We start from the raw sequence: 72089 nt of genomic DNA, 5'->3' as shown, positions 1-72089 counted from the left end.
TGCACTGGTTATGGCACTTCAGATGTGCTTTCCTGCGGAGGCATAGGATCGTTCCATATGTTCAGGACATTTGGTGTGAACAAGATAACCTTTGAGTCGACCAAGTCTTGTACCTTATGCTCAAAGATATTACAATTCTCGATCGTGTGCCCCGACGTCCCGGGGTGGTATTCACAACTGACGTTCATATCATAACCTGGAGGAAGGGGTGTTAGAAGATCCTTAGATTCCCTTAGCTAAACCAGTGAGCCCTTGAGCAAATGAGCAAGCAATTGACCATACAACATGGGAATTGATTCAAACTTTCTTGGAGGCCTTATTGGTCCCTGTCTCCCCTGCTGATGGCAATTCTATTGTTGAGGAGCATAGGTTTATTGAAGGGCGTATGACTGATGATATTGCATTGGTGGAGGACCAGTAGGAATAACGTATGTTTGTTGCTGATACTGGTTAGGTGCTACTACTGCCACCTGATAGTAAGGCATTTGGTAGGCTCTATCACCCCCTTTGGTTATCGTGGAAGCATTGGTATCCCCTTCATTCTTTTTTGGGAATCAGGTGTGGGATTTCTTTTCTTCACTAGCCACAACTGCGGTATCCTGGATTTTACCGATCTTCAAGCAGTTCTCGATCCGCTAACCAGCAATGACCAGGTCTGAGAAACCTGAGTAGGTGCTTCCAACCATTTTGTCAAGATAAGGCCCCTAAAGGGTGCTCGTGAACATGTCTACAAGCTCTTGTTCCAACAGAGGAGGTTGAACCCTAGTAGCCAAGTCTCTCCAGCATTAGGCATATTCCTTAAATGATTCATCTGGTTTCTAAGCGAGACTCTGGAGTTGAGTATGATTAGGAGCCATATCTAAATTGTACTGATAATGCTTCAGGAAAGCTTCATCTAGCTCCCTCTAAATTCAAATATGTGCCCGTTCAAGTTGCATATACCATTCAAGAGAAGCACCACTAAGGTTGTCTTTGAAGAAATGCATCAACAATTTCTCATCCTCGGTATGAGTAGCCATCTTTCTGCAAAAAGCTCGAATGTGGATCTTTGGACAGTTAACCCCTTTGTATTTTTCAAAGACATGGACCTCGGACTTGGCCAAAATCTTCACACCGGGCACTAGGCACATATATGTAGTATCCAACCCAAAGGCATTAGGTGTTTGGATAGCTTTCATTGTGTCCTTCAAAATACAGAGCTTTGTCTCCATCTCAGCAGTCGATGGTCCAAAAGCGTCATGAATTGAATCAGCTCTTGTAGTGAATAAAGCATCTTCATGATCATATATCTTAGGTTGAGCCCTTCCACCAACAGGGATGTTGAATGTTTGAGCACCATTTTGATACGCGGGACCTCTTCTAGGAGGTAGCTGGGTTACAAATGGAATATCGGTTCCCCCCAACGGATTCATTGTCACAACAAGATTAGTAGCAATAGCTCTCATATTAGCATGTCGTATTTATTCCTAATCTTTGTTTATAGCTTGCATAACTTCTATAAGTTGACCTATATGGGCCCTCACGATGGTCATATCATCCCCTATAACAGCCTAATTCTGCTCTAACTGATCCATGAGTAGTTTCTGATTGTTGTAGGTGTTGTATGGATGATGGGAAGCCAACTTAACAGTAGTAGATTCTAAACAAAGGCCAAACAACAATGAGCTTTCCTGATTTGGTCGGATGAAATGAAATATGGTACATGAATGCATGCAAAAAGGTTTTTGTGTTCCCAAGGGAATGCACATGATGAATTAGTTTTATGATGTGATGAAGTGGCATGCAACATCATAGATTCAAAGGTCTACATCATCTTGGACAGTGTGATCACGAAGCTCAGGATAGGTGGAGGTTTAGTTTTCCTGCAAGAAAAACCCATATCCTCTCACAAGCGAGTTTTAAGACTTTATGAAGATGCTTATAGTCACGTATCTTGAGGCAAAAATATCATTATCACCATAAAATGACTCATGGGCCAATGATACCCTCTGGAGGATCTATTCTAAGTGAGGTCACTCTCAACTTCAAAAGCCACGGGTTAACTAAAGGTCCACAGAGTCATGGATCCCCTTTAGAAGAATGGTTGTCAATGCAAAATGACTTATGTGCCAATGAAACTTCAAAAACAATATACTCTAGGCGGGGTCTTCGTACCTCCCCATCAAGACACCTACATCTGACAAGTCAATACAAACCTCCCAAACTATCTCAGGTGTACTCTTCAAGCCTGTGTATTGGGCTTATCACTCAAGCAAAAGAAACTAACCCACAAGAGCACAATAATATATACAGGATATATAACAGAAATAGATAAATCAAGTAATATGAATATAAACATCCAAAGAAAAAAGGATAAAGGCAAAGTTGGGCTTGACTCGCTTACAACAGTCCCCAACAGAGTCGTCAGCTATCACGCTACGAAAAAGCAGAGTCGCCACCGAATTTTATTTATTCCAAAGGAAAGGGAAAATATCGATAAAACGCCAAAAGAATGGTATTTTCAACCAAGACCGGATTCGGGAGTCGGTTATGCTAGAGGAAGGTATTAACACCCCTCACATTCGTTGTACTCAACGAGAACCACTTTGCTTGTTCTTTGTGCGTATGGATGTTGTTATCTGAAGGTTACTTGCTAATGGGTAATGGCGATAAAATAAGTTTTAAATTAGTGTGCTCTCCAAGGATTCGAACCCTAGTGCCTACGTATCCTCATTGTGAAATAATAAAGTCAGAGCTATGTAGTTCCGATCACAAAACAGAGTGTGTGTTGATTGTTTTTAGTGGATAATGTTAACGTTCGTGTTCTAGCGGTTAACTCTGCTTGTATGCTCATGTCATGGGAAGCTTAAGTGTTGTTCATACCATGGTAGAATGGAAGTAACAAGTTCTTTGTAAAAAGGTTTTGGATGCACTAAGGCGGAAAATTAGATTTGGTTGGTTTGTGGTTGATTTTAGACTTGGAGACAAGCATCAGACCACAAGCTAGGTACGACCGACAATTTGAATACTTGGGAGTTGAGAGGACAATTGCAGCATAACTCCTCTTTTTCATCCAAAGAGTTTTTGTTTATGAAATTGTTTTGGCGAGTTTAATTATTGGTACTTAGAGGGAGACAATCATCTAACCCTTGGCTAAGTACGACCAACAATCACAATACTTGAGTTTATTCACAAGTATGTAAACCTCACTTTTTCCTTCTAGTTTATTGAGAAATTTTTTTGAAAAGGAACTTGACGTTGGATCAAGTGAGGAATTTATTTGAACTTTAAAGGTCATGGTTCCTTCCTCAATGTCTATATACATCTCCCTGTTTCTAGGAAAGGTCTCCCCAGAATCAGAGGGATCTCTTTGTCCTAAGGCATCTCAAGGATCACAAAATCAACAGGGAACATGAATTTATCTATCTTAACCAGAACATCTTCAACTACACAATAAGGTCTCTTTACTGAATGATCTACAAACTGGAGTGTCATCCTAGTATCCTGAACAGTTCCTATTCCCAACTTCATGTATATGGATAAAGGCATAAGACTCACACTAACTCCCAAATCAATAAGCGCCTTCTTAAATAATCCATCTCCAATGGTGCATGGAATGGTGATAAAACCTTTATCTTTCTTTTTAACTAAGATCTTCAACCCCTGCAAAATAGCACTACAAGTTTCAGTTAGTAGTATAGGTTCAATGTCAATGGTGTGTTTCTTTGAGATAATATCCTTCATGAACTTCACATATATGGGCATCCGCTCAAGTACCTCAGAGAATGGAATGTTGATTTCTAGGTTTCTAAACATATCTAGGATCTTCTAAAAAAAATTCTCATTTTTGTCATTCTTCTTATTCCTTGTAGGAAATGGGAGTTTGATGATTGGTTTTGGTTCTGTGGGTTTTTCTTTTACAACTTGTTTTGGTGTGACCTCTTCCTCTATAGTGGTATGATTTTATTTTATTTCTAGATCCATTTCAAGCAATTTTTCTTCTTCCTCTAGTTTTTCTTCAGACACTTCAAGTGATTTCCCACTTCTTATTGTCACTGCACTCACATTATTATGGTCTCTCGGGTTTGTCATAGTTGCACTAGGTATGAAACTTTGTGCTTGAGAACCTGCTATTTGTTGTGCTATCTGACCCATCTGAACCTCCAGATTTTTTATACATGTTGTAATGTTTCTCTGATTATTTCTTGTTTCTTCTTGGAACTAAGAACTTTGAGCTGCCATCTTTTCAATGGCAATTTCCCAATCGATCTTTTTGGATGCTTGTTGATGATACTGCTGTTGTTGTGGTTGGTATTATGGTTGATATTATTGATATGGTCGATATTGTTGTTGATGTTATTGATTCTGATATTGTTGTGGTTGGTTCTGATACAGAGTAGGACTTTACTTTTGAACATTCCCTTGCTGATCTTTCCATGAGAAATTTGGATGGTTCTTCCATCCCGAATTATAAGTGTTAGAATCTGGGTTATTATGCTTCAGTAAATTTATTTCCTCAATTTGTTGCACAGTTGCAACACAATGCATGGAAAATGGGGTCCCCAAAAAATCTCATAATTAACAACTTGAATAGGTTGAACCTGGGCTACTTGTTAAGTACCTATATTCATAACCTTAAGTCTTCTCTCAACTTCAGCAGCCATTTGGTCTTCCATCTTCACAACCTGATTTGCAAGTTTCAAATCAATCACACCTTCTGGTTTACTCATGCTTTAGTCATATAACTCTAGATGTTCCTTTACAACAATGGCTTATATTATCTTCTTGATATCAGTGGCTGCTGTAAAGTTGGATGAGCCACCGACAACTAAATAATAAGTTTATTGTTGTGGTTGGTTCTGATATTGTTGTGGTTGGTTCTGATACAGAGTAGGACTTTACTTTTGAACATTCCCTTGCTGATCTTTCCATGAGAAATTTGGATGGTTCTTCCATCCCGAATTATAAGTGTTAGAATCTGGGTTATTATGCTTCAATAAATTTATTTCCTCAATTTGTTGCACAGTTGCAACACAATGCATGGAAAATGGGGTCCCCAAAAAATCTCATAATTAACAACTTGAATAGGTTGAACCTGGGCTACTTGTTGAGTACCTATATTCATAACCTTAAGTCTTCTCTCAACTTCAGCATCCATTTGGTCTTCCATCTTCACAACCTGATTTGCAAGTTTCAAATCAATCACACCTTCTGGTTTACTCACGCTTTAGTCATATAACTCTAGATGTTCCTTTACAACAATGGCTTATATTATCTTCTTGATATCAGTGGCTGCTGTAAAGTTGGATGAGCCACCGACAACTAAATAATAAGTTTCTTAGTCTTCAATCTTAGGCCATTTACGAACATTTGCATTTGTTCAGTCTGATCCAAATTATGAGTAGGACACGCAACCAGTAACCTTTTAAATCTCTTATACGCATTACCCAGTGATTTCCCCTCTTTCTGCTTAAAATTCATAATATGATATCTTTTTCGAATGTAAACAAAAGCAGGAAAGTACTCATTTAGAAAAGTTGTTTCCATATGTTCCCATGTAGTAATACTTCCAACTAGCAATGAATAAAACCATTCTTCGGCGTCTTCAGCTAAAGTGAACGGAAATATTCTCAATTATTTTGCTTCTTTAGTGTGCCCCTCAATATTCAAAGTAGTGCTCATAGTAAGAAACATTTGCAAATGTTTATTTGAATCTTCATTTAGTTTCCTTGTAAAAGGCCTCTTTTCAAGCTGACGGATGGTTGTTGGGTGCAACTAAAAATTTGGAATATTCACTATAGTCAAACGTCCCAATGAGGCATGTGCCCCTCCATAATTCCCAAGAAGTCACTCTTGTGGGTAAGCCATAATTGGGTATTCTCTCTTTTTGTCTGACTCTGTATCTGAGTGCTCATAAACTTCTATCTCTTTTTCTTTTTCATAGTCAAAAGTTTTTGCTTCTGAGTTGGCCAACCTTGCTTGTCTAGCTTGCATGAGCCTACCATGCAAAGTTCTTTCTAGTTCTACATCAAAATTAAAACCAGCTGAGGACTTCCCTAGCATACAAATATTAAACAAAGATTATTAATAACCAAATATAGCCACAAAACAAAACAAAACTGAAATTTAAATTTTAGTTGTAGAGCAACACAATTTTAACTGAAATAGATCTATGAACTCTATAATCTTTGGCAGTCCCCGACAACGGCGCCAAAAAGTTTATCGATAAATTTAAAAGTGTACTAATCTGCCAATGTAGTAATAAAAAGGGGAAATAATCCCCAGTATCGATCTCAAGGATTGCTTGACGAAACATAGTTTTTGATGAATTTTAATTAAACAAAAGCTTGAGTGTTTTGGGATTGTTTTGATGAAATTAGAAAAGAAATAACGAATAAAGTAAATAAAGTACTTGAACGGTTAAGACAGATATGAGTATTATGCTAGGGAAGGTGTATGATTCAATCATGTAAGGATTTCGAACTCACAGTGCAACAACACATTTTAGATAATTGATTACAACTTCTTAAGGGTGTTTACTCCTAAGTCCTTAGTGAGAAAATCTATAATCATTCAACCTAATTACTATGTCCATAGGAAATCATGGACGAAATTAAGCATTATTATATCAAGAATAATCTGGTTGTTATAGGGTATCCCTAGTCCTAGGTGATATCTACTATGATATATTCTCAAGCAGATCGTGAACAATGGCAGTCCAGCCTAATTGTTTCACATACATCAAACTCCGTTTGTCCGATAGAGAAAGCAATAAGAACAATCATGAGAAAAAATTAATTAGAATAAAAAGTATTGTTATTGCACAAAGTAATTCAAAATCATTACAAATCTGAATCAGGGACATCGCATAACAATTAGGGATTTAGCTACTCATAAAGAGAAAAGGAAACATAGTAAATATTGTTCTCATTACATAAATCTTAGATAAATTGGTCTTCAATCGCATAAAGCTTATGAAAATATGAATCCACCTTGAAAGTATGAGTTATCTAGCCTTTAGAACATGTTTTTGCTCAGTAAAATCGTCCAACCCTTGTAAAATCGCGCTCAAGAGCCAAATACTCAAAATTTGGGCTTTTTGAATTTTTCGGCTTCAATATGCATAATGACCAGTTTCATACGTGTATTTCCTTATTCCTTGTAGTCATACATTACATATACACCCACATGATGGCATCTCAAGCATGCCCTTATGCGTATGGTACGCGTATGGACAAAAGCTTGTTTTGTTCTTCTTTCTGGTGAAACTCATATGGTACGAGTAACACGTGTAACGCCTTGTTCTTACACGTAAGGGAAGCAAATACGATTTTCCTCCTGTCTGGTAAAACACGCAAGGTACGAGTACAATGCAGGTACATACGCGTATGGGCAGAGTCATGCACTTTTTCTTCTCTTTTTTCTGATTCCTTGTTCTGGCCCTGTCATGTGTCTGATCCTTGATTCCTTGTACTTTTGTACTTGCATTCAACATGTCACGCATACCAAAAGCATAAAAATAGCTAAAATAAACTGAAACCAAGAAAATACTGTTAAGACACAAACTGACTCGAATTACCCAGAATTAAGCTCAAACTTGTACAGTTTACCGGGTTTCTTGACGCATAACTGATGAAAACTCTAGCATAAATGGTGATTGATCAATAGAAACTTAAAAAAAAATATATAAAGTTGGAAGAGTAAAACTTTGTTCATTGGCCGCAAGTTCGGTTGTGGGTCTGTCTGGTCCAATGCACAAGACCTCCTTAAAATGAGGAGGTTTTGACTTGGCACCCCCACACTTGTATCTGACACCCCTTCCCCCATAGTTTCATAATTCCATAAATGTCTCAGACAAATATTTGAAACACATTTCCTTACAAAGTTTCTGGTAGACAAATCAAAATTTCTGGTACAAACTAAATTTCATGTAATGTATATATAATTTCCGGTATACTGGAATTTTTGAAATTTACGTGAATTTACAAAATTGTCGAAAATGTTAACCATGTTATACCGGAAATTTTAACCAAAGTGAAATTTCCAGTAGTTTCATTTGTTTAAAGTTTAAAACGCTTAGGATTTTGCTGACGGCTTTGGACGACTGTGATTGCACTAACAATTTTGTATGGTCTAAAATAAATGCAAAGTTGTATAAATAGGAGTCACCTATCGATTGATAAAAGCATATCAAAATGCATCTTCCTCAATTTTTTTATTAAGGCATAAGTATACTTCAACAAAGCTTCACCTCCTGTAGAGTTTCGACTTCTAGACGACACCACATCTTTCGTCGCCTTGACCTCTAAGTTGAATGTATTATTGCCTGATACTGATAACAAGAAGGTTAGAAAGATCGAGTTTTGTGAAGATTGGATTGATACTGATGGAAAGTTGAAATACAACATTATTGAGTTGAAGATTGATGAAGATGCGATGGTTATGTGGATATCATTTCTCCTTAGGTTAACAAAGGGGCTGATTTAGTTAGATGGGAAGATTTCAAGATCTGCCAACGACATAATTAAGATGATGAAACATCCAGAATCATCTTGTAGTGTCTAGGTTTTCTTATTTATTATCGTTTTCTAAAGTTATGTTTGAGTTATGTAATCCATTGTCGAATGTTAATTTATGTTCATCTTGCATCAATGGAAGATAAAAAATATTATCTAATAAAAAGGTCTGATGAAGATATCCGAGTAATGTTATATGTAATATACAAATAATATACAACTAATACATAAAGATAACAATAATTTCTAAATAGGTCCCACACGAGATATGTGTGCAGCCCGAGATAATCCGGTAAAAACCTCTCCATATGGGTTTACCAAACCCATGAGGTTATCCATAATAAAACAATCATCTAGTGGCATTGCTAGTTATTGACATCAGCTGGAGGAGGCGGAAACAATATGTCATCAACAGGTACCCCAACATCGGAAGACCCAACATCATCTGTATGCTCAACAGGTGTGATGATGCAATGATGTGATATAGTGAGGTACCACTCCAAGTAATCATCCCTACACTACGAGGCATGTTGAACCGTAATTGCGCGACCTCTAATGGCACGACTAGAGTTGATGTTGTTACTCTGAAACCACCTATCAATTCCCGTAGATGGAATATTAAGAATTGGTCGTCGGATGCTCTGAACATAACCATATTGTCACACGCACCTCTCAGGAAAGTTTCTAGTGACCAAGGTCTCCCACCGTATACAACCTGAGTATTAAGAAGACTTGTGAAACTCACAGTGGACTTTGTGGTCAGTGTATGATGTCTAGATGACATCATCTACAGTCAGCGCATCAAGCCTCCTCATGTACTCCGCAACGCCAGCGGGATGTACCTGTTTGACCCTCCATCTCCTCGTTTGTGGGGCCCTAACAGGGGGAATGTTGCACCCTCATATCATAGATGGTGGGGAAATGCTCATATATCCAACACTGATATCATAACACAAACACAATAAATAATAATTAAGAAATGTTATTTGTAACAATTAAATAAGAATTAAACAACAAATAATAATTTCAAGTATACTCATAATTAACTCAAATAACCAGCAAGTTGTCTGGTCTCAAAGGCTGACGCAACTCCAAGAGAGTACATGCTACTAGATGTAGCATGTACACCCTAGCGGTAACTTCATACATCTGTGCCATAACAAGCTCCTCATACATATCCCAAAGCCAAGACATACAAAGGTGAACGCCCCTATTAAAGTCAAACTCTTTCAGTACGACGTCCTCAGAAACTTTCAAATCATGTACAACAGTCAAACATGCAAGCAACATGCTAATAACAAGAGCCGTGAAAAATTTGTTGGCGATCGGGCAAAATTTAATGTAAGATAGTTGTCCCTATTTAATTACCTTTAACCCGAGAGAATGATTGAAGACAATCATCAAGTAATCATGGTGGGAGATAATTATATATGAGAGGACCCGAAATTTTGTCCGCTAGAAACAATTATGTAAGTTTCCCGGCCTATACGAAATCCTATATGTGTTAGGGATATGAAAATTTAGTATCGACTTAAGAACTAATACTTAACTATGGTAATTTAGAATGACCAACTGTCGTCGATGTAAGAATTAATGTCAAAACTAAACTGTCATCGATGTAAGAATCGATGCTAAGACTAAACAATCATCGATGTAATAATAGATGCCAAGACTACACACCATCGATGTAGGAATCAGTGCCAAGACTAAATCTCATTGATGCCAAGACCTTCACATATATTACATCATTATTCCATGCATATATTACATCATTGTTCACTATTTAATTAAATAAGTTTCTAGAAGGCACTCACACTCTTGGCTCCCGAAATACTGTACACACATGTGCTCTAGCAAGACGATAAGCGAAGTACTACTACACAAATTAAAAACAGAGATGAAAACATAATAATTACATATAATCAAGAATATTGTTAACAATTTAACATGTTCAATCACAATTCATAAGAAAATAGATACCAAACTGATGCACTAATCACTATATTTCAAGTAAAATAAAGATAACATAAAGTCACTATAAGTATATAAATTGACATGCATCAATTAGACAATTTTGGAAGTGAACATACATGAATTATCTTATACGTCAAAAACATCAATTATATGGACCATAAACAACATGCAAAAGGAAAAGCTTACACAAAAATGGAAAATGAAATGATAATATCTTGCTTGTGAAATGATGAAGAATGCACTCTTATGAAGTATGCCTTTTATGGAAGGTTAAACGGACAAGGTATATTCAAAGTGCATTAACATAACACTTAGGCAAGTGTTGAGATGTCAAGAATCCCTATTTTTTGTCGAACGTTAAAGAAGGGTTCGGTCGCAAGTGGTTTTGTAAAAATATCGGCAAGTTGGTTTTTACTATCAACATGCTCAAAAATGACGCAGCCTTTCTCAACATGATCGCGCAGGAAATGATGACGAATCTCAATATGCTTAGTACGAAAATGTAGCATCGGGTTCTTAATTAAGTAAAAGGCACTAGTGTTGTCGGACATAATTGAAATACGACTTAGTTTTGTATCAAAATCAAGTAATTGTTGTTTAAACCACAAAATTTGAGCTTAACAACTACCGACCGCTACGTATTCTGCCTCGGCAGTTGACAATGAAGGTAGAGAAAAACAAGAAAGGGGGTTTGAGTTGTTTTCACAGGAATTAAAAACTTTTTAAAACACCACACACACAAAATATAAACTAACAACACAAAAGATTTAACCTATTTCACTTGAAATTCAAAGCTACTCTAGTCCACCCGACCAAGGTGATTTCGCCTTTAATAAGGACTTAATCCAATAATCTCAATAGATTACAAAATACATCTAAGTGTTTAACAACGTCTTAGCCCTCTCAAGTCTACAGACCTACACAAGTCACTTGAGGAATCACAAACAGTTTCAAGAATTACAAGTGTTGGCTAGATGCTTCTAGATAAGCAATATAAACACATTTTAAGAACAAAGAAAGACAACCATACAATATTGAGCAATAACTCATGTATGAAACTTATTTCTTACAACAATGATGGTAAAAATTATTTCGAGCATGAGAATGTTGTTGTGTCAAAGTTTTTTCTTCACCAAGTTGTAAGGAGTCCTTTATATAGCACTTGAGATGATACCGTTGGGGAGAAATCAATAGAGATTTCATGCCAGATATGGGAGTTAAAGGTAGTAAATTTCTTGTCCTTTCCATAGCAGTCTTGGAGTATAATCTATTGTTTCCTTAAAAAGAATTGTACTATAATTTGAGTGCTTCCATCTTAAGTTTTTGATCAGGTGGTATCTGATGGCGTGTTTCTGAGCAAGTGTCAGAGTGAGCATGATCAGAGTCTTCAGAGTTAGAGTCTCCAGATATCTTCTTGTAGAGTCTTCATATATCTCTTGCAGAGTCTTTAGAATCAGAGCTTGAACTACAAAGTCAGATTCTTCAGTTGATTGCTCTTCAGATGTATTCTGTTCAGATTTAGATCTGATTTGTTTGTGTTGGGTCAACATTTATGGACTAATGAAGAAGTTAGATATTCGTTTCATCAGAGTCATTTTAACTTAGAATCCTGCACACTTAAGAAAATTATTAGGGCACCAAATTATTTCATTCTTTGTTATCATCAAAGCTTAGAGATATATTGCAGAATCAAAATCTTGTTCTAACAATCTCCCTCTTTTTGATGATGACAAAACTTAGAATTTTGATGAAGTAATAAGTACTTTCAGAGATACTAAATTGAAATGATCGGAGTCAGATAAAGAGTGACTCCCCCTGAGATTAGCAATCTCCCCCTAAGTCTGATACTTAAAAAAAAAGTTAATGATATTTAGTATCAGATATGGGTTTCTGGGTAGAGAATTTCTTACCAGATTTTCTTAGGTTGCTTGACTTGATTTAGTAGTTTCTCAAATAAGGATTCAGTTTCTCTTGGTTCAGATAGATCCAAAAAACTGACTTAGTCTATGCAATAATTTTATGTCAGAATGTAAGCAGTGAATTTCTGAGATTTAGATAAAGTAATTCATCAAAAGACTTCTATTTAATTCTCCCCTTTTTTGTCAGAATCAAAAAGTAATAAATTCAGTATTTCATTGATAAGAGAAAAACTTTACATAGTACAAAAAGAACAAAAGAAGCAAAAGATAAAGCCTAAGAGGAAAAAACACAAAGAAATCCTAGAGTGTCTAAGGGTTTTAATGGAGGAGGCATCCTTCGAAGAAATTCAGCTAGCAGACTCTGAATGTTGGAGTTAACTTGATCATGTTTGCCGAGTCTGGCTCTGACGAGTTGTTGTTCCTTCTGCAACTCTTCCAGAGTCTTGATGACTAGAAGAGCAAGGTCAGTTGTTGATGACTCTCCTTGAGTCAGAGAAACCTCAATTGTCTTCTCAGCATCTTCAATGGCTTTCTAAGCAGCTTCAGCGGCCAATGTTACTTCAGCTTCAGCTTTCTCTCTGGCTGCATCTTCTACAGCGGCTTTCTCAGCTGCCTCCTGTAACACCTCGAAATTTGCCCTCCTCTTCTTGAGACTGGTTTAGGCATTGCATTTCACGTGTTAGGACATTAGGCATTGCATTTTGCATCTCATGTGAATTGAGGAGGTCATCCTCCAAAGTCTTTTCAGAAGGTGAAGAAGTTAGGTGATTCAAGCCTGAGGGTCTCTATGAATTGATCATCAACCACCTGAGGGTATGGGATCCAATTAGGGTTTCTTGATTCTTCAAAGGTCTTGAGCATCATTTTGTTTGCAAGGATATATTACCATCATCATGGTTCTATCATCATCAAGGGTTTCAGAGTTCTTCCTCAGGTTCCTCTGGATTAGGGTTGTGACCTCTGGTCAACCCTAATCAATGCCATTCTTCCCACTAGGGTTTCTCAAAGAGATGAGGTATTTTCTTGGGATGAAGATCACATGATTGTTATAAGGAGCTTACATGAGCTAGGGTTTCATTTTTGAGCAATTTCCCCAAGTGGTAGAGGCTCAAGTGGATCAAGGCATTTCAAGGTCATCTGAGGACCAAAAAGTCAACTGGACAGTCAACTGAGGGCTATGAGGTGGGGAAATGAGTTGAGACACCTCAATCATGTTCAAATGGGGTTCATTCATCATTCTAAACATCCATCTTGAAGATTCAAAGGTCATGGCAAAAGTTACTAAAAATGGAAAGTGACCTGTAATTCAAAGTTTCCAAATTTGGCAAGTTTTTGGTCCACTTTCAACTTGACTTTGCAAGATCAAATAAGTTTCAAATGGATTTTTGGTGAACATTAAAGTTGTATATATTTGTCTCCCCTTTCCAAAAAGTTCTAATTCATGTTCATATAATGAATGGTTGAGGAGTTATGGTCATTTGATCACAAGGTGTGCATGGAAATTCAAAATGGCATAACTTTTGATGTAATGCTTCAAATTAGTTCATTCTTTTTGCAAAATGCTTCTCATGATCAAGGCATCTTAAAATGATATTATTTGGATAAATTGTGCAAAGGAATCATGGCCAAAAATATTCATTATTTCACATTTGTTCAAAGGATAATATCATGCTACAAATCAAAATTCACAAAGAATCAAGGTAAGGCTTCAATTCAGCATGCTTCATAGACCATATTTGAGTGAAAATAAGCCATTACCATGCATGAGAGGGGCATGTATGTTCATTATTCCACACATGTGCAAATTGAAGAAAGTCTCCACCATTCATTTTTGGCTTAAGATGCAAGCAAATTAATACTCAAATCATAACCCTTGGATGTCCATAAGTGAATTGGAAGCTTAACATGAGGATGTGCACGTGGATTATGGCAAGGAGAACTCCATTTGCATTTTTGCAAGATGCTTCATATCTCACTAATCATGATTAACAAATGGAAAAGAGGATTAGCATTGTCATTAGCAAGGAATATAAATAGTGAAACCCTAATTGTAAATGCCATAACTAACTTTTGAGTTCAAAATTCAAGAAACTCTCCAAATTTTCTCTCTCTTCGATTTGCATTTTTTTCCACATAACTCTCAAATATTTTTGCATATTCATGATCCTCGTCCTTCAATGATCAAGAATCATCATTGGTTTGGTGCAATTCATCAAGATTTCGAGCAGTTCAAGAGCTTTCTCATGGTGAACGGATTTGGAAATTGAAGTAGATCCAAGGAGTTTCATCCAATTCTTTTTGCACAAAGCTTCAAGAGAAGTTCAAAGGAGTAGATCTGGAGCATATGAGCTTGAGAGGATGCAAATTCAGAGATCTCCATTTCAGGTGAGTTGAAATTCACTTCCTCCTTTTGCTGATTTTAAGTCATAGATTGGTAGATTGTGTGGTGTAGGTCATGTACATATGATTAGAATTGAAATTGACTGAGAATTGAGTATGATATGGTGAATGTAAGTTTAGATCTAGAAAATTCTTCTCTTCGATTTGCAAAATTCAGGAAGAATTAGGATGAACTAAGTGCATATTTGGACTCAACATGGAGAGACGAATCGAATGGTGTAAGCCTTGCAAAGTTCTGGAAAATTTCACGGCGGCGCCACCGCGCGTCTCGCCGGAGAAGACGACCGGAGCTGTAGCTCCGGCGTCTGTATCATGTTAGGGTTTACCCACGTGAGCGCCATGTGGAGTGAAGCGTGGAAGGTTGATTGGTGGAGATGCGTTTGACCACATCCACGCGTGCGCTGAACGCTGATTGGGATGATGACGCATTAATGAAACGGTGTGTTTCACTGTTTGAACCTGGACCATTTATCAGATGCGCGCGCCAAGATCTTGTGGCTCAGAATTTTTCTGATTTATTTGAATATTTTATTTCCCTCCATTTTTTTCATTGTTATTTCAATTATTTTAGTCATTTTAGAAAATTCATAAAAAATGAAAAAATGGTCCAAATGAGTCCCAATTTATTTTCATGGTTTTGTATAGATTGTCTACTTTTTTATGATGTTAAATTCATGAATTTTTGCTGGCTGGATTTTTATTTGTGAATTTTTGAATTGATGTTGTGTTAATTGGACCTATTGCATTCAATGCATTGTGAAATCCTCATTTTTGAGCCATTTGATCCAATCTTTTGCATAAGTGACATTCATACATGACATGAATTATTGGTCACTGGTTTGGATTTTTTTTCACATGTTATCATCATTTTTGACACATAAAGAATAATGTGACAATTTGTGTCACATTTTTGACATTGAATTGGTGCATTTTTGTTCACATAGCATTTGCATCATTCTAGATTTGATTTTTTGCATGTTGAACATTCATGGCATAAGGAACTTGTACAAAAAATCTCAAAGTCATTGCATGCATTTCTGATTTGATTTGAATTTTCTAAGTTGGAAGTTCATTTTGTGCATATTTTTGGTCATTACATGGCATAGGTCATTTGAGGCATTTGATTATTGATTTGATGCTGGTCCTTTCGAGGACATTTTGGGGAGTGTTTGAAGGTGTAATGCGCAAAAGGATAGGTTCTGTTTTGGTCGTTTGGTTGGGTTTTGAACTTGGCATTTGCACTAGGGTTTTGTTGTGTTGAGTTTTGTACATAAACTAACTTTGTTTTGTGTTTCAGGTTTGGATACTCATCATTGATGATTGGGTTTGCTCTCACCTTGTGAGATGCATTGAGTTCTGACTTATGTTTGTTTTGTAGGTTTTTAAGTGATGTGGTGGGCTCATGAGTTCACTTGAATGCTTGGGCATTATGCATTGAATTGTGTAGCTGTTGGAGAGTTCCATTGCTTGTTTTCTGGTTTTATGACTGAATTACTAACTGTTTAGTCTTTGTACAGGTACCTTAGTTGCTTGCTTGCTTTTGCTTTTGCTTGAGCATTGGATTATGGTTGACACATCACTCAGGTAGTTAGCTTCTTACTTCATGTAGTCTGGAAGTCCTGTCACCTTTTTGGCAGGCATTTTGCTGGCAAGTCCTCCTTCAGAGGCTCTGTTTGTGTTTGTTTAAAATTGTGCCCAAAGACCTCCAAGAAGAGGCATGTGATATTTGATAAGACCTCCAAGAGAAGAGGCAATTGACGGATAAAAGGGATTAGTAGCCAATCCCCCGTTATTCAGTGTGTCGTTCTTTATGCTCGCACTACGTGCTGATGCTTCTGAACATGTACCCCAGATCTTTGTTCAAAGTCTGTCAAGTGGATTAGGATCCCACTTTCTGGATCCCCACACTTTCTGTGTGATGAGCTCACCCTGTCTAGGGTTAAGAGCATGAGGTATCACCCTCATTTAAACCTTGATCAGCTTCACCCTAACGTTCAATGTTAGTGGTTAAGAGCTACAGATTACCCATTACAGTTTGGCTTGTTTGTCGAGGTTGATATGACCCCTCTTGACTAAAGCCCATCCATTGTTTGAGCCTCTTGTATGGATATAGTGTGTGATGCTTGTTTACTTGTGGTGATGTGTTCATCTGTTTTCCTCTTCTCATCTCCATTTCTGTAGGAGTTGTATGATTGATTTCTGAGGAAGTTGAATGCATGTTAGAGACCTCAACTTAGGGATATTGATTGCATGACAACTATTAGGCCCGAGTCTTAGTCTCCCTGTTAGTTTGTTGTCTCCCTGGTCTCTGGTTAGGAGAGTGTTTTACCCCTGTTAAGGGGAACTACGTCGCCCTGATTCTCATACCATATGAGATACGTAGGCAGGAGGTTATGAGCAATCTCTCTGGGCACCCTTTTGTTTTTTTGTGTGTGTGTGTTCACCCTTTTCTTTGAGTCTTTGTTTGTTCACGCTTCATTTGTTTTCTTTGGGTGTGAGTACCCGTTTGTTCAGTGTGTGTGGGTGTTGTAGGTTCATACCTTAGGGGAGGTTTCTCCTGTTATCTTCGGGGTTCATTTGTGTTGATTGTTATTGACTTGGGGTTCATATTCGGGGTTCATTTGTGACGGTTGTCACTCACTTGGGGTTCATCTTTGGGGTTCATTTGTGATGGTTGTTATTACTTGGGGTTCATATTGGGGTTCATCTTTGGGGTTCATTTGTGACGATGGTTATGACTTGGGGTTCATATTGGGGTTCATCTTTGGGGTTCATTTGTGACGATGGTTATGACTTGGGGTTCATCTTTGGGGTTCATTCGTGACGGTTGTCACTCACTTGGGGTTCATTTGTGGTGACTGGTTATACCTATCAGGGTTTATTTTGGATATTTGATTGCTTAGTTGGGGTTCATTCTGATAACCTTTTTCTTTGGTGTCCGCTGGTTAGCGTTTGTTATTGTTAGGAGTCAGGTGTAAGTCCATGTATTGGCATTCTGTTTCCTTTTGTTTGGTTTTTTGTTCAGAGTCGGATGTAAGTCCATGTATTGGCATTCTGTTTCCTTTTGTTTGGTTGTTGTTAGGAGTCAGATGTGAGTCCATGTATTGGCATTCTGTTTCCTTTTGGGTGTTTCCTTTGACGTCTCAGCGTCTCCCTTTGTGGTGTCTTGTTTCGGCGTGCGTTAGCCGAGCTACGAGTGCTTTTATTCTCCTCTAGATAGAGAAGATACGTAGGCATAGGATGCGATGTCCTAGCGAGCATGCCTCCTTTCCCCGAACTATGTTGACTATGATGTTTATTTCTGACAAACTACGTAGGCCCAGGATGCGACATCCTGCCGAGTCCACTTCCTCCGTTTTCTTTCTCTTCCCCACCTGCTTATTATTCCAGTTTGTGCAGTTTTTTGAGCAGTTTATTAGCAGCAACCTTTTCCTTTCCTCTGAGCTATCTTTTGAGCGTGGATCCCGTCGAGTACGGCGGACGTGAGGGGTGCTAACACCTTTGCGTAACCGACTCCCGTGCCTTGTAATCTATGGTCGTAAGACCGTTCCTTTCCCTTTCTTAGGTTAGTCCTGCGCTCCCTTTCCGTCATAGGATGAATAGCGTCGGTGGCGGCTCTGTATTTTCCCCGTCGGTTGTTTTTCGCGTTGCGATACCTCCCTAGCAGCAACTTTTGTAGTTGCTTTCTCTGTAGCTTACCTTTCTGCCTTCTCAGCTGCTTCCTTTTCCAGACGAGCCTCTAGCTTCTCCTCAGCATCTCTGATGAAGTCATTTCTGACTTCTTCAGATAGGCCCTTCAGCTTGAAGACTTCAAAAGTCATCCATATGATGAATCTGTTCCAATTAGTCCTTACTTAAGAAGGATTGTCACTGGAGCTAGATTCTCCAGAGAGCTTCTTGAATCTGGAAGCTTATATCTTTGAGATTTTGGCTAATGCCTCATCAAAGGTAGGTATAGTGAGGTCAGGTTCAGAGGGTTTGGGAATGGGTTCACAGGGTTCTGTAATGGGTTCAGAGGGTTCAGGTACAAAGGGTTCAAGTTTAGAGGGAGTCTTTTCAGAGTCAGTTATGGCCTGAAGTTCTTCATGGTTTGGGGAGGTTGGGTCAGGATTATCTAAACCAGAGTGTTCAGAGTTAGAGGTGAGGTCATAATAAGGAGGGGAAATGGTTAAAGGAGAGAGGTGGTGATAAGGGTTCATTGAACATGATGGCTTCATAGTGGGGAATGGATATTGTTTGAAGATTGAAGAGAGATAAGAGAGATGAAGATGTGATAGGGTCAGAGGTTAGGGGTTCTAATGGGTTTGGTTCATATAGGATTGGTATAGAAGATGTTGGTTCAGATGAGGAAAAGAGTGAGGTTTTTGGTTTTTGAGATTTGGATTTTGCTTTGGGAACTGTAATATGTGTGGAAGGTGAGATGGAGGATGTTGTAACAGTGGTTGAGATTGTGGGGTGGTAGAGGGAGTGATGAGGCAATTTGCCTAGAGTAAGAGGGATGACGAGCTTCTGAGATAGATGACTTACCAAAAGGTGTTAAAGATGTTAGAGACACTGGCTTCTTCTAGGTTGTTGAAGACTCTCCCAGCTTGAGAATCTTCTTCTTTGTCTTCTAAGAAGGTTTCCTCCTTCTCTTCAGGAAGTTAGGAGGCTGATCTGGGAGTCAGTCCTAGCTGAAACCAGAGATGTCGAAGCCTTGAGCTTCCAGATCTTGCAGATAACAAGATATAACTTCTGGAGGGTCAATCTTTGAGAAGAGATACATCTCATTAGCTCTCTCTCTCTCTCTCTCTCTCTCTCTATGTGTGTGTGTGTGTGTGTGTGTGGTCCTTCAGTGCTTCCCAAGAGGTGTTTCTGGTGGGTTTGATGTAGGCTTTGTCAATTAGACCCATGCTCTTCAGATTCCTCCCATTGAGAGGCTTCCCCACGTCCACAATGACGTCTTCCATCAGATTCAGAGAGATGAGGTGACCCACCAGAACACTCTCAATCAGAACATCTGAGATTAATCTGTCCAGAGGGATGTAGTTCCTAGGATTCATGTTGTTCTTTGTGTCTCTGACAGAATCCCTGAGATATTTGAAGAGGAGAGAAGGAAGGTTGAGTTTCAGACCTTTGTGTAGACAATATAGGATGCACTTCTGATATGTGTTGACGTAATTAGAGAAGCTGGATGAAGGACGATGGTGAATGCATCCTAGAATGATCTTGAGACACAACCTTAGATTCTGGTGAAGCTCTTGATTCTTAGGTGTTCTTCCTTCAAGGTTCTGAGAGAAGATGGTGGGGATAACTTCTTGGGATATGTACTTAGCCTTATGGTTTATGTTGTAGATTCTTCTTCCTCTAGCCTTTTCCATATTCAGAAATGCAATTATCGATTTCTCAGTGATTACCATCGTGATGCCCATAACCTGAGAAATAATGTAATGATCGTCGCAGTCAGTGAATCTCCAAAATTCCTTCACCAGGTTTATATAGATAGGGCCATAAAGACGGTTGAAGTAAGTGAGCCACCCTTGATTATTTAGTTCTGGTGTTAGGTCCATACCATTTTCTTTGAGGTTGTCAAAGTCCACCAGTAACTCACAGAAAACTTCAACTTGTTCAAATGGAGTTGAAAGGTTTATGTGAGTTGGGGGATCAAGTTGTTGTTGGAGTAGCAGTTGTGGATGTAACTTGTTGAGGGGATTCAACCTGTTGTTCAGTGGCGTTCATTTTTTGAGAGAATTCAAAGACCTGTTGCTCTTAAGGATTCATGATGAAGTTATTGTGAAGGAGATGAAGAGAAGTTGCAGAGAAAGTTGGAGGTTTTGGGTTTGTGTAAGTAGTGAGTAGTGAAAGTATGAATGTGGGAGTATAGTTACACAAGTTAAAAATTTGCAAAAATAATAGAGTTAACTGAGAGTGAACATAAAAATTGATTGTTGCTAAAACTGATTTTTGACAATCATGGGAAAAATTAAATGCATCTAATGATGGGGGTCTAATCTCAAGATTTGCACACTGCTCGAGGGGATCTCAACAATTTGGCCTTTGAGTTCTGAGCTAGACAGGTGTCTAGAAGAGTCAAAGGCACACGTTTAAGGGACCATGTGTTGATGTATCTGGAGTCAATAATACCAAGAGGTTTCTGATAAAGATATCTTCTAACTTGTAAAAGTATCAGAATTAGAATTAGAATCAGATAAGCATCATATGCTTGAGTCAAAGTCTAATTTTTCATCAGAGATGAGAAACACAGGTTCATAGTCATTCTGGGCAATCTGTCATATTTTAAATTTTCAGAATGAAGAGAAATCTATCTCCAGCTAAGGGTTTTGTAAAGATATCATCTTATTGATGGTCTGTATCTATAAATTTTAAAATAATTATCCCTTTCTGAACATAATCTCTAATAAAGTGGTATTTAATTTCTATGTGCTTCGCTCTGGAATGTAAAATTGGATTCTTACTTAAGCAACTAGCAGCAGTATTATCATAAAAGATAGGAATGTTACTCTCATATATCTGAAAGTCCTCAAGCTGATTCTTCATCCAGAGCATATGAGTGCTGCAAAGTGAAGCTGAGATGTACTCTGCTTCTGCAGTTGACAGTGCAATGGTTGATTGTCTTTTACTTGCCTATGAGATGAGGTTTCCTCCGAGAAACTGATAGTTCCCATATGTACTTTTGCGTTCTAACCTATCTCTAGCATAATCTGCATCACAATACCCAGAAAACTTGTACTCTGGTGTTTTCTTATACATCAAGCCGAGGTTAGGTGTTCCTTTCAGATACCTAAGGATTCTCTTAACAACAGTTAAGTGAGATTCCCTTGGATCTGAATAAAATCTAGCACACAGACATACACTAAATAATATATCAAGACGAGAATCAGTCAGATAAAGGAGACAACTTATCATACCACGATAGAGTTTCTGACAAACCTTTTGACTTACCTTTTCCTTTTCCAAAATGCAAGTGGGATGCATGGGAGTCTTGGCTAGCTTACTTTCTAACATGTCAAATTTCTTCAAAAGATCTTTTATGTATTTGCTTTGATAGACATACGTGGCTTCTGATGCTTGATTGATTTGAATGCCCATAAAGAACTTTAGTTCTTGCATTAAGCTCATTTCAAATTTTGCCTGCATTAACTCAGAAAATTCTTGGCAAACAGAGGGGTTAGCATAACCAAATATTATACCATCAACATAAATCTGAAAAATCATAAGATCGTTTCTGATGTTTTTGCAAAAGAGAGTGGCGTCCACTTTGCCTCTGGTAAAATCATTTTCTAGAAGAAATGAACTAAGTCTTTCATACCAAGCTCTGGGAGCTTGTTTCAGACCGTAAAGAGATTTCTTAAGTTTGAAAACATGTTCTGGAAGTTTTGAATTTTGAAAGCCGGGAGGTTGATGGACATGCACTTCTTCATAAATGTAACCATTCAGAAACGCACTTTTGACGTCCATTTGATACAATTTAATGGAATAATTTACAGCGAATCAGTTCGTCAGAAACATTCTGCCTATTTCTTTGGCTTTTCTGATTGATTGTGCGTTAAGGTGCTTCTAAAGTTCCTCTTTCAGCTTCTTCAGAATCATTTGTCTTTTTGTCAGAACCTACAAGTGTGATTTCTAGAACTGCAAATTTCTCAACTAGCTTTGACTTTTAAGAGTCAAGCTTATCATCAAATCTGACATGAATTGATTCTTCCACAATTTGTGTTTCTGTATTGTATACTCGATATACTTTAGAACATTCTGAGTATCCCAACATAATACACATTGTGCCTTATAGTCAAACTTGTTCAGATTGTCTTTAGTGTTCAAAATAAAACAACAACATCCAAAAAGATGAAAATGAGCAATATTAGGTTTTCTTCCCTTGCACTGTTCATAAGAAGTCTTTTCCGGAATAGGTCTGATAGAGATTCTATTCTGAATGTAACATGTTGTATTCACAGCTTCTTCCCAGAAGTGCTTAGCCACATTGGTCTCATTGATCATGGTTCTGGCCATTTCTTGGAGAGTCCCATTCTTCCTTTCTACAACTCCATTTTGTTATGTAGTTCTAGGACATGATAAATCATAGGATATTTCATTAGAGTCAAAAAGTTCTTCAAAAAGTTTATTTTCGAATTCGCCACAATGATCACTTCTGACACTGATAATCTTGGAGTCATATTCATTTTGCACTTTTAAACATAAACTAGTGAACACAAAATGTGACCCATTCTTGTGCCTTAAGAATTTCACCCATGTCCAACGAATTTAGTCATCAACAATGACAAGTCCATAACTCTTACCATTGACTTACGTTGTTTTAACAGGTCCAAAGAGATCAATCTGTAGAAGATTTAGATGTTTGGAGGTGGAAACAACATTTTTGGTTTTGAAAGTGGTTTTAGAAAATTTTCCTTTCTGACATGCTTCACAAAGAGCATCTGAAGAAAACTTCAGCTTAGGCAGGCCTCTAACTAACTCAAGTTTACTTAGCTGAGAAATGCTCCTCAAGCTAATGTGACCCAAGCGTCTATGCCACACCCATTGCTCTTCATTAACAGACATCAAGCATTTCACGTTTTGGTTTTTTAAATCTGAAAGTTTTATTTTATAAATGTTGTTTTTCCTCTTTCCAGTGAAAAGGACTGTGCCATTTTTCTGATTGACAGCCTTACACGTTTTTTGATTAAAAAAAATATCATAACCATTATCACTTAATTGACTTATAGGTAAAAAATTATGCATTAATCCCTCAATATAAAGATCATCAGAAATAGAGGGAAGAGATCTGCTACCAACTATTTCAGATCCTCTGATTCTCTCTTTATGATTTCCTCAAAAGCCTATGAAACCAACATCTTTAAGTTCCACGTCTTAGAACATATGATTTATTCCCGTCATGTGTCTCGAGCATCCAGAGTCCAGGTACCATGACTGGTGTTTTAAGTCTGCTGCATAGGATATCTGCAACATACATTATTTTATCTTTTGGTACCTAGAAACTTTTGGGTCATTTAGGATTAGTTCTCCCAGAGTTTCTGAAAACTTTGAGTTTTCTAACATTACTTAACTTTTGTGTCTGTGCAAGTGTATAATGGTAAGAAAAAGGAGATTTTGGTTTGTTTTGTATAGTAGGTCTCTGATCAGCGTCATCAGAGTCATAACCAATTCCTCTATTTCTATTATGACTTCCACCATAGATCATAGAAGCCATTTTTCTTCTATCTAGGTTGTTGTTCAAAAATTTCTGAAAGGCTTTATCATATTTGTATATAATAGTGTTAGAAGTAGGAAGAGCTTTAGAAAAAATTTCCTCAAGTTTTGAATATTTCTTACTTGAAAATTCTTCTTCTCTTTCAAGAATAAAATTATTTTCTTTGAGTTCACAAACTTCTTTCTCGAGCTTATCACACTCTTCAACAGTCTCTTCATGAACCTTTTTCAGATTCTTGAATTTCTGTCGGAGCTTTTAATACAAGCTCAGAGATTCTGACAAACAGGCTTTCAGATTAGAACGAGAAGAGTCAAAGAATACCTCTTCAGAGTCAGACTCTGTTTCAGATGAACTTCCAGAGGTAGTGGCCATGAATACTATGTTTTCCTGCTCCTCTTCATAATCAGATTCTGGAGCTTCAAATTCAGAGTCATCCCATGTTTCCATGAGTCCTTTCTTCTTTGCTTTGAAAGAGTTATTCTTAAAGCTTTCTTTTCTAGATCTATCCTTCTTTAACTTTGGACAATCATTTATATAGTATCCGGGCTATTTGCATTCATAACATGTTACTTCCTTGATGGGCCTGCCTCTGGAGGTTGAATTTGGACGGTCTTCCTTTTGGCTGGGCCTGCTGAAGTTGTTTTGTCTTTTTCTCCATAGTTGTTTGATTCTTCTGGAAAGAAGAGATAATTCTTCTTCATCATCAGAATCTTCGTTTTCAGAGTCATCAGCTTCTTCCTCTTCAGCTTGAAAGACTTTGTTCATTTTTGGCTTTCTTCTTTCTGATCTAGAGTTTAGAGCAACAAATTTGCTTTTCTTCTGAGGTTCATCTTCTTCTAGCTCTATTTTATGACTTCTAAGAGAGCTTATAAGTTCTTCAAGACTTATGTTGTTCAAATCCTTGGATAACTTCAGAGCAGTAACCATAGGTCTCCACTTCTTTGGAACACTTCTGATTATCTTCTTAACGTGATATGTTGTAGTATATCCTTTGTCCAGAACCTTGGATCTTGCAACCAAGGTTTGGAACCTAGAGAACATCACTTCAACAACTTCAGCATCTTCCATTATGAAGGATTCATACTTCTCGATTAAGGCCAAAACCTTAGTCTTTTTAACTTGATTGTTGCCTTCGTGCGTCATTTTCAAGGAGTCAAAAATATCTTTGGATGTTTCACTGTTGGTTATCTTCTCGTACTCGTTGTACGAAATATCATTTAACATAATGGTTTTTGATTTATGGTGATTCTTGAAATCACGCTTCTGATCGTCACTCATTCTGCTTCTTGGAATAGAAATACCAATTGCAGAGATTGGTGGTTCATAACCATTTGTAACCATATCCCAGAGATCAACATCGTAGCCTAGGAAGAAACTCTCAATTTTGTCCTTCCAGTAGTCAATTTTTTTCTCCATTAAAAAATTGGAGGTTTTGCATTGTATCTATCTCTTTCATTTGTGTTTTCCAGTGGGATGTACCTGTTTGACCCTCCATCTCCTTGTTTGTGGGGCCCCCACAGGGGAATGTTGCACCCTCATATCATAGATGGTGGGGAAATGCTCGTGTATCCAACACTAATATCAGAACACAAACACAATAAATAATAATTAAGAAATGTTATTTGTAACAATTAAATAAGAATTAAAAAACAAATATTAATTTCAAGTATACTTATAATAGACTCAAATAACCAGCAAGTTGTCTGGTCTCAAAGGCTAACGCAACTCCAAGTGTTGAATATAGGATGGTCAACGCAACGCACCCCTAAGCCCAAGTGGTATCGTCAAGGCTACTGAACATCCACATGTACAAGGCGTCGATATAAACACCTGACTTGTCTGCAAAGAGAGTACATGCTACTAGATGTAGCATGTATACCCTAGTGGTAACTTCATACATCTGTGCCATAACAAGCTCGTCATACATATCCCGAAGCCAAGACATACGAAGGTGAACGCCCCTATTAAAGTTAAACTCTTTCAGCACGACCTCCTCAGAAACTTTCAAATCCCATACAACAGTCAAACATGCAAGTGACATGCTAATAACAAGAGCCGTGAAAAATTTGCTGGCGATCGGGCAAAATTTAATGTAAGACAGTTGTTCCTATTTAATTACCTTCAACCCGAGAGCATGATTGACGACAATCATCATGTAATCGTGATGGGAGATAATTATATACGAGAGGACCCAAAATTTTGTCTGCTAGAAACAGTTATGTAAGTTTCCAGGCCTATACGAAATCTTAATTGTGTTGGGGATATGAGAATTTAGTATCGAGTTAAGAACGAATACTTAACTATGGTAATTTAGAATGACCAACTGTCATCGATGTAAGAATTTATGTCAAAACTAAACTGTCATCGATGTAAGAATCGCTGCTAAGACTAAACAGTCATCGGTGTAAGAATAGATTCCAATACTACACACCATCGATGTAGGAATCGATTCCAAGACTAAATTTCATCGATGCCAAGACTTTTGCATATATTACATAATTATTCCATGCATATATTACATCATTATTCACTATTTAATTAAATAAGTTTCTAAAAGGCACTCACACTCTTGGCTCCCAAAATACTGCACACACATGTTCTCTAGGAAGACGATAAACGAAGTACCACCACACAAATCAAAAACAGAGATGAAAACATAATAATAACATACAATCAAGAATATTGTTAACAATGTAACATGTTCAATCACAATTCATGAGAAAATAGATACCAAACCGATGCACCAATCACTATATTTCAAGTAAAATAAAGATAGCATAAAGTCACTATAAGTATATAAATTGACATACATCAATTAGACAATTTTGGAAGTGAACATACATGAATTATCTTATACGTCAAAAACATCAATTATATGGACCCTAAACAACATGCAAAAGGAAAAGCTTACACAAAAACGAAAAATGAAACGATAGTATCTTGCTTGTGAAATGATGGAGAATGCACTCTAAGGAAGTATGCCTTTTAAGGAAGGTTAGACGAACAAGGTATATTCAAAGTGCATTAACATAACATTTAGGCAAGCGTTGAGATGTCAAGAATCCCTATTTTTTGTTGAATGTTAAAGAAGGGTTCGGTCACAAGTGGTTTTGTAAAAATATCGGCAAGTTGATTTTTACTATCAACATGCTCAAAAACGACGCCGCCTTTCTCAACATGATCGTGCATGAAATGATGACGAATCTCAATATGCTCAGTACGGTAATGTAGCATCGGGTTCTTAATTAGGTAAATGGAACTAGTGTTGCCGGACATAATTGAAATACGTCTTAGTTTTATATCAAAATCAAGTAATTGTTAATTAAGCCACAAAATTTGAGCTTAACAATTACCGACTGCTACGTATTCTGCCTCAGCAGTTGACAATGAAGGTAGAGAAAAATCAGAAAGCGGGGTTTGAATTGTTTTCACAGGAATTAAAAACTTTTTGAAACACCACGCACACAAAATATAAACTAACAACACAAAAGATTTATCCTAGTTCGCTTGAAATTCAAAGCTACTCTAGTCCACCCGACCAAGGTGATTTCGCCTTTAATAAGGACTTAATCCAATAATCTCAATAGATTACAAAATACATCTAAGTGTTTAACAACGTCTTAGCCCTCTCAAGTCTACAGACCTACACAAGTCACTTGAGGAATCACAAACAGTTTCAAGAATTACAAGTGTTTGGCTAGATGCTTCTAGATAAGCAATATAAACACACTTTAAGAACAAAGAAAGACAACCACACAATATCGGGCAATAACTCTTGTATGAAACTTATTTCTTACAACAATGATGGTAAAAATTATTTCGAGTATGAGAATGTTGTTGTGTCAAAGTTTTTTCTTCACCAAGTTGTAAGGAGTCCTTTATATAGCACTTGAGATGATACTGTTGGGGAGAAATCAATAGAGATTTCGTGCCAGATGTGGGAGTTAAAGGTAGTATTTCTTGTCCTTTACATAACAGTCCTTGAGTATAATCTATTGTTTCCTTAAAAAGAATTTTACTATAATTTGAATGCTTCCAGCTTAAGTTTTTGATCAAGTGGTATCTGAAGGCGTGTTTCTGAGCAAGTGTCAGAGTGAGCTTGATCAGAGTCTTGAGAGTTAGAGTCTCCAGATATCTTCTTGCAGAGTCTTCAGATATTTCTTACAAAGTCTTTAGAATCAGAGCTTGAACTACAGAGTCAGATTCTTCAGTTGATTGCTCTTCAAATGTATTATGTTCAGAGTCAGATTTGATTTCTTTGTGTTGGGTCGACATTTTTGGACTAATGAAGATGCCAGATATTCGTTTCATCAAATTTATTTTAACTTAGAATCCTGCACACTTAAGAAAATTATAAGGGTACCACTTTGTTTCATTCTTTGTTATCATCAAAACTTAGAGATATATTGCAGAATCAAAATCTTGTTCTAACAATCTCCCCCTTTTTTATGATGACAAAACTTAGAATTTTGATGAAATAATAAGTACTTTCAGAGATACTAAATTGAAATGATCAGAGTCAGATAGAGAGTGACTCCCCTTGAGATTAGCAATCTCCCCCTAAGTCTGATACTTAAAAAAAGTTAACGATATTTAGTATTAGATATGGGTTTCTGGGTAGAGAATTTCTTACCAGATTTTCTTAGGTTGCTTGACTTGATTTAGTAGTTTCTCAGATAAGGATTCAGTTTCTCTTGGTTCAGATACATCCTGAAAAATGACTTAGTTTATGCAATAATTTTAGGTGAGAATGTAAGCAGTGCATTTCTGAGATTTAGATAAAGTAATTCATCAAAAGACTTCTATTTAATTCTCCCCCTTTTTGTCAGACTCAAAAAGTAATAAATTCATAATTTCATTGATAAGAGAAAAACTTTGCATAGTACAGAAAGAACAAAAGAAGCAAAAGATAAAGCCTAAGAGGTGTAACAGTAAATTCATGATCATCAAGCTATTGACAAGCCAGAGATCAATAAAACCAGAGTCGTCACCGCGCTTTTATTGTTTCTAAGGGAAAAGGGAAAAAGTACGGACAAAACCCAAAAGTAATAAGTTTTCAAATCAAAACTAATAAAATGTCAGAGATTATAGGTAAGGGGGTTGGTTACATAGAGGGAATGTGTTAGCACCCAAAGTCTCCTAGGTACTCCTAGGGAGCCATTTTTGTGTGCATATGTATTTGGTACAAAATGATGTTTATAAACAAATAGAATGGGGGGATGAGAAAAGAATTCATTAATTATATTTTGTGTTTGACAAGACCTTCAGACTTGTGCCTGTAGCGGGAAATTCATGATCATCAAGCTATTGACAAGCTAGAGATCAAATAACAAGAGTTACACCGTGTTTTTCGTGTTTCCAAGGGAAAAGGGAAAAAGTACGAATAAAACCCAAAAGTAAGAAGTTTTCAAATCAAAACTAATAAAAAGTCAGAGATCACAGGTAAGGGGGTTGGTTACACAGAGGGAAAGTGTTAGCATCCAAAGCGTCCTAGGTACTCCTAGGGAGCCCTTTTTGTGTGCATATGTACTTGGTATAAAGTGATGTTTACAAACAAATAGAATGGGGGGATGAGAAATGAATTCATTAATTATATTTTTGTGGTTGACAAGACCTTCGGTCTTGTGCCTACGTACCAACATAAAAATGAGGGATCAAAACCTCGTAGTTCATGGTAAAAATTTCAAAATGGATGCATTACTTTTAACAAAGTTTAAGTTTGAAAGGCACAAAGGCCTAAAAATGGTTTGAATGTGTTAGTTCTTTTTTTTTGCTTTTTGAAAGTTTAAGTCAAGTATAGTTAAGTTTATTTACAAGTTTGATTTAAGAAAAGAAGTTTGAAAATGCAATGGCATAAGGCCAAAGTTTCTATCCTTTTGTAAAAGTGGTCAAAGTTTAGAACAAAAGTAGTTCACACAAAGAAGGTTTTGAAAAATGGAGGGAGAGATTTTGAAATTAAAGAAATGGGGAGAAGATGAATATACTATCCTATGTACAAAATTAAAAGTTTAGAGTTGAAAAGATCTGACCAAGTGGGTAGCAATCCAATAAACAAGAATGTCAATAGAAACCCAGAATTCCCTTGGACTTTTAGAATCAAGCAACACAAAAATGCACAATTATATTATCTTGAAGAGCAAGGCATCAAATAAAGATGGCCACATCCAAGCTTATCCATTCCATGATCTTCTCCAAAATAGCCCATGTAACAGATGAATTCCACAAGTCATAGGTTCAAAATAACAGCTTCACAATGATCATGTTCTAGATGAACTTAGAGAGGTCTTCAAAGATGTATCAGATGAATTTCAAATTGCAAGAACTTGATTTCTCAACAAGTTGGCATTGGACAAGTCCTTTAGCATAGGAAGGTGGCCTAGATTCTAAGTCCATTTGTCCAAGATCAAGCCAACAGTCCACACAAAAGTCTTTTAGGGTTTTTAGTTGTTATTATATACATTAATGGTCAAAGACCACACAAACAAGCAAAGTATGCACAAACAAAATATATCACACAATATGGTCAAATGGACAAAGTGAAAATTGCATTAACATAAACAATTAGAATGATATGAACAATGGCAAATGAAATAGAGTGCTAAAAATAAATTGCATTAAAGTAAAGGCTTGAAATTAAAAGTTAGTAGTTAATAGGTTAGAAGTTAGTATTGTTTTGCTTTTACTTTTCATCTTAAGACATTCTTTGGAGAACACTCAACCCACTTATCACAAGCATGAATCCTTGAGCCAAAACATCTTCCAAAGGAAGGAAAGAAGGCCAAGTTTCCACACAATACCATGAAAGAGGGGAGACTTACAATCTCACTAACTAGAATGCTTATGCCTTTTATGTCACAAATTTAGCGTTATGTTAAGCAATCGTAATTGGACATATGTAGAAGTCACAACTATTTGAGGTCGGGAAATAGAATTTTGGTGTTAATGCATGTTAGAGACATAGTATAATGGACTATGCTCATGAAACATACCACACACAAAAAGAATATGCAAAAGGTGTGGCCTAATCTCATCCATAATCATGTCAATTTTCAATCAACTAGCATTAGGACTTTGAGATGTCATAGGCCAAATGGAATGAATGAATGAAGAATAGGAATAAGATGAAGTGGGAGGGGAATAGATCAAAAGACAAATTGGTCAAATGAGGACTTTTACCAAATTAATATCATCCATTCATTTTGGGAGATGGAGTGTACATTCCATCAATCCCCTAAATCCAATTATATTAATTTGACAAAGTCAAATCAAACTTGACCAAGGCCCAAAAACAAGAGTTAAACATAAACAAGGCATCACAATTGGTCAACAAATTTATTTGGCCTTTATTCAAATAAAAAATACTAAAATAGTGCATTTAAATTAAATATGGTTTGTCCAATTCCTAAAATCTCATCAAAATACCAAAAAAATGGCCATGAGATTTATCATAGGTCAAACAAGGTCAAAGGATCTTGGAGAAAAAGTTTCATAATTTTTGAACATTTAAAAATATTTTTAAACAATTAAAAACAAATGCAAAATCAATTAATTCATGAAAAATATTAATAATGATCCAAAAAATGATTTTAATTCAGAATATGAAAGAGAAAAATATTTGAATTTTTTGGTGAAAGTCCCATATTTTTTGGATCAATATTAAATTTAATATGAATTATTGAAAATAATGAAATTAAAATGAAAATTAAAATATCAGAAAAAACGTGGACCACTTGATCTCCCTCATTAATTGAGGTGGCAGATCAAGTGGATCAAAACACGCATTCCACCGTACACTCAAGTCAGCGCGCAACAGGCATGGTATTCAAAAGGAACACACGAGATTAAAACAAATTACATGGATCCTGTGGCAGTTTTTTTACCCAAATAACCCACTTTTTCAAGAAAATTCCCAAAATACCCCAAGTTTCAAAAAAAATCCCAAAATACCCCACTTTTAGGAGGAGTCGTCAATTGAATTGGAGACTCCTCTTAAAACTTGAATGGAGGCGCCAATTGGATTGGCTAGGGCAGGTGCCCTAGCCAATCCAATTGGCGTCTATGTGTAGGTTTTAAGAGGAGTCGCCAATTCAATTGGAGACTCATCCTAAAATGCATTTTTTTGTGTTTTATGGTATAAGTGAAAGATAAATTTGATATAATACGACTTGATATTAATGAAGTTTGGAGTTTACACAAAGAAACCTAATGGTGTTGACCGGGATCACCTAACCGACCTCCGGTCCCACATCCTCTAGCTACCCTAACCCTTGGCCCTAACCCGTGTTGACGATTCTGCACCGGTGTTTGATCATCTGAGGGGCTAAGAGCGTCACTACCAACTACAGGAGAAGGTCCGTTGAGGTATTCAGACAAGTCAACATAGTCTTCGGTATGCAATGATGGTGTACCGCCGTAGTTGAGCTCATGACCCATGCCAGAGAAGTTGGGATGTGGTTGACTCATGGATGGGCGACCGGGACGGTTGAAGGGAGACATGGGTGCGAATGATGCGTCGAGGAAAGGTTGGAAAGGTTGTTGGGGTGTTTGGTAGAGATAGGGTTGTGGGATGTTTTGGTTTTGTGATGTTTGGGCTTCTTGGCTATGGTAGGAGGAGGGGCGGTTGATGTTTTGGATAAGGCGACTTTGGTAGGGTGATGGTGTGGGTGCGAAGCGATGTTGGGTCTCAGGTTGATGGTCAATTTGTTGGTGGTGGTATGGGGTATGCTCTTGGTATTGGGGTTGGGTGAATGGCATGTTTTGGTTGTATGTTTGTGTGTTTGTGGAACGGAAAGTTGGGGGTTGTGAGTAACCGGGCTGAGAATGTTGTTGGGGCTTAGATGTTGATCCTTCTTGTGTGTAACTTGCCTGGCGTGGGTCGTATAGGTACATATCTTCGGCGATGAATTGAAAACCAACTGATCTGTACCAAGCCATATAAGTACGACTTGGTTTTACCTCATTTGGCATGACTGCGTCAGTTAAGACATGGTCATGACGGTGCTTCCATTTGCGACACTCCGATCTTGCGAAGTTTTTCCATGGATTGAAGTTCCATTGGTCGTTCACTTTACGTAGATGCCATTCTCCTAGGCTAGCTGGGGGATCTGGGATATTCTTAACCATACCGAACTGCAGCTTCACACGATCGGTGTTGTGCATCTCCACAGTTGTGAACCGTATTATCGGTGTGCATGTTGTCCATACGGCTGCGTCTTCAGCGTTGACCTCATGGTCATGATCCAAATTAAGGTATGGACGCCAAATGAACTGAAATGTGAAAGAAGATAGGATTATAGTCAATGTAGAAGAAGTTAACAAAATATAACGAAATAATTAAGTTATTTTGCTTACGTTTGTCGGTCGAAGGTGATCCAACAGGTTGCGATACTGAGTAATACAGTGTCTCGGACATCTATTGTAACTCATACCACGTGCCGACCATCTACACCAAAAAGTTAAAAAAAATAGTTTGAGGTAATAAACTTTAAGGAAGTAAGTAAAGATATAGCAATTTAAACAACTTACTTTTGTGCATATGGAAAAGTGAAAGGGTTGTTATTGACCGGTGCTAGAGACGGTAGTCTTGACCAACCCCATGCTTGTAGCAAAACAGCACATCCATAAAATATAGATGTGTCTTTGTGGGAGTTTTTGCACAACGAGCTATAGAGATAGGCTAGACAAGCAGATCCCCAACTATAACTTCCTATTCTATCTACATGTCTAAGTAGAGGTAAGTACATAATATGCATGCTAGAACAACTACCTTCGGGAAATAAAAAGGATCCTATTAACAACATAATGTAACACCTAGTTTTTATTATTCGAGCATCTTCGGTAGAATGCTCATCTAAGTATAAACTATTATAATATGACTTTAGGCGTGAGAGTAGTATACCTTGACCTCTAGCATTATCATCTAACAAATTAGTGTCTAAGAGCTCCATGCAAATTGAATTTGCATAGTTGGTCTTACCATTAACAGTCTTGCCTTCAATTGGTAGTCCTAAAAGCATGTAGACGTCTTCTAACATCACGGTACACTCACCGGTTGGGAACCAAAATGTGTGTGTCTCTGGTCTCCATCTTTCGCATAAGGCTAGAATGAATTTGTTATCTATAGACCAATACATAATCTTGCTAATATGACCAAAATCGGCGAGTTCAACATAAGGTTGAATCATCGGGTCCATATGGACATATTCGTGGACCCGAGTTCGAAACCTTGATACATCCTATAAAAGAAAGAATAAAACACTTGACTAAGTTGGTATGTCAAAATAAAATGGGGTTGGTGAAGATGAAAGATAAAAAGTTAACAAAAGAAAAAACTTATATATGTTGCGATGTTTGCAACCGTTCCTCTATGTGCTTCGCCCATTGTGAGTAAAGACATTTTGTTGGGGGGTTGGTGTAGATGAAACTAGAAGATGTTGTTGAAGATGAAATTGTAAAATAAGTATTGTAGAGGAAGTAGTGAGAGTGATGGTGTGGAAGAAGTGTTGATGGAGTGGATGTATTTATAGGAAAATGAATGGGAGCATGAAAAGTTGTGCTTGCATGGTGTCTCCACATGAATTGGCGACCATGTATAACCTTTAAGAGGGGTCGCCATTCAAATTGGCGCCTCCATAGGAACATGCATGCAAGACCTAGGTCTGAATGCTTCGCTTCGAGATCTGAATGCATGGTGTCTCCACTTGAATTGGCGACCATGTAGAAGGAATAAATGGAGGCGCCAATCCATTTGGAGTGTGTGTCTGCATGTCTGACACGTGGCTGTCTTGTCTCCTGCATGCTGAACAAGTCACTTCTTGATGGCTTGCATGGTTGACACATCATCTCTGAGCATCTTACATGTCTGACACGTGGTTGTCTTGTCTCTTGCATGCTGAACAGTCACTTCTTGATAGCTTGCATGGTTGACACATCATCTCAGACTATCTTGCATGACTAACACATCATCTCAGACTAGCTTGCATGTCCGACACGTCATCTTAGACCATGTTGCATGTCCGACATGTCACTCCGAACTAGCTAGCATGTGAGACACTGATACCATCTATTTAAGTGTCTTACTATCAACATCCAAGACACTTCACTCACATTCATCTGCAGTAAGAAAATAGTTTTCATCTGCACAAAGTCATCTTCATCATTATACAGTGTCAACGTTCACTACAACAGCGAAACATTCGAGTCTGAGCTACATGGTTTTTGTTTTCGAAACACTGATACCATTAGAATCACGATCAAGAGAAATGCAACCTTCTTGCATTTGAAAAAAAGAATACAATTCTTTATAGGATCGGGTATTGTGTCAAAGATCACATATCAAAATCCAATATTTTTTGAGAATGGTCAATGCAAGTATTTCCCCCTTAAGGTACGAGACGACGAAGATGTTGAATACATGTTTGTTAGTCATGAACATTCAGGCTGCAACTGTATCGAGTTGTACATTACTCTTCAACCATGTATACCATCTCAACAGTCTCAACTAACCGATCAGGATGAAGCTGGTGAAGATGATGCACAATGGTCAGATGAACTCAACCCAGAAGCAGAAGCAGAAGTCGACGTTGTTGATGAAGAAGAAGAGGAGACCGAGATACAGGTTGATCACATGCTGAACAATGACGATGAAGATGATGATTAACCACCACCAATACCTCCTAGTCATGTCTACAATCCGCCTCAACATATGACAAATATGGATCTTCACGATGATGAAACATCCAACAGTGTTTTCTATAATCCGTATCCGAGATCAGAAGGCGAATTAAAGGTGGGAGACATGTTTCGTACCAAAGAAGAATGTGTTTTGGCAATCAAAAAATTCCACATGAACAACTCTGCTGACTTTACAGTGAAACGCACTGATTCTAGAAGGTATGTTATCGAATGTCGTAACATGCTTTGTAAGTTTCGTTTGGCTGCGTCTTACAAGAAGAAAAACGACTCTTGGGAGATCGCTTCAATAGACCCACCACACAGTTGCATTGCAACTAACGTTGAACAAGATCACTATAAACTAAGCGCAACTTTGATATGTCAAGACATTCTGCCATTGGTAAATAAAGACCCATCAGTGAAGGTGAGTATAATTATATCCCATATCAGAGCAACATATAATTATACTCCATCTTACAAGAAAGCCTGGATTGCGAGGACAAAGGCTGTTGAACAGGTTTTCGGCAACTGGGAGGATTCATTCAAGGAATTGCCACGGTTTTTATGGGCACTAAAAACATATGTCCCAGGAACTGTGGCAATTATGGAGACAGTGCCAGCAATGATGCCAGACGGAACCTGTGCTACAGGTAATAGAATATTTCACCGTCTCTTTTGGGCATTTGACTCATGCGTCAAAGGTTTCGCATTCTGCAAACCTATTATTCAAATTGATGGGACTTGGTTATATGGAAAATACAAGGGTACTTTGCTCATGGCGGTTGCACAAGACGGCAACAACAATGTCTTTCCCATTGCCTTTGCTCTTGTTGAAGGTGAAACGGATGGTGGATGGGGTTTCTTTCTTCGACATCTCAGAACGCATGTGGCTCCACAAGTCAATCTCTGTTTGATTTCTGATAGACATGTTGCCATTGAGAGTGCCTACAACAACCATGACAACGGATGGCATGATCCTCCTTCTACACATGTCTACTGTATCAGACACATTGCACAAAACTTCATGCGTGCTATAAAAGATAAGAATCTTCGCAAGAAGGTGGTGAATGTTGGATATGCTTTAACTCAACCGTCATTTCAATATTATCGTGATGAAATTAGACTGTCTAATGAAGACGCAGGGAGATGGATAAATAACATACCAGTAGAGCAGTGGACAAGGGCATTTGACGGTGGTTGTCGATGGGGCCACATGACAACAAACATTGTGGAATGCATGAACGGGGTTTTCAAAGGAATTCGAAATCTACCGATAATCGCCTTGGTAAGATCAACCTATTATAGGTTAGCTTCTATGTTCGCAACCAGAGGTGAAAGATGGAGTGCAGTGTTAATGTCCGGGCAAGTATTCAGTGAAGGTCATGAAAGAGGAGAGCATCAAAGCTACCACACACGCTATAACAGTCTTTGACCGTCATAGACAAAATTTCAGCGTCCAGGAAACAATGGGCAACAACGAGGGGAGACCAAATTTAGCCTACGTTGTTAGACTAAACAGAAGTTGGTGCGATTGTGGAAAATTCCAGGCCTTCCGCATATCTTGCTCCCATGTCATGGCAGCATGTGCTTATACTCGTCAAGACGCTTACAACCATTTATCTGATGTGTACAAGGCCAACACCATCATAAATGTATATACTCAAAGCTTCTCAGAACTACAAATGAAGGATTACTGGCCTCCATATGAAGGAGATATTGTTTGGCACAATGACGAGATGCGTAGAAAGAAGAAAGGAAGGCCAAACAGCATACGTATCAGAACAGAGATGGATTCCACAGATAAAATGATAAGATTATGTAGTATCTGTCGTCAACCAAGACACAACAAGAACAACTGTCCCAATCGAGGAGCATCATCTAGGTCTTAAGCTTTTTGTAACATTTTATTTCTGTAACATTCAATCATTATATATCATTAAGTTCTTGTTACAACGAGTTTCACAACAAACATCAGTACAAAACATCTGAAAACATAAAGATTTCTAACTGATTACAACAATCAAATTGATATCGTCTCGACCGAACATCATTTCCCTAGCATCCTTATCAGTCTTCATTCGCACCCAACCAAAGATACTGTCAAGTCTCTCAATACTTCTGATTTTTTCCCCTTCTGGTATTTTCCCATCTAACCATCGAACCAGCTCCCTCTTCAGTTGATCGAACGTGGTGATGTTCCAAAATAGCATCAGCATTTGAGGTTTGTCTCCCGCATAAATCACCTTTCCGTATCGGCGACGAACACCAAACATGATAGCCAAATGATTATATGAGATGTGGAACAATTGGTCACACAACGCATCTATTTATAAGACAAAAAATGCATTTTAGGAGGAGTCTCCAATTGAATTGGCGACTCCTCTTAAAAACTACACATAGGCGCCAATTGGATTGGCTAGGGCACCTGCCCTAGCCAATCCAATTGGCGCCTCCATTCAAGTTTTAAGAGGAGTCGCCAATTCAATTGGAGACTCCTCCTAAAAGTGGGGTATTTTTGGGATTTTTTTTGAAACCAGGGGTATTTTGGGAATTTCCTTGAAAAACTGGGTTATTTTTGTAAAAAAACCTCTTGTGGCTGTGAGACATGCCAACACATGGCCGGAGCTGTAGCTCCAATCTTCTTCTCCGGTGGACCTCACCGGACTGGTCCACCATCAACCATAACCAAAATTAAAAACAATGACATGATTTCAAAGTAAAAATGGCACTGAACTCGAATCTGGCCTCAATTCACTCTAACTCCAAGTATATTGAGAGATACATGGAGTTGAAATTTGAGGTACATGAACTGAGTTGCTTCGATTTGGCCTCAAAGCAACTCAATCTTCTTGCCTACATTGGTAGGACTTCAGACAACCAAAGAATCAATAGAATTGAGCAAGAATTTGAGAGAATCGAAGAGATCAAAATTTTTGGAAAATACCTTCAATGAAGGTCTAGATTCAACTGATCTTGATCTTGCTTGTGCTTGATCTCACTCCATTTGCTTGCAGAAGAAGGATTGGATGCTTACAAGGTCGTGGATTCCTGGAGATTTGAATTTCAAAACAGTGGAAATTCAAACTCAAATTCAATGATTTTTTTAGGTTTATCCTTTGCAAAGTGAGGGTTAGAGATGGGGGATCAAAGTTGGCGTGAATGTGTGTTGATTGTTGAGCATATGAGGCTCTATTTATAGCTGAAACCATTGATATTTGCACACTTGAAATCACTTTCCAAATTTGGTCATTGATGATGCATGGGTGCATGGGCGTGCATAGGCCCATAAAATCATTGCCATAAGTCCACAAATGAATGTTAGATAGTCTGAATTCAGCTTGGATTGCAAGGCAAGTGTGCATTTGGATTTGAAGTTTGATCCTTGCCAAGTGATGTCACCATGTTCATGACATGCGCGGCCTATGAATTCCTTGTCCAAAATGTATGAATTTGAGCTCTTTGGAAAGGTGAGATCAAGAGGAACAACTTTCATGTTCAACACTTTTTCATTTGGAGCTTGCAACTTGGAGAAATTTGAGGTGGAAGTTTGGAAATTTTTGACATATCAAACTTTTTCTAAGTGTCAAGTCATATGTCTCAATATTCCACCTTGCTTAACTTTTTATGTGAGCTTCAAATGAGAAACGTGTCTCCATCAAAGTTATATATCTCTCAAATACCTTCAAAATGGTCACATATTTCATGTCATTTGGATTTGAAATGATAGAGTTATGCATTTTTGAAGTTTGGAAAAGTCACTTGATCAATGGTATAGGTCAAAAGTGACCTATAATTTGATTCTGAGATTCATGGCCTCTTCAAGCCCCATAATGAAAGCTTCATATTTTGCCATGTTGTTTGTACACTTGAAAGTCAATCTAGCTGTAAATGGTAGATGCGTGCCTTTAGGAGTAATAATCACTGCCCCAATTCCATTTCCATATTGATTAACAGCTCCATCAAATACCATGCCCCAACCGGAACCAGGTTCTGGCCCTTCTTCAAGCAATGGTTCATCATAATCTTTCATTTTTAAGTACAAAATCTCTTCATCAGGAAAGTCATATTGTACTGACTGATAATCTTCAATCGATTGGTGAGCCAAATGGTCAGCCAAGATACTACCTTTGATTGCTTTGTGAGATCGGTATTCGATATCATACTCTAATAACAACATCTGCCAACGGGCAATTCTCCTAGTTAAAGCAGGATTCTCAAAAATATACTTGATTGGATCCATTTTGGATATCAACCAAGTGGTATGATTCAACATATATTGGCGCAGACGCTTAGCAGCCCAAACCAATGCGCAACAAGTTTTCTCAAGCATGGAATACCGAGTCTCACAGTCGGTGAACTTCTTACTAAGGTAGTAGATTGCAAATTCTTTCTTTCTAGTCTCATCTTGATGACCAAGAACACAACCCATACTCTCATCAAGCATAGTCAGATACATGATCAACGGCCTTCCTTCAACAGGTGGAGACAAAATCGGAGGTTCAAGCAAATATTCCTTGATATTGTCAAAAGCTTTCTGGAAATCTTCGGTCCAATCACAAGACTGATCTTTCCGAAGAAGCTTGAATATAGGCGCACATGTGGCAGTCATGTGGGAAATGAATCTGGAAATATAATTCAAGCGGCCGAGAAAACCTCTGACTTGCTTCTCAGTTTTGGGCGCAGTCATCTCTTGTATTGCTTTGACCTTGGCAGGATCAACTTCAATACCCTTCTCGCTGACAATAAAGCCCAACAACTTACCAGAACGAACACCAAAAGTACACTTATTGGGATTCAAGCGGAGTTTATATTTCCTCAAGCGCAGGAATAGCTTCAACAAATGCTCAACATGTTCCTCTTCATTAATGGATTTAGCAATCATGTCATCGACATATACTTCGATCTCTTTATGCATCATATCATGAAAAAAAAGTAGTCATTGTTCTCTGGTAAGTCACACCAGCATTCTTTAGACCGAAAGGCATCACTCTATAATAGAATGTTCCCCAAAGTGTAATAAATGTGGTCTTCTCCATATCTTCAGGTGCCATCTTGATCTGATTATATCCGGAAAATCCATCCATAAACGAAAAGACTTTGAATTTAGCAGTATTGTCTACCAACATATCAATGTGTGGCAGAGGGAAATCATTTTTCGGACTGACTTTAAAAGTATACATTGATATATTTGATCAAATGTTGAAGAAACTTGATGTGTAAGTCACACAAGATACCTAGATGAATTAGGGCTTCCAAGGCAAACAAGCTTCAAACTCTTGATGATTTCTTGATCAAAATGATAAATGAAGATTATGGGGATCCATATATGCTGTCTAGAGCCAATTTGAACCATCTCTTGATTGATCTCCTTGCATTAAGGGTCTCAAACCCTAGATATGAGCTTGATGAGGCATTGGTGGATGCACACACTACCTACAAAAGAAGTAAAACTATACATAGACATATTTTTTTGTTATTTTGGTTAGTAGATAATAAAAAAACAAAGTATGATACAATCAAAAGTGTTTGGTGATCTCACCCAATGCAAACCCAATGAATGAGGGGTAAGGAGGATGCCAAGGTGTGATCCCAAAGAAAATGCATATGATGAGAGAGCATGAGGGATTTTATGGTCAAAATTGGGGTCTTACAGAAACTAAAGAAGATTGGTTCATAGACGCAGGTTGTTCTTATCACAAATGTCCAAGAAAATAATGCTTTGAGACTTTGAAGTTGGAGCAAAATGGAGTTGTTTTCCTTTGTGATAATAAGGCTTACAAGGTTCATGGTATTGGTACGATCAGACTTAAAATGTTTGGTGATTGTGAGTTTCTTCTCATAATGTGAGGTATGTTCCAAAACTCTAACGAAATTTGATATACATAAGTATATTTGATGATCTAAGCAATTGTATTAGAGTTGAACATGAGTTGTTGAAGAATTCGCATGATAAAATGACCATAGCTAAAGGGTATAAAATATGTGATTTATATATTTTTGAAGGTTTCAATTTTGTCCATTCATCGTAAGATAGTAAAGAATTTCATGACAAGAATAAGTTGTAAGATTTAAGGTCAATGCAAGATGGATGTCTAAGGTTGCTTCAGGCACATGACGGTAAGTTGTCAATGAATTTTTTAAATAAGTCTGGTGTCAAAACAGATTCCCTAATTTGCAAGTATTTATCTACATGAATAGGCTTCCAAATACTTATGGATGTTTGAAGTAAGATGACTATAACCTTTATTTAGAAACATTTAGAATTATACAAATATCTAAACTTCATATGCTTGATTTTGGAATATAATTAATTTTGACATATTTAGTTGCTCTCGAATAAAATTAATTCTATTTTTCAAAATTAATTTTACTTGAAATCTTGCATAATTTTTAGCTTTCAAGTCTAAACACTCGCTTCATCGTCATCGTCTCGATGACTAAATGGTGTTTTGAAATAGTTTTGAAATACAATGTTGGTGTGGCGTACTTTGCCAAAGACGATTACATGCTATGACTAGCATTTGTTGTTGTAATGAATTTGGTCTTTTCTTTGAGACAATCCAAATGGTTTCAATCTTAGAAGAGAGTGAAGCAATAGCTCTTCTAGAATCGATTCTCTGGACCTATTCTCAGAATGCATTTGTTAATAATTCAACAACATAGTGAAAGTAAGATGACTAAAAAACAAATGAAGAAGATGAAAAAATGAATTTCCTGCACATTTCCAATGTCCGGTAGACTTACATAATGAATAACAATATATATATATGTCCTACAAACAGTTCCCCCGATTCATCGGACCTGTGTAACAAAGCAATCTCATGAACTACTCCTAGAATTCACCATCATATGGTAACAACAAATCAAAGTAGGTGAAGGTAAAAATTGGTAGTAACAACAAAATTTAAAGAAACTATATTGATTCTTTAGAGTGGGGAACCTCGCAAATTTAACTGTCCTAGTAGTAATGTTCTCAACACCAACATGATAGATGAAACAGGTTCTGGTGACTCTTTTTTTTCTCTGCCATTCAGTTTATTCTCCAATATATTCAACTATGGAATCTTTGTTATATTTGTTCCATAGAAGATCAATAATAGTATATCCTTTTTCACCAACCAAAAATAGAGGATGTGTTTTTTCATGTCACAACTCAAGGACTCAAATGATTCTCAAACCCATGTAGAGACTGTAATAATAACTCTGTCTGCAAAAATGTAGGGAATGGCAGAGCAAAATCCACCAACAAAGTTTTAATCGCTTTGCCCTCGACCATTTTTTTTCTCTCTATCGTCTTGAAGAAAATCTCAAGACCCAAAAAAATTTTAGATGAAATCCAGTCCCTTTCATATTCACTGTTGTACAAATCAAACTATAGAGATGATCCTCGGCGGACTATGATTCCAGGATATGACAGTTCCTTACAAAATCACTTGAATAATTGACATACTTGGTCCAAAATGGCCGAAGACGTTCGAAGCCAATTGGCAACCAAGGTTTTGATTGGCCGTTGTAGTGAATAACGGCTGCCTTTTTCAGGCTCTCGATATCGGTATTGTTCTGATAACCTAAGCCGAGCATGTGCCAATAGGGATCGATCGGATGAACGTGACCTTTAAATGCAATCAATGCGGGAGGTAGGGTTCCTAGCTTCCACATTGTCAGGTTTGACCTCAGATTCTGCCATAGTGAAGTTGTCAATAATATAATCTTAACTAAAGAAAAATAACGAAAATTATCCAAGACTTTCCAACCTCCGCCACCCTATCTTAGCTTCAGAAAAGGGAAACAGGGGTTTCCATTACAAAAATTGCATTTTGACACAAATTTGACGACAAAATTTTGAATGGTTAATGCAGTTTAAAATAAATATGTGATTAATTACGTTTAGTGGATGGTTAATGCATAAAACCAAGAGTCACAAGTCATTAACCATCCATTGAATGTAAATAACGACAATTTAGAATCTCGTTAACTACAATAATCAAAGAATAAATTTGAAGTTTTGATAAAATGAAGTTATAGTAATCTGAGTTTATATGAACTTCTACCTCTTTCAGCCAGGAATGATACGTCTCCCTTATATTTGTCCTTCTCCATGCACCAAGATCAAAGATATTCATTCCATAAGCCCACGCACACTCGTCAGGGTTCAAATGCTCTTTAACGAGGGGATGTGAAAAATTGAAGTAGTTCCTAAAATGTTTAGACATTACCCAATCATCTTCACCTCTGCAAGTTTCCACGGCGCCGTTTACCTTTCCTTCAAGGTCAATTTCCCAAAGTGGAGACAAGTCGCGCTGAATCACCACATCATCATCCAAAAAGACCACCTTCTCAAGGTTTGGGAAAAGCTGTTTGACAAACACGACAAGCATAATTAGCTTAAGTATACGAAACATAACCTGATTTACATTACCATTAGAGGACAAACATTTTGCTTGATTTAATCCTAAACCACTTCTTAGTTTTTAACACGTGATTTTACATTCTCTTCAATTACTGGTTTATGAAAATTCAGACACTCATCCCCATAGCAACTTTTCCTCGCTACAAATCATTTTTAAAGCATTTTTAATTTAGTCACATAAAATGCAGAATACTACAGATAGATATCCAGCTTAAAAAGACCAATCAATCAATCATTCATTCCTTACGTTACATTCAACATCAAAAAAATTTGACATGAAAAATAAGATGACAAGAGTTTATAAATTGCACTATCATTTATTTCACAAATTATGATATGAAAAGTATCAGCAATATTGCATGTGTGTGCGTATGAGAGAGCAAATACATTGAGTAATCAATATTGAATCCAACCTACCTCTGGTAGGTATATTCGCAGATGGTTGAGTAAAGATATGTACTTTGGGCTTCTGGCTTGCAATTTAGATGCAAATTTACGTGGACTTGTATCACTGAGATTGGCTCCAGCTATATGATTTCCATGATAGTAATCCCTGATCCCATTTTGATTTTCTACGGCTTCAAGTACGGGAACATTTTCTCTAGTCAACCAGTCAAACTGATGAATACCTTTGATTTCTACTACAGCAGGCGAAGCTGAATTTAGCGCAAACCACGAGTGCATGCCCGCATAAGTTTTCTTATCAGTGATTACATGGAAGACTATCTTTTCCGGTTTCAGAGATGACTGGACGGCAGAATTAACAACTACTGAAGCGGCCAAAATGTTATCGGTTGATAGGATAAAATGGTGGTAGGAGTTGTCCGAGAGTAAGGGAAGCAACTCTGGAGGTGGTAATTGTTTACGGGCATGAGCATTTGATGAATATTCATCCGTCAAACGCAAAGACAGACAATGAATCCCTTTAGGAATAGAACTTGCCGCAAAGTGTTTATTCATCAGCTCTGCAAACTTAGACTCTCTGACTTCTCTCTCAAATTTCTCCATCTGTCACAAGAACATCATTTTAACAAAGAATGATATAATCATTTACAACAATTTCCAATATAAGAACTGTAATATCTAATGTAAACAAATATGATTGAGCCATTTGCATGATAAATGATATTTTTTTTATATAAAGGCATGCCTGAGGCCCCAATAGATAGTACTTTTAAAATCAGTGCCAACAATTGGAAAACAGTGGTTTGTTCAAATTTTGCTATGCATCAGTGCTATATTGTCTCTATTAGCGTATCGAAGAACAATAGCAATGTTCCAACTCCATTACGGTATAGCACCACTATAGCCAATATTAACAACACTGTTTAAAATATAAGAAAAATATGAGTTATTCTCTTAGAAATGGTTTTCATATTTCCTTACATATCATGATTTGTTTCCATGTTTAATTAGGATGGGGAGTTTATAGGTTTATTGTTTTGTCATCTCTAATAACACTGAACATATCGTTCACATCATATCGATATAATTTATTATAGAGTATTCCTTTTTCTCCCTCTATAAATAAAAGACTGGCCTTGTAACTTCAACAAATACAACTACTGTGCTAAAATCCACGCGTCAATCTAGTATGTGCTTATAAAAATTCTAGAAGTCCTAATAGGGTAGCATAAACCAACTTCTACCATTTATGAGTGAGTAAGCTGAAGAAAATAACGATGATAATAAAGTATTACTAACTATATGTTTCGTAAAAAGATTAGAAAGGTTGTTGGCCTTTACAAATAAATGGCTGCAATTGTACAACTTTGAAAATTGAAAATGTAATATTGAGAAGTGGGGAAGAGAATAAAAAATAAAAAGTAAAAAACTAAGCACCTCCATACATTTGAAAAAGAAATTAGAAGAATCATTATGTGAAAAATATACAAAAAAAAATTAAAAATAAATAAATTATTATATATTATGATAATAAGAGAAGCCTTAATATGAGGTATATGGTCTCATGGAATTTTAACTTTCTCCATAACTCAATGATATAGCTCTTGGTCTTTTTTAGGGCTACTAGACTGTTCATCAGTCTCCTATCTCTTACAAAAGAAGCTGGACATTTTGAGCCTTCTGGGGTGTTTTCGTGCAAATATTTTATCCACTCCCAAATTATTTCAAATATAGAACATTCCTTTGAAAGAGTTCGTCTCTTGACACTTTCTTATCCACCCCAAAGAAATAATACTACCGAATGACTCATCACCAGAGAGGATAGATATCTCAAGTATGGTTGAGGCATCAATTATCTTCCTAACTACATGGTACTCCTCCTCCATGGAGGGTGGGGGAAAATGACGCAGTGTCCATTAAGGTGTGTTTGTGAGTTGGATTTTAGAGACGAAGGCTTTGGGGTACTATTATATTTGGTGTTTTAAAAATATTGAACGAACAACATGATACATGAGCATATTATACCATGTTGTTCTTTTAATTTTTTCAAATATTAAATATATATCAAAATATAGACTTAGTCCTCCAGAACCCTCCAAAAACCAACTCGCAAACACAACTTCAGAGAACAGAGTCCGCTCTCGTTGCCTGATTTCATCATAGAGTGTTGCAACAGCAGCCCGCTTTCGCTTTCGCCTTCTTTCATATGGTATGGGGCACTGTGGTGCGTCTGCATCAATTGCTTATGTTGAAATCGGAAATAAACATTTCTACAGAAAGTAACGCAGTGATTGATAATAAAAATAATAGTAGTAATAATAAAGCCGCTAACCCATGTTATGCACCAGGGTTGCTCAGAACCAGTTTCTCATCTATTCTTAAACTTTTCGGCTTCTGTTTCTCTTTGGAACTCTTTTGTTTGGCATTTTTGGCAAATCCTGGGTGTTGTCACCAAAGTCCGTTGAAACTTTATGGTGAAAATATTTGATGCATTGGATAAAAGAGAATGGGCTAATTTTTGCATGACAATGTGCAATCTATATACACTATGGTGAACATGAATGCAGCATAACTTTATCCCTAAGAAGATTCTTTTGTTTTGTTATTCGTGTTTTCCTCTTACTTTCATTTGGTTTGTAATTTTTTCACTTAACCTTAATGATTTTATAAAAAAGTAAATGAAACACGTGATATCGGATTCATAAAAAAGTATCAAGAAAAGAGCTGATGTAATTCAGATGTTCTTTCAAATCTCTCTATGTACATAAAATGAAATTGTTTTCCAATGAACCCAAGCAAAAGCTCTATACTTACAATGCATTAGTTATCCCAACCTCAAAACCCTTTAATGTTCAAACCCCATAACAAAAAACATGATGACAAAATGTACTTTCCTCAAAAGCAATATCCAATTTCCAATAAGACTTGAAAAATCAAAAGAATTCAGCATCAGACAATCCTTTCCATACAAATACCAATTAACCACAAAACATACATTTCATTTATGTTTAAATGTAACAAGCAACTTACCATTCCCCTTAACATGAATGCAAAAGTTTTCGCATCATATTGATTATTCTTCATATCAGAAACAAGTTGATCAAAGGAATCTGGAAGCTTTAGATTAGCTGGAATTTCCCCAGTCTTCACTTCGTTAAGTATCTTGTAAAAATCTTTAACCAGTCTCTGCAGCAGCATTAATGTCAACATCACCCCAAGGGTTCATATAATTGTTTTCAGCCAAAACATTATTGATATATGATATTAATAGTTACTTATTTACTGTAACCAAACAAAAAAATAGTAAGTTATTTACCCCTGAATCGTCAACCCTGCCAAGAAGCCTAGGTCCTAACCGCCTGCCTAAACAATCTGGAGCACAAAACAAGGATAAGTTGAACATTATCAAAGAAAAAATAGGCATAAAAGAATCAACTATCAGAATCTAATTTAAGTAACATAAAAAAGCAAGCTCGTAATTTTGTTCTATCAATATACATCAACACAACGAGATGACTTTCCAGTCAATAACGCACGCAAAATATTCATTCCTTACATGAAAGATTTAATAGCTTACAAAGTTTCATCAACACATATCACTAAAACATCTTCATCACTAAATTTTGAGTTCAAGTTAAGCCTAAACCATGCAAACGAAACTTTTTGTATTGAATTTGTCACACACACTGCAAACTCTTAAATCTCACATTCCACTTTCATTGAAAACTCAAAATGCTAGCTTCAAGTAGAACCGCCTCGGAATGCATATTCAAGTCTAATGGAAGCTCAACCAAGCATACTATAAACCACCCAATCTCCTTTCAGATCCCAAAATAAAGAGGCATAAATACTAACCGGTAGCTAAGAAAACCTCCCGCAATAAAATCAATCAATGCACATTAACTCTCAAGCTACAATCCAGCTCCCTCATAACCACACGCCATAGAAAATCTCTCAAGCTACAACTCATAGCTCCCTAGTAACCACACGCCATAGAAAATCTCTCAAGCTACAACTCATAGCTCCCTCATAACCACACGCCATAGAAAATCTCTCAAGCTACAATTTGTAGCTCCCTCATAACCACACACCATAAAAATCGATCAACGAACATTAACTCCCAAACTACAACTCATATCACCCACATAACCACCACAACAAAAAGGCACCACAGCTCATCAAATCGGAAGATTTATACCTCCCACCTAACCACAACAAAAACACATCGCAGCACAACAAATCGAAAGCTAACACAATTTCAAACATACACTTAAACAAGTTACAATTAATTGCATTTGCACTGAAACACTTCCAAGTTCAATGCCTTAACATTCATCACCATCAAAAAAAAACATTAATTTCAAACATAAGCACAAACAATTCAACAAACACACAAGTTTGACTCAAAATCAAAAAGCAAGATCTAGCTCAAAACAAATAAACATAAAGCAATTAGTATAAACTAAGAACAAAGGATTAACAGTAAGTACCAAAAGAGGAGCACTTGTTGACACCTTCAAGGGTAACAAGAGCAGTGAGAATAAACACAAAGGGCAACAAGAAAGCTAAGATAAGAATGGTGTGAAAAAGGGTTCGATAGGAAATGTGGCGAGCTGCGACCTTGATCTTCATTAAGTCAATAAACCCATTGTTTGTGCCCGATATTGTGATACTTCTCATACTAGGCGAGAAGTGAAGCTGCATCGTCGTTTATGCATATGCAGCCTCACATCCACAACAACCCTAGCAAAACAAGAGTAACCCCCAAATAACAACAACAACGAAACCCATTTCATCAAATCCAACACCATCAGATTCAGATCCAGTAACCGGATCACTTTCGAATCTGCTCGTGCTCAGATCAGATCGACACAGTTTCGGATTTTCCTCGTCTTAATTTCGGTCTTCTGCAAGACCACATTTGGGGATTTGGGGATTTTGAACAAAATTAGGGATTCGAATCGATTAAGATTAAGATTATGAAGAAAAATAATTCCTTTTCTGAGATGGATTTGGATTTTTGAGGTTAATTATAATTAACTGGTTTGAAGATTTTGAAGTTTTGAAGATTTTGAAGTTTGAGTTTCTCTCCCATGGATCAAAGAGGAGAGAGAAAGGAAGAAGAAAGAAGAGAGAGAAAATTTTGGGATGTGTTTTTTAGTTTTGTTGGTTGTTTTTGTTTGTTTTTTTTTTTGTATTTTTGTTTTTTTTCTGTTAGTTTGTGCGGATCTGTTTGATTGGTCCGATCTATAATTTCGTTTTTCACGGAAAATTTAATTTATTTATGATGAGAGAGAGAGAAAGAAAAAAATGTGAGTCAAAATTGAAAAGCGTGTGATGGGTTAGAGAGAGAAAGAGAGAGGAGGAAATGGGAGGGAGAGAAATGTGGTGAGTGTTTGACCTTAGGGAGTAGTGTGTAATGATATAGCTAAATTTAGGTGTTTATACTATGTTTAAGGACAAGGGTTAAGGATTATGTGGATGGGATTATGGTAAAAGTGGTGGTTAATGTTGTTTAGTTAAGGTTAATTTTTTCATGTTAGTGTTAGTGTGAGTAGTGTATGTGGAGGAGTAATGTTAGGGGTGGTGGTGAGAAAGATAACATGCATACTTATATGTGATGTGATATTCATGCATTTGAAGTACTTTAAATGCAAGATTTTATAATTAAAACTTAAATTTGGTATTTTAAATTAAAAACAAAATCTTAATAATTAAGGTTGGGTAAGTGAAAAGTCAGGGTTCTACTTTTGAACTTAAATGTTCATAAACTCTTGTAAATAGTAAGTAGGGTTTCCTCCTTATCAAATAGGGATATAAAATGAGAATGTGATATATTTATGATCCTTAGGTTTTTCTATAATAAAGGCTACTTTGAAATGATATAATTAAACAATAATAAAATATGAAAGAATGTGATAAATATTTATTATGTTTGTTGTGCATATAAATATAAATAATAAATTTTTATTTTATTTTATTTTTAATATAATTAATAATGATATAATAAATATATATTATATTTAAATGATATAATTATTTATATAAATAAAATAAAAAGGAATATGTAATATTTAGGTAAGAGAGCTCCAATCATATTTTTTGTAGGAGAAAAATCAATTGAATACTTCATTGGAAAAACGTTAAGTGTTAGTATTTATTGCCATAAGTTGACATGAATGGTATGTCGACTATAGTGTTTCGACTGACATCTTGAAAGAATATCAAGAGCAGATCTTGAGATTTGATTTAGATGAGTCTCAGGAACAGATCTGAATGTTCACTCTACACCATGTCGAGGTCGAAGCATTCGACGAGCTCCAAGGACTTAGAAGATTAAGGAAACCAAAGACTAAAGAAGGGACTCAGCGCTATTAGTAACTATCTTTGACAAGCAAATAATTACTAGTCGCTAAGAGCAGTTAAGAACGTGGAATAATGATTTTCAGCAATTTTCAAGTACTGATGACGTGGCAGTGCATCAGAAGATTAAGCTGCATGTCTTGGAAGACGTGTTGAGTCTTTAGAAAGGAACTGTCAAAAACGGTTATTTTTAGTTTAGTATATATAGCAGTTTCATATGCTGTAATAAATATCGCAAATTTCATATACTTTCTCTATAGAACTGGAGTACCCAAGCCAAAGTGTGAAACAGTTTATGAGTAACATGTGAGACCACAACCCTTTTATTGTATTATCTTCATGTTTCCTTAATTGAAACATATTTTCTTTTTGTCATTTACTATATTTATTTGATGTTGTTTATTGCAAGGTTCTATTACTTTGATTCAAGTTTTATAGTCTTTAAAGTTTGTCGGTATACTGTCTGCACACGGACATTCACAGTCACTTCATATACATATTTTTTTGTAAACGTGTTTGCACATAATTGCTCTCAAATTTTTTCGAATTAATCTCACAAACTTTCAAACTTGTGATTGTTTGCTAAAAATACACGCGATCAGATTGGCACGCCCTATGGGACGGTTTTGTGCAACAAAAAAAAATCTTTTGCAAGAAACTATTGTATCATTTAGACACTTTTGTTCTTTATGAAATATTTTCAATGTCCAGAATCTTATGCGTCTGAGAAGTGGTAGGATTTTAGGATAAATGGTTAATCCAAAAAATACTTTTCGTGCCCAAAATGATGCTCCAAACCCTGAACCAATAGTCACCACGAAGGTTGGTGCAATAGGGACAACAAACCTTGTCGGAGTCATTGACCTTCTACCTCCGGTAGCGACTTAGGTGTCAATACCAGGAGTAGTAGTTTCTTTACCATTATTAACAAGTGTACCAAATTCACCTGGGCATACTTAGATAGTTGGGGGACCCTAATCTCCCTTATGTCTCAGGTTTTACCTTACCCTTAGTTATCAGGGATTACCCATATAGCATACCAACTGCCATGATGGCGGGGTTACAAAGTCATGCTTCGATGTTTGTGACTATTGATCAAAGATAACGTCACCTCTTAATCCATATTTGGTGTGAGGATCTGCCATAAGCAACCCAGGTCGGATGGAACAACCACAAGGAGGGTTCAATATGTTCCTCATGTAATGTCAGTCTTAACTATCAATTCTCTAGCGACCATGAGGCAACAAATGAATGAAAGTAACTATGACATGGCGAACATGTTGACACAACAATATGTATGGTGTTTCATACTCTAATATAGAACACCACCCAGAGTTACCAGTAGTTGGCCCATCATATGGGTAGAATTGTTGTCTTTTATGTTGTGTCAGTACCTAATAACCAAGTTCATGTCGAACAACCTCCATCGAGGATAGTCGAAGGAAACCAAGCCCATAATGGCCCTGAAATAGTTATGGTGCCAATAGACCAAGACTTCGACCAAGTGTTTAGGAATGTCCAACAAAACTACTTTAGGGGCAAAATAATATAACTAACGTGGTCAAACAGATTTTAGCACATAATGGCCTTAACGTTGGCCTTCATAGGCCTAACTATGTCTCTCCTCTGTCAGAATATGTTTGACAGACCGAACAGCCTAGGGGATAGAAAGTCCCCAAATTCACCAAGTTTTTTGGTGACACCAATGAGTCCACGGTCGAGCATGTTATCAGGTATGAAATTGAGGTCGGTGACATAGCCAATAGTGAAAATCTCAAAATGAAATATTTTTCTAATTCTTTGGCAAAGAACGTTTTTACGTAGTTCACTGCATTGCCTCCATGTTCCATATTTAACTGGAATCAATTATAAAGAGTGTTTCGTGAACAGTTCTATATGGGTCAATGTAAGATTAGCCTCATATAATTAGCTAGTGTGAGGCGAAAGGTGGCTGAAGCCATAGACGAATACCTAAATAGATTTAGGATAATGAAATCAACGTGTTTCACATAGGCTTCTGAACATGCATTAGTCAAGTTGGCTATAGGGGGTCTTGATTATTCCATTAGGAAAAAGGTAGACACCCTATATTTAAGAGATATGGCACAACTGACATATACGGTTCGACGGGTCAAACATTTGAAAGCTGAAAAGGTCGGGTCGAGTAAGTATCATAAAAAGGAAAAAGTAGCCTACGTCGAGATGGACGAAATAAAAACTTATCTGACATAGACAGTGACCTTGTCGAGGAAAATGAGATCAATATGGCAGAACTAAAGTCAGGACCTCCCTATGTATGCAAATTATTAAGACCTTTAAATGGAAAAAAAAAATCTCATTGAACCAAAAAACGAGAAATTTGTCACAAAAACTTATACATTTGATGTAACTAAATGTGACGACATTTTCGATCTCTTAGTCTCTGATGGTCAAATGGTAATCCCTAAAGGGCTTAAGACACCCCCCGCCATTAGAGCAGAGAAAGAGAAAAGGTTTTTGTAAATTTCATAATTTCCTCAGTTATAAAACTTCTCAATGTGTGCTTTTTAGGGATCTTGTTCAAATCACGTTGAAAGATAGGAGGCTCAAATTTGCTGAGAAGCAAAAATCTCGACCAGAGGAAGAAGTTGATCCTATAGTCGACGATGATCTCTTCATCGAGCATATGGATGTGTTCATTATCGATATAATTGAGAGCACGTAAGGGGATGAACTTGGTTATGAAGAGAAGATGAAGGTGGTTTTTCCCAAGGCTGAGGAAGAGCTTATCGATTTTCTGAATAGGTGTAAGCTAAAGGATTCTGAAGTTATGTTATGTTTGCGCTGCAGCGCCTTCTTTGACAAAGAAGCGACGAAAGAGTTATAAAAAATAACCCTTGTCAATCAAAGAAAATAGGTCAACAAGACTAGTGCGACGAGTTCTTTTTTAATAAGAGGGGAATCCCTCAAAGGACTCAGAGGCCAAAAACTTATGTCCCGCATGCTAATGTTCCTACCAAGGAGTGGGTTGGACCTATAGGGAGGTCGATTGCTGAAAAATGAAAGTGGAAATGGATAGAAGTAGGTGGAGGATCCTCCTACCTTGACAACTCTCAAACTTCTAAGAAATATTCTTATACTAAAAACTACATGGGGAAGAACCCCATGACACGCACCCAGTGGTTGAGGCACAAGAGAAGCAAAAAGGCTTCCTTCGAAGCAGGAAGCGCGGGCAAGAACAATAGTGTCCAAACCTGTCAAACAAAGGTTGTTTCCCCCACTACCACCAGTAATGGTTACCCATAAGCATTTATATTACTATGTTACGCACGATGGGTCTGTGAATGAGGACAATGCCATATTCGAAAGACATGACATGTCCATGTAACAACATATAAAGCCTTTGTATATAAAGGCCAAAGTGGATGGTGTCAGGATAAATAAGGTTCTCATATACTGTGGAGCCTATATCAATGTCATGCCACATTCCCTACTTAGGAGGATTGGCAAATATAACACTGATTTAAAGTCCAATAGCATGGTTTTTTCCAATTATGAAGGAAATAACAACATGCCTTTGGGAGTTATCCAAGTTGATGTGGTTATACGAACCACAACTTGACCCGCCTTGTTTGTTGTAATTTTAACTAAAGTGAATTACAATTTGATATTGGGACGAGAAAGGATACATGGAGTATGTAACAACCCAATTTTAGTATTTAATTAGTATATTATTATTATTATATTTTATTTTATTTATTTGGAGTGTAATTAATTAATTGGTTGTTAGGTAGTATAACAATTGATTATATTAATTAATTTGGTGTGTTAATTAATTATTTAGTTGATATGAGATAGAATTGAATAATTAATTATATTAATTAACTTGGTGTATATTTAGTTGGTTTAATTTATTTGAATTAAATTAGAGATATTTAAATATTAGGTCTTATTGGGCCTATTAATTAAATTAGAAGTATCATGATTTAAGCCCAAATAGAATACTAGTATATAAAAAGGAGGAGAGTGAGAATTAGGATTCACTTGATCATTTGATAATAATAGAGAAAGAGAAGAGGAAAAGTGAGGAGAAGAGGGGAAGAACAAGAGAGGAGCTAGGGTTTCTAGAAAATTGAAGAGGTAAGGGGGAAATCCTTATTATTATGGGTTAGTATGATTGGGTCAATGGGTAGATGTATGTTTAGGTTAAACTCCCTAATTTTGTATGGTTGTTTGGAATTGTTCGGTTTTGATGAGTATGCTTGATTGTGAATGATATATTGTTATGAATGTGTATATGTACCATTGGTGGATTGTGAATGATATATTGTTATAAATGTGTGTATGTACCATTGGTGGATTGTGAATGATACATTGTTATGAATGTGTATATGTACCATTGGTGGATTGTGAATGATATATTGTTATGAATGTGTATATGTACCATTGGTGGAGTGTGAATGATATATTGTTATGAATGTGTATATATACCATTGGTGGATTGTGAATGATATATTGTTATGAATGTGTATATGTACCATTGGTGGATTGTGAATGATATATTGTTATGAATGTGTATATGTATCATTGGTGGAGTGTGAATGATATATTGTTATGAATGTGTATATATACCATTGGTGGATTGTGAATGATATATTGTTATGAATGTGTATATGTACCATTGGTGGATTGTGAATGATATATTGTTATGAATATGTATATGTACCATTGGTGGATTGTGAATGATATATTGTTATGAATGTGTATATGTACCATTGGTGGAGTGTGAATGATATATTGTTATGAATGTGTATATATACCATTGGTGGATTGTGAATGATATATTGTTATGAATGTGTATGTGTACCATTGGTGGATTGTGAATGATATATTGTTATGAATGTGTATATGTACCATTGGTGGAATGTGAATGATATATTGTTATGAATGTGTATATATACCATTGGTGGATTGTAAATGATATATTGTTATGAATGTGTATATGTACCATTGGTGGATAATTCATAGAGTTGAATTATGGTGATATGTGAAATGTTAAGATGGTAGAGATGATTTTCATTGCATATGTGTTGGTATTTGTACATTCATTCATGGCATGGTCGGCTTCATGGTGGAAGCGGTGAAACTGTGGGTTCACCTGGTAGCACACGTGGATCCTTAATTGGAAATAGGCGTTGTAGATAGATGGTGATCCTTAATTGGAAATAGACGTAGCACACGTTGATCCTTAATTGAAAATAGGCGTGGTAGATAGACGGTGATCCTTAATTGGAAATAGACGTAGCACACGTTGATCCTTAATTGGAAATAGGCGTGGTAGATAGACGGTGATCCTTAATTGGAAATAGATGTAGCACACGTTGATCCTTAATTGGAAATAGGCGTGGTAGTGGCTTTGATCTTGTCCGGATCGGAAGCGTGGTTTGGATTCTAGATATTGAATCGGAAAGCGGTGAAACGTTGGGTTCACATTGAGGTACCACATGCATAGAGTCACATGTCTTGCATTGAGTCACATTAGAGTTATATGATCATCGAGTGTATGCATTATTGTAATTGTGATGTGTGTATGAGATATGGTAAATTGTTGTGATTGTGATGTGTGTATGAGATATGGTAATTGAATTTGGTGATGTTTGGATACATAACTTGGAAAAATTATGTGATTATGTGATAATTGTAGTTATGTGTATTTTTGGGAATATAGTATTGGATTTTAATATTGTACTCCTTGAGTTTTGATGGATGTTTGAAACATGTGAAATAAATGTTGATTAATATTATTTACATGGTTATACGAAGTGTGATGAATTCCTTTAATTGTTGAGTTAATCATTGTGCCTTATTATACTTCTTCATAATGATTTGAATTCTCACCCTTTCTGTTTGAATGTTACCTTTACATGGGTATCGTGCAGATACTCAGGAGTAGTATCGCTGAAGTAAGTGGAAGGTAGCTCATTCGAGATTTAGCCGGAGAGCTTCCGTATTCTAGTTTGGAGACTAGGTAGTGAGTCAATGCTCTAGTCATGTAACACTGGGTAGATTAGTAGTATTAAACTCATATCTTATTTGGATATGCATTATATTATTACTTGTTTTATTTTATCTTGAGGTGATTATTGAGAGATGATCATGGTATGGGACATGAATCATTTTATGAAATGCATGAGTATTCATTATTTTCCGCTGCGAACACATATTCGTGAATATTCATGATAATTGAAATGTGTTATTTCAAATGACCAGGTGTATTGTATATTGATGATGAATGATGTTTGGTTTTTGAAAGCGTTTAGTTTTTGAAAACGTCGATGTGACGCCCTTTTGTTTATATGCGTGCTTATTTACTCTGATTATATGTTAAGTATTTTGGGGTAGAAAAAGGGGTGTTACATTAGTGGTATCAGAGTCTGGTTGACCAGTTGGTCAATAGTCGTTAGGATTTTCAATCCCGTTGTATTTGATTTGTGTATCTGACAGATCGATAATGTTTGTCTGGTTTATCTGATACGTTAGTGGTATCAGAGCAGGTCGGTCCGTCCGGCCAGGTTGTTTAATTATGTTTGTTCCCTAGTATGCGACATGTGTGTGAGAACACTGTCGATACTTGTTTTATTCTCCATTTGCAGGTTGGGAATGAAACAAGTGGGGGAGAAGCGTCTGCTTATCTTGGATTTTTCAATTGTATCGAGCTTAGACATTATGTTGTTGCATGCAAGAGTGCAGTGTTGGCTAGTTAACCTGTTTGAGAATGTTGTGTTTTCCTGAACCCGAAGAGAGGTCGGATTCGAGGATGGTGTTGGTTAGAATTTAATCGGGTGTATATCAACTGTTTCGAGAATACGATTATTTTTCCTGAGGTTGGTGCGAAGGAAGATTGGTTTGTGTCTGCTAAGCAAGTTAATGAATCGGTGCAAGGTGGTGCCGAGTTGTTTATGTTGTTGGCAACTTTGATATTCGTGAGAAGAGGATGATTGAAGAATTGCCAATAGTTTGTGAGTTTGCGGAGGTATTTCCGGAAGATATAAGTGATTTACCGCCGGAACGTGAGGTTGAGTTTTCGATTGATTTAGTTCTTGGAACTAGTCCTGTATCGATGGCTCCCTATAGGATATCTGCTTCTGAGTTGAAAGAGTTGAAGAGTCAACTTGAATACTTGCTAGAGAAGAGGTTTATTCGTCCTAGTGTGTCGCCGTGGGGTGCACCTGTTCTGTTGGTCAAGAAGAAAGAAGGTTCTATAAGATTATGTGTTGATTATAGACAACTGAATAAAGTGACTAGTAAAAGTCAAGCTTTCATTTGGACTTCGCAGTGTGAAGCGAATTTTCAAGAGCTTAAAAGAAGATTGACTACGGCTCCTATTTTGATTTTACCGGATCCGTTAGAAACTTTCGTCGTGTATTGTGATGCTTCTTTGTTGGGTTTAGGAGGTGTTTTGATGCAAAAAGGACAAGTGGTAGCTTATGCTTCCAGGCAACTTAAAGTTCATGAGAGGAATTATCCGACGCATGATTTAGAGTTGGCCGCCGTTGTGTTTGTGTTGAAGCTTTGGAGACATTATTTGTTTGGATCGAGATTTGATGTGTTTAGTGATCACAAGAGTTTGAAGTACTTGTTCGATCAGAAGGAATTGAACATGAGGCTAAGAAGATGGTTGGAATTCTTGAAAGATTTTGATTTTGGTTTGAATTATCATCCTGGAAAGGCGAATGTTGTAGCCGATGCATTGAGTAGGAAGTCATTGCACATGTTTATGTTGATGATTCAAGAGTTTGAATTGTTGGAGCAATTTAGAGATTTGAGTTTGGTTTGTGAAGCGACGTCTTCGTGTGTTAAGCTTGGTATGTTGAAGCTTACGTGTGGCATTCTTGATGAGATTAGAGAAGGTCAGAAGTCAGATTTGAAATTAGTCGATGTTATGACATTGATTAATCAAGGCAAAGGTGGATCCTTAATTGGAAATAGGCGTGGTAGATAGACGGTGATCCTTAATTGGAAATAGACGTAGCACACATTGATCCTTAATTGGAAATAGGCGTGGTAGATAGACGATGATCCTTAATTGGAAATAGACGTAGCACACGTTAATCCTTAATTGGAAATAGGCGTGGTAGATAGACGGTGATCCTTAATTGGAAATAGACGTAGCACACGTTGATCCTTAATTGGAAATAGGCGTGGTAGATGTAGCACACGTTGATCCTTAGTTGGAAATAGGCGTGGTAGATGTAGCACACGTTGATCCTTAATTGGAAATAGGCGTGGTAGTGGCTTTGATCTTGTCCGGATCGGAAGCGTGGCTTGGATTCTAGATATTGAATCGGAAAGCGGTGAAATGTTGGGTTCACATTGAGGTACCACATGCATAGAGTCACATGTCTTGCATTGAGTCACATTAGAGTTATGTGATCATCGAGTGTATGCATTATTGTGATTATGATGTGTGTATGAGATATGGTAAATTGTTGTGATTGTGATGTGTGTATGAGATATGGTAATTGAATTTGGTGATGTTTGGATACATAACTTGGAAAAATTATGTGATTATGTGATAATTGTAGTTATGTGTATTTTTGGGAATATAGTATTGGATTTTAATATTGTACTCCTTGAGTTTTGATGGATGTTTGAAACATGTGAAATAAATGTTGATTAATATTATTTACATGGTTATACGAAGTGTGATGAATTCCTTTAATTGTTGAGTTAATCATTGTGCCTTATTATACTTCTTCATAATGATTTGAATTCTCACCCTTTCTATTTGAATGTTACCTTTACATGGGTATCGTGCAGATACTCAGGAGTAGTATCGCTGAAGTAAGTGGAAGGTAGCTCATTCGAGATTTAGCCGGAGAGCTTCCGTATTCTAGTTTGGAGACTAGGTAGTGAGTCAATGCTCTGGTCATGTAACACTGGGTAGATTAGTAGTATTGAACTCATATCTTATTTGGATATGCATTATATTATTACTTGTTTTATTTTATCTTGAGGTGATTATTGAGAGATGATCATGGTATGGGACATGGATCATTTTATGAAATGCATGAGTATTCATTATTTTCTGTTGCGAACGCATATTCGTGAATATTCATGATAATTGAAATGTGTTATTTCAAATGACCAGGTGTATTGTATATTGATGATGAATGATGTTTGGTTTTTGAAAGCATTTAGTTTTTGAAAACGTCGACGTGACGCCCTTTTGTTTATATGTGTGCTTATTTACTCTGATTATATATTAAGTATTTTGGGGTAGAAAAAGGGGTGTGACAGAGTAGGGTGTGTGCCATCTTCCATGCACCAAAGGATCATGATCTAGAAACCTGATGGGATTGTGGGGCACATAGAAGTTGACCAAATCTTCTTTCGTGCAGAGGTGAATCATGTCGATAAAAGAAACTTTGATCGATAATTGGCGAACATTTCACCATGTGCACCAGTAGAAATTGGCTCCGACTTCAAGGGAGACGATATATACTACTTTGTGAAGTTGCACCATGTGCATGGCTTTACGTGGGAATATAAGACCATTGGTGGATACAACAGATGGTCTGGATCAAACAAAGATGATGTCTAAATCGAGCGATTTGGCTCGGATTTCGGCCTATGTGGTTGAAAACAAGTTAATAGCGGCCTTCGAGGCCGAATCACAAGGAATGATGATTGTAGAAGCCATTGAGTCTAAAGTTAATAAAGAAATTATCCAGAATGGCCAAGAAATAGCTTCAGAAAGCCGTAGGCTCAATTGTATATATGATTACGAGCCTTTGGGGTTTGAGAAAGACCCATTAACCTCAACCAAAAGGATATAAGCTTAAGATCCTTTGGAAAAGATAGATTTTGGAGATGGGTCGACTAAAAAGGCCAAATTACATAAGTGTCAAGGTCGACCCAACCTTAAAAACAAGAGTAATCGAGATGCTGAAGGAGTCCAAATACTGCTTCACATGGGATTACCATGAGATGTCGGGACATATTCGGGATTTGGTGGACTTGAAACTATCAATCAAGCTTGACAAAAGGCCTATAAAGCAAACTCCGAGAAGATTTGCCCTAGAGGTTATGTCGAAGGTCAAGGCAAAGATCGAAAGACTGCTGAAGAATAAGTTCATAAGACCTTCCAGGTATGTCGAATGATTAGCCAATATTGTCCCAGTAATTAAAACAAACGGCACCCTCAGAGTCTAGATTGACTTCAGAGATTTGGATGATGCCACTCCAAAAGATGAATACCCAATACCAGTGGCAGAAATGCTAGTCGACTCGACAACTATTTTTGAGTATTTTAGTCTTTTAGATGGTTATTATAGTTATAACCAAAATTTTATTGCAGAGGAAGAGTGGCTAAAACGTTGTTTCGATGCTATGTAGCCTTAGGCACATACGAGTGGGTAGTGGTGCCTTTTAGGCTCAAAAATGGTGGCACAACCTACCAGAGGGTAATGAGCTCTAGTTTTCATGATTTTATTGAAACATTTTAGTAAGTTTATATATATGACACATCCATCAAGTCCTCATCAGAAAATGGTCATTTAGACCACCTTCGTCAGTCCTTTGAAAGGGTGAGGAATTATGGACTAAAGATGAATTCATTAAAATGTGCTTTTTGTGTCAATGCAAGTGACTTCTTGGGATTCATGGTCCATAAGAAGAGAATTGAGATAAATTTTAAAAAGACGAAGGCTATACTCAATACAGAGCCTCCAACAAACAAAAAGCAACTCCATTCTCTGCTTGAGAAAATATATTTCCTAAGAAGATTCATATCAAATCTAAGCGGCAAGACGAAGGTATTCTCATTGTTGTTACATTTAAATAATGAATAAGGCTTTAGATGGGAACTAGAACATCAAAAGGAATTTGACGAGATCAAGGCATATTTGTCGAAACCTCTTGTGTTATTACCTCCTATGAGAAATAAGAGTATGAAATTGTATATTTCTGCATCGGACTTGACAATAGGCAATAAGATAGTCAAGGAAGATGATAATAGCGTCGAAAGGGCCATATATTATCTTAGTCGACTGTTAGACGATGCATAAACTAGGTATAACTTGATAGAAAAGTTGTGCCTTTCTTTGTATTTCTCATGTATGAAATTGAAATACTACATTAAATTGACATATGTGTTTATTTACTCGCCTTTTAATAATATTAAACATATGTTGTCAAAACCGATTCTACATAGTAGGATAGGAAAGTGGGTTGTCACCTTAACAGAATATTCTTTGACTTATGCGCCGTTAAAAGCCATGAAAGGTCAAATTGTTCATAATTTCATAGTGGATCATACAATAACGGAAGTAGCACAAAACTATGTCGAGCAATCGGCATGGAAGATGTACTTCGATGGTTCTAGTCATGCTAAAGGAATTGATGTTGGTAATGTGAGTGTACAAGCCTCTTAGAAATGTTTTGAATGATGCCAGAACTAGGACACTTAGTATTTGTGTAGATTGGACCTTTCTCTCTATGTATAGATGTGCGTTTTCATCTTAGGACATTTAAAAACAGGTTAGAAACATCTTTACAAGTTAAAAATTGAGTTTTATGTGGAAAACAAGGTTTTTGGTCGACACAAACGTGTTATGGGTGGACACATACTGAAGGCATTTTAAAAGAAAAAAGTGTTGCCTTGTATGTGTTGACACACTAGGCTCTTGAGTTGAAACAGAGAACAGGTGGGTCGACACATGACTCCTTGAGGTTGACTTCAGCTGATACATTTGTAAGCCAAGAATTCCTGCCTTGTTTAGATCGACTCCTAGGCTGCATGGGTCGACGCATAGAAACCAAAATACTTCTATGGGTCGAATCCAACATCCTTGAGGCCAACACAATTTGTTCTAATTTTTTCCAAACTTGAAATTTTCCAAAAATATGTTTCTCTGTTATTTTCCTTCTTACACACACACACAAACGTGCATGCACGTACACATACACACACATACAAATATATATATATATATATATATATATATATATATATATATATATATATATATATATATATATATATATATATATATATATATATATATATATATGTATGTATCGAGCATCATAACTCTTCACCATACTGGTCCAAGATGAATGGCATTGTAGAAACAACTAACAAAAACATCAAGAAGATTGTCCAAAAGATTGTCAAGACATACAAGGATTAGCATGAGATGCTTCCATTTGCTCTACATGGTTACAGAACTTCAGTGTGTACTTCTACTAGGCCAACTCCTTATTCGCTAGTATATGGAATGGAGGTTGTTCTACCTATTGAAGTTGAAATCCCCTCTCCGAGGGTTATCATGGAAGTAGACCTCGATGAAGTTGAATGGGTGCATTCAGGATATGATTAGTTGAATATCATTAAAGATAAGCGCTTGACGACCGTCTGCCATGGTCATTTGTACCAACAAAGCCTCAAGAGAGCTCTTGATAAAAAGGTTCTTCCTCGCTCATTCCAAGTTGGCGAGCTTGTACTCAAAAGACTTTATCCTACACACTCGGATCCTCGGGGAAAGTGGACTCCTAACTACGAAGGATCCTTTATTGTCCAAAAGGCCTTCTCAGGAGGAGCTCTTATTCTCACCACAACGAATGTGGATGACTTGTTGATGTCGGTGAACTCACATATAATCAAAAAATATTATGCCTAGGATACAAAGCCCGCTAGGTTGGTACTCCTCAGAACCAATCTAGGAAAAAATGGTTATCTCGATGGACCTAAAATAAATAAATGTCCGTGCAAAAGCTAGAGATTAAAACAAAAATAATAGTCCGTTAAGTTGAAAACCTGAAAGGGCCATTTAGGCAAAAATGGCATCCCGGTGGATAGAAGAATATAAAAAAATCCATGCAAAAGTTAGGGATAAAGGCATTTGACTACATCTTGACTTTGTCTTTTGAGTATATTTTCACCCTCAATTTGACCTTAGCTTGGCCTCAGGCGGCATCAGATCGGTCTAATTACTGTCAACAAAAGCAAAGTAATGAAGCTCAGTGCTACAGCAAATGACAGACAATATTATGATCAATGGAAAGTCAAATAAATTTCCCTTTTCCATTTAATTTGTTTTTCAATTTTTGAAATTTCCTCTTTAAGAATTTTTGCATCATTGTACACACTCTAGATGTACAAGTCTTCCACTATCAATAAAATTCAATCGTTATTAAGTAAATTCTCATCTTTTTATTTTTCCACATTTTGTTTGTAAAATAATTGCCAATCTTGATTGTATAATGCCATAAAACTTTGAGAATAATAAAAAGCTAAATAAAAAGAAAAACTCTATGCATTACTTTGATTGCTGAAAACACCCCAATGCATTATCAGTAGGCTACAATAAGCACTCGCCATATGCTTGTATCTTAAACTACTGCTCAGGCAGATCATGCACTATTATTCCCCAAACGGAGTTGAATAGTAGTCCTCAGCCAGCAGAATTTTCCCCAACAGCGGTGGTAACTTGAAAGTTCTTTCTTATAGTTCTCCGATGAGGATAATGACAAGTCAAAGTCTATCTTTCATCCAACCAACTTTACCTCGCTATCCAATATCACATTGCATACATATAATAAATAAACAATTATGCATTGCATCATACAATCATGCTGAAGCTAGCGGAAATATACCCGAACATATCACACGCTCGAACATACAACAGAGTCGTCATCAAACTTTATTTATCCCCAAAGGGAAGGGAAAACATCGATAAAACCCGGGGGAAAGAGATATACTGGATAAGGAAGAGGACAAGGTCGGACCAAAATATCCAGGTGAATTGTTCTTCCCGAATTCTCCTCGCTTCAATTCACTCCTTCTTCTTTGCTTACAAATTATTCTTCTTCTGGTTTGTACTGATGCGTTGTGGTTGTTTAATGGCGATGGCGATATGGAGCGGCGAGATTTTATGCAGAACCGTGCTTTAGGAAGAATCAAGGAATTGTAGGACATCAAGGTTGCGAAATGTGCAGGTCGAAGAGTATGAGAATGAAATAGGAAGATGAAGAATGGAGAATGGATGTGGTTGAATCAAAGAATCAATATCGTGAAAGATCTGCCAATTGAAGCAATATAGAGAACAAATTGAAGAAGGTGGAGATTGAATTTCAGGCCTCAAGCCGAAAACCGCCAAAAGGGTGAATTGAAGAAGACTCAAAGGCCATCGAAGAAGAAGGTTGCGTTTGAAGTTACGTCGCTTAAATACAAGTTTTGCGGGTTGGCTATGTCAACTGAGTTGAAATTAGTCATGTTGCGGTTAGTATGCTAACTTATTATGTTATGAGTTAGTTGGGTCACTAATTGGTTAGTTTTATGGATCGTTAAATCAGTTAGAAGCTCAACTTCGCATCAAATCCAACTGACAATTGAATTTATTCTCAAATGGACTTAAGTTAGTCGAAATTTCATGTTAGCAAATATTTTTTGGTTTTTTTTAAAATTGCTATTACAACTTGTTAGCAGGTGTCAAACTTCTATCCATGTTAAGTGCAAGTGAGGTTTTAACCTTATGAACCAAAAGTCGTTGGCTCAAAGCCGGTTTGACATAGTCCCAATGAAAGGTTAGTGTTATTGTTAGTAAATTAGTCACACTGTCATCATCAGTTAGTCGCGAAATTGCCGTTTTGTTATGACCACTTTAGTTCCGAAGTTAATTAGAGATTTCACTTTAGTTGGCAGTTGGATGAATGATGAATCTCTGCGTCATTTTACATGATTGTGTGCTATGTGATATGTGCCTTGGTTATGAGTTATGCGTGATGTCGTGATTTAGTCGAATGAATTTGAAATATAATCCACGTGACTGCGGTTTGGATTTTCTTTTCTTATTGGCTGTTGTGATGCAGGTGTGGTGGGGCTTGGCGGAATGGCATTTGGCGACGTCACACTTGAGACGCACTAACCAGGAATGTGACGACTCTGGTGCATTGAGAAGATATTCATTTCGAAACAGTACTTTATAGTTATCTCAGGAACTTGTATGAAACTCAGAGATTGCTTTGCAAATATCAATGAATGAATAGTGTAGTATAAAATTAGCATAGTCCTTTATTTACAAATTTCTGTAAAATGCAATAAAAGTAGCATGGTTTATTGGTGTGGTATCCTTAAGTCTTCGTAAACAACTAGGCTCACACTTAGATTCATCACTTGGACTATTGTGCAGATGAATCACTCAGGAACTTTGGAAAACTCACTTTTGAAATTCATGGTATTTCAATATATTTGATTCAACTTACGCAATGCTTTAGACACTAGGCATCGTTTGTGTGATAATGGTTAACAATCTCACAACCATGAATGGGTCTTGAATTAAACATTCATCTTGTATATTAACTTATGTGGAATTCGGATATCATGGTCTATGATACGAACTTAAACACGATTTGTAATGAATGTTTTTTCCTTTTTTAGTGATAATTCAATGGTATTGAGACATGATAGCTGAATGTCGGTTGGTTTTATGGTTTATGCATCAAAAATGAGTTATGGTTATATGGTTTGTATATTGGAATGTGGATTAGATATTTAAATGGACATTGGATTACAATTTCTAAAAAGTAAAAATAGTTTAAAATCAATCAACTTGAAAGATCCAGAAATTAATTTGAAAATCTAAAATTCATTTGAAGTTCAAAATCAAATAGTTTAAAATTAAAATCAATTTGATATAAAAATCAATTAAAAATTCATTAAAAATTAAACTAAAATTCCACAATTAGATTAGACTTAAATTAAAATCAGTTTGTTAAAATTTGAACCCATTTTAAAATCAAAGTGGAATTAACCATAAAACCATGATGGATGTAACAATGAAGTGAATCGAATGGGCATAGATAATGACCAATATTACCAAAACCGAGACAATGTGGAGTTAGAAATGGATGGTTGATTTTGGTCAACCAGTTGACCAGAAAGTCAACAGTTGACCTCAGCCAACCAAGAATTAAGGATTGTATTAACATGAATGTGTGATGCATAATGGATGAATGCAGATGAATCACAAGTCATAGATTGAATGAAGGTGTGAAAAGGAGAGGGTAAATTTTGGGGTACTACACATGCATACCAAACATTCACCTTGCAGCTGATTTATCTCCCCAGCTGAATATTTTAGTTCGTCCCCAACAGATCAAACCAACCAGTTTATCTGTTGCTCTTTACAACTCCCTTTTCTCAAGCAGATTTTTGATTATTTATGTATTTACTCCTCTTCCACATGAATACCCGAAAAGCTAACACAATTCGCACTTTTAGGTTAAAGATGATTAAATAGGGGCGATTGTCATACCCAAAATTTACCCTCGCTTTTTCCTTTTGCATAAAGCTCATTTGCATACCTCAAATCATATCATGCATAACCATTGCATTTGGTCATGGAATCACAAGCATAGCCACATTATGTATGATATCTTGACCATAGGGTTTCACTTTGTTTTACTTGTCAAATAACTCTAATTTCATGAAGAAATGGTACATGTTTGCTCTTGTTACTCAAGTAAGGGATCATGCTTCAAATCAAAGCAAAGTCAAGGTCTTTTATCAAAGGAAATGCAAGTTTGTTCATGTTGATTCAAAGGTAGTTCATGTGTTTATTTCCATGCCACAACCATCAATCTTCAAGCCATATCACATATCACTCAAGACCTAATCAAGTTTTCATCAAGGGATTCTCACTCCATCATCATTATGGCTTAAAATGCAAGAAAGTACCAAATTTGCACAGACGGGCACAAGGTGGTTTGACCTAATTTGCAAGTATGCCATGCCTTTGGTCCAAACACTATAAGTCATTCAATATTCATCAAAATGCTATGATTATTTGAGCCAAATGTGCCTTTTAGGATCCTCTACAACTTTGATTCAAGGGTTAAACATCAATTCATCCATTTAGGACCCCATTTGTGCAAAGGACCAAGTTGTCAAAGGGGGTCAAAACCTTGCCATGACCCCTACTTTCCACCTTTTCCATTTTCAGTTCAAACACTCTTTTGATCCCATTCTTTTTGCATTGTGTTAGCTTATGTCAAAGATCATTTGGCCCAAGTTTGACTCAAAATGCACGAGGGAATCAATTGTTATGGCATAATGAACATGGGACCTCAAAATGACCAAGCATGCTGCAAAGTGCTTGACCAATTTCCCAACCCAATTTTACAAGTCACGACCTCAACTTCACAAGACCACAACTTTCACCTCGAAGCTCATTTTGAATTGATTCCTTTTGCATCTTATTCTACTCCATGAAGTGAACATTTGGATCAAAGAATATTTAGAAAACGCACGAGTGGATTGAATTTGGCTTAAGATTGAACATGGTGACCTAAAATCTATTTTGCACTATGACCTATAATGTTGAATCATGTGTGTCGCATCTCGAAAAATACGATTCCTCGCGATGGTCGCGGAAAAAATTGTTCGAACAGAGTCGCCACCTAACTTTATTTATCTCAATCAAGGAATAGGAAAATATCGATAAAACCTTTAGAAAATAGAATAATGGTCGTCACAACCATATTCGGGTTCGGGAGTCGATTACGTAAGGGAAAGGTATTAGCACCCCTCACGTTCGTTGTACTCAACAGAAACCTTTTAGTTTAATTTGCGATTTGAATGTTAGCTTATGTTATTTTTCTTCTTCTAGTGATAAAAATATTAAAAATAAAGATGGATGGAAACCTCAGAAGGGGGAAAATGGGAATTTTTTTATTAGTGTGCTCACCAAGATCTCGCAATCTCGTGCCTACGTATTCTTATGATGTAATAAGGAAATCAGAGCATTCATAGTTCGAGGAACTACGGTTTGTTGGTGTATTTTAATGAACAACTGTTTAGATCACGTTCTAAAGGCTAAACGTTGGCTTGTTTACTCTCGGCGGAGGCTTAAGCGCTAGTTTGTTGTGCGCGTTAGAAAGGATTAAATAGTGTTCTTTCTGAAAAGAGTTAAGTTGTTGGTCACACGGGGGCGAGAAATTTAGTTTAGTGCATTTGGTACTTTAAAGGAACGACAAAAAATTGAGCAATATGGCACACACCAATCATTCAATTACTCGAGGAATAATAAGGTGAACGCCTCCTATTTCCTTTTTGTTCAAATTATTATTGAAAACTGTTTGTGGAAATCAAATATGCACGGTAGTTAGGCGAGTGCCTCCCACTTATTTATTCAAGGAATAATGAGGCGAGCGTCACCCATTCTTTTATCCAAGTTTATTTAAAGTATTTAATCGAAAGACAAAAATTTGAGCAATATGGCGAGCGTCAATCATTCAAATATTTGAGAGATAGTGAGGAGAACGCCTCCTATTCTCCTTTTCATCCGAAGTTTTAAATATAAAAAGAAAAATTCTTACAAGTATATTGACTTAGAGAAAATGATTTGGATTTGAATTTTGTAAGGTTTTTAATCGGGCGACAAGAATTCGAGCAAAATGGCAAGCGCCAATCATTCGAATACTTGAGAGATAGTGAAGCGAACGTTTCCTATACTCTTTTCATCCATAATTTAGGATTAAAAAGTTTTGATCAGACAACAAAAATTCGAGTGATATGGCGTTCGCCAATCATTCGAATACTTGAGAGATAGTGAAACGAGCACTTCCTATACTCTTTTTCATCCATAATTTAGAATTAAAAAGTTTTGATCAGACGACAAGAATTCGAGCAATATGGCATTCACCAATCATTTGAATACTTGAGAGATAGTGAAGCGAGCGCCTCCTATACTCTTTTTCATCCATAATTTAGAATTAAAAAGTTTTGATAAGACGACAAGTATTCAAGCAATATGGCATTCGCTAATCATTCAAATACTTGGGAGATAGTGAAGTGAGCGTTACCTATACTCTTTTTCATCCATAATTTAGAATTAAAACATTTTGAGGAGTATATTGATTAAAAGGATTTGGGTTCGAATTTATTAGAATTAATTGGGCCTTAAACAGGAGCACTTGGTGTTGGACCAAGAATATATCCATTTTAGAAGAAAAAGAATTATCTGCTTACATTAATAATTAATCTTTTATTTAATTGATTATAATGTTCCAACGGAATAAATAAATAAATAAAGTGAATTATAAGCAACAATCAAGATTGAGTTAAAAAATATTTCTAATACTATTATTTAATCGTGATTACCTTAATATTTAAAGAAATCATTAAAATAAAATACACCCCCCAAAAAATAGGGTGCATGGGATATAAAAAAGGTGAAGCCTCAAAAATACCAATCTGCCAAAGTCCAAAAGAGGCCTAAAATCAATAAGGACTTGGAATGGGCCCTAAGGCCCAAAACTTTCCAACGCCCAAAACCGGTCAGCCAGAATACAAAAAATGGAAATGAAGTGGGCCTTAAGCCCAAATTCTTAGGAGTCCGTCCAAAAGCAAGTGAAGGGAAGTGGAAGGCGAAGGGGCGTCGGTCCTATGACAAGTGACCGTTTGGTCTTCCCCAAACGGTAGAAACACGTGTGCCGCCTTGGGACTCACCAACACACCTTAAAGTCCATTAACAGCTAGCTACTCTCATTAATTAACAATAAAACTTCAAAACATTACCACTGTCAGATCATGTAAAATGCACAAACCAAAAGAATGACATTACCTTTCGTCTCTTTCATTCGACCTCTCTTCTTTCTAACCGTGAATGCCACTAAAGAAACTGTCGTCTTTAAACCCTCATTTCAAATCCATGAATGAAATCCCCAGAATTTCAACATATCATACCAACCAAAATTCGTTCTAAACCTAAACCCTAAATCGAAACTAGCAAATAAATATTCATACGCTACATATCCAAACATATGCAAACGAACTCTAATGATTCATGATTAACCAAAACAGTAAACGATTCCCAGTGGTATGGTAAACAGTAAGGTATATGCATCATTTATACAAAGAAAACATGCAGATCAACAAAAAATGAGGTGATGTAAAGCTCGCCGGAAAATAGAGTTTCCAACGAGAGCACCGACGATGTAACCCAACTTCGAGGTATGTCGCTTTCTTCTTCTTTTCTTCCTTATGCACCTTTTGTCTTATTTGCTTCTTCTCCCTCCTCTTGGTTTCTACGTCACAAGCCGTGATTGTCGGTCTAGTTCAACTAATCCAGAGTTCTTGTGAGAAACTCTGGATAGTTTTTTGTAGTATGAACTTTGGTGAGTTATTTGATGATGATTTTTTTGACAGAGTAATAGTGCGGAAATCGGGGGCCCTTTTCCAATGGTTCAATGTCCCTTTTATAGAGTTGAGTACGAGGTCTCTCAATCTTTATCTGCTATGAGCTGGCGAAAATCTAAAAAATCAATCCTTTGGAAGAGAATCTTCTCCAGATTTGGCGTGGTCCCAAAAATGAAGGTGGTAAGACGAATTTGTTTGTGGTGAAATCTCCCAAAAACGCGTGACCATTTGTTGAATCCTTCCATTGAATCTTTAATGCTATAAAACATGTACTTGTTGTGGTATGAATCTGATTTTTACTGTCTTGTAAAATTTAACCTTTTAACTGATGTAATACTCTAAATATTCCTTAATTCAAAGGACTTCCCAAGGTCATTCTGGTTTTCACTGATACGAGGACTTAAAATATTTTGATTTGAATTGCAATATTGGTTTTTTTTTTGCTGTTTGAGGTGTGAATATGTGAAAACTTGGTTGACACTTGATTTAATCTAAATTTGGTTAAATGATTTTTTTTGAATTGCAATGGCTATTGTGGTTTGATCAAATCGATTTACTTCTGCAAGATCTTGGGTTTGTTGTTGATGCACTTTTCGGTGTGTCGTAGGGTGTATCCGCTCAAGCTGCATTTTTGAATTGCAGCAAGTATTGACTCATGTCTATTTGCCGCAAATTTGTGTTTTATTCCAGCTTTTGTCAGTTCCGTTTTCTTTATGTTGTAGGGATAAGAAAGGAGTTTTGGTTATGGTGTTGATGAAGATAATATGAGGAGGGATGATGAAGATAGAGTTCACAGGGGGTCTTTGTTATGCTATTTCACATTTCAAAAGGGGGATTTGTATTTGTCTTATAAAAAATCAGAAGAAAGAAAAAAAGATGGTGGAACTTTTTTTTTCAATTCATGTCCATGTGTCTTTCTCTAAGAATAAACAGACCTCAACATCTTTCTTCTTAGAGCAAGTGGTTCAAGATATTTCTTTCAAAATGGATTTCCTTCTTTCACCAATAGCGGTCGTGTATGTTGTTGAATGGATCTCCTCCCGTGGATTCAAAAGGTGGTTGT

General features: G+C 36.7%; 1 protein-coding gene and 1 long non-coding RNA gene across 2 annotated transcripts; both read right to left on the bottom strand.

Moving 5' to 3' along the window:
• Nucleotides 1-42364: 42364 nt before the first annotated feature.
• Nucleotides 42365-49860, bottom strand: LOC127128617 (probable galacturonosyltransferase 14). The gene is made up of 6 exons (XM_051057984.1): nt 48972-49860; nt 47798-47853; nt 47512-47667; nt 44494-45084; nt 43718-44020; nt 42365-43346 (listed from the first exon to the last, which is right to left on the bottom strand). Exons 1-6 carry the CDS (start codon nt 49183-49185, stop codon nt 43062-43064), a joined length of 1605 nt encoding a protein of 534 aa, XP_050913941.1. The 5' UTR covers nt 49186-49860; the 3' UTR covers nt 42365-43061.
• Nucleotides 45979-47505, bottom strand: LOC127128618 (uncharacterized). Its single transcript, XR_007805982.1, has 2 exons — nt 46814-47505; nt 45979-46711 (listed from the first exon to the last, which is right to left on the bottom strand). It is a non-coding gene; the product is annotated as an uncharacterized LOC127128618 (long non-coding RNA).
• Nucleotides 49861-72089: the final 22229 nt, after the last annotated feature.

This window comes from Lathyrus oleraceus, chromosome 3 (assembly GCF_024323335.1).
Source record: "Lathyrus oleraceus cultivar Zhongwan6 chromosome 3, CAAS_Psat_ZW6_1.0, whole genome shotgun sequence".
In the NCBI taxonomy this organism is placed as follows: Eukaryota; Viridiplantae; Streptophyta; class Magnoliopsida; order Fabales; family Fabaceae; genus Lathyrus; species Lathyrus oleraceus.
The sequence above is the reverse complement of the archived record's forward strand: the minus strand, read 5'-3'. Positions and strand labels throughout refer to the sequence as shown.

What these genes read in the sequence shown, in the direction of transcription:
- LOC127128617 (XM_051057984.1), bottom strand. Translation starts at nt 49,185, where the DNA reads ATGCAGCTTCACTTCTCGCCTAGTATGAGAAGTATCACAATATCGGGC. An exon ending in TGCGAATATACCTACCAGAG is followed by an intron (nt 44,021 to 44,493) that starts GTAGGTTGGATT and finishes TTTGTCAAACAG; the next exon opens with CTTTTCCCAAACCTTGAGAA. An exon ending in ATCATTCCTGGCTGAAAGAG is followed by an intron (nt 43,347 to 43,717) that starts GTAGAAGTTCAT and finishes TCACTATGGCAG; the next exon opens with AATCTGAGGTCAAACCTGAC.